Source organism: Chenopodium quinoa, unplaced genomic scaffold (assembly GCF_001683475.1).
Source record: "Chenopodium quinoa cultivar QQ74 unplaced genomic scaffold, ASM168347v1, whole genome shotgun sequence".
Taxonomy (NCBI): Eukaryota; Viridiplantae; Streptophyta; class Magnoliopsida; order Caryophyllales; family Amaranthaceae; genus Chenopodium; species Chenopodium quinoa.
Window position 1 is genome coordinate 464928 of NW_018742306.1, and position 72089 is coordinate 537016.

General features: G+C 34.7%; 3 protein-coding genes across 3 annotated transcripts in view; 2 read left to right on the plus strand and 1 right to left on the minus strand.

Moving 5' to 3' along the window:
* LOC110687043 (protein BONZAI 1-like) overlaps positions 1-9466 on the plus strand; it is a 13223-nt gene extending 3757 nt beyond the window's left edge. Inside the window, exons 2-16 of the mRNA XM_021863676.1 lie at positions 249-296; positions 1034-1182; positions 1276-1324; positions 2621-2677; positions 3153-3341; positions 3433-3567; positions 3785-3846; positions 3926-4028; positions 4115-4229; positions 6524-6600; positions 6681-6818; positions 6940-7104; positions 8396-8509; positions 8762-8858; positions 8932-9466. Of these exons, the coding sequence (XP_021719368.1) occupies positions 249-296; positions 1034-1182; positions 1276-1324; positions 2621-2677; positions 3153-3341; positions 3433-3567; positions 3785-3846; positions 3926-4028; positions 4115-4229; positions 6524-6600; positions 6681-6818; positions 6940-7104; positions 8396-8509; positions 8762-8858; positions 8932-9035 (1602 nt within the window). The 3' untranslated portion in view covers positions 9036-9466. The remainder of the gene's footprint in view (positions 1-248; positions 297-1033; positions 1183-1275; positions 1325-2620; positions 2678-3152; positions 3342-3432; positions 3568-3784; positions 3847-3925; positions 4029-4114; positions 4230-6523; positions 6601-6680; positions 6819-6939; positions 7105-8395; positions 8510-8761; positions 8859-8931) is intronic.
* Positions 9467-16808: 7342 nt separating this feature from the next.
* Positions 16809-20258, plus strand: LOC110687053 (ethylene-responsive transcription factor ERF114-like). Its single transcript, XM_021863683.1, has 2 exons — positions 16809-17463; positions 19382-20258. Exons 1-2 carry the CDS (start codon positions 17148-17150, stop codon positions 19996-19998), a joined length of 933 nt encoding a protein of 310 aa, XP_021719375.1. The 5' UTR covers positions 16809-17147; the 3' UTR covers positions 19999-20258.
* Positions 20259-29258: 9000 nt separating this feature from the next.
* LOC110687061 (E3 ubiquitin-protein ligase ORTHRUS 2-like) lies at positions 29259-35034 on the minus strand. Its single transcript, XM_021863691.1, is given in 10 exon segments — positions 29259-30017; positions 30233-30447; positions 30539-30650; positions 30855-30957; positions 31050-31114; positions 31200-31323; positions 31559-31684; positions 32014-32035; positions 32038-32533; positions 33873-35034. Coding segments are annotated over 10 exon segments (2265 nt in total). The 5' UTR covers positions 34446-35034; the 3' UTR covers positions 29259-29588.
* Between the last annotated feature and the right edge of the window lie 37055 nt (positions 35035-72089).

A 72089-nucleotide genomic window follows, 5' to 3' on the forward strand; every position in this document is an offset into this window, starting at 1 on the left:
TCATCTTTCTCCACAAAATCATCCTTCACAAAATCAACCTATTAGATCGATGGGTGACGGTGACCCAACACCCATAAAATCCTAGATCTGCCATTGGCTGAACATCAAATTTATGTTTGAACCTCAGACACAAAAATGGCTACAACCAATCCTGCACTCCTGCAGTAGTATAGGTTCTAGGCATAGTGGTACCTGATGATTAGGTCTTGCTAGTAATTGCTATCTCTTTCTCTGGTGCTATTTTGCAGCTGTCACTGTCAGCTTCAAGCTTACGGGATCGGGATGTGCTTTCAAAGGTTTGTATAATCTAAATCTTATGTGTTATGCTAATCCGCAATTGCTATAGTTTAGCCTGTTTAATTTTTGTTTAAATCTGACATTGTTAATTGCTAGTATTAAACCGTTCAAAATGATTGAAACTGTTTCCATTCAAAGTTGCAGACTTCTAATTTTTACCTCTTTACATTCCATAGAGTACACGTCTCATTGTTCTTCATGCTTTGCATTAGTATTTAAACTATAATTACTTTGTGAACATATAATTTCTCTATGTTTTTATGCCTCTTATGTTAAATCAGCAACATTGCAAAGATTATGCATAACTCAAGCATGAAACATTTGCTTTTTAAATCTGTTCTTGGTCTTTTATCAAGGTGTAATTCACAAGTATGCTCAGCAAGGAATTCAAGTTAGGAAGTAAAAGCACTTTGATTGGTAGAAAGACTGTCTGAGTTTTGGTTATGCTGCATCATTTAAGCATGAAGCATCTGTTTTTTAAATGTGCTGGTAGTATATTATGGGTGTAGAACATACAAAAATGTTCCTTACTCAAATCATCAGGTAAAACTTTTGAGATTGGTAGAAAGAGAGTGATTGTTCAAATATGGAATTCGCTAATCTAACTGCAAATCTTCTTACTATTTGCATTTCTTAGGGAATATTGCATATATGGCCATCTTGACTGGAGCTCGTTTGTTGCCCAAGCATTTGTTTATAGGTTTTTTCTTTCCTTATGTTTCATTTATGCTTGTAGAGTGATCCAATGGCAGTAATTTATATAAGAGGAAGAAATGGTAGACTTGAAGAACTTGGACGGACAGAAGTTGTATCAAATTCACTAGATCCTACATGGATTACAAAGGTCAATGTAACATATCATTTTGAAATTGTGCAGACACTAGTGTAAGCTCCCATGTTCTCTCCTGACCTTCTGGTGTATATATTAAAATTTTACTTGTTTTGCCTGATTATGATGCCTAAAATTTATGTTTGTAGGTTTCGTGTTTTTGATGTTGATACTCAATTCCACAACGTAGATGTACAGGTACATTCAAGGCTCCTAGTCTTCTCAGCAGTTATAAAATTTCAATGTATTTCTTTATTGTTTTTTATAATGATTGTTGTTATTGTGAAATTCTTGTTTACATTTAGGGACTTTTAATATGATTAAGGTTTGCATAGTCCTTGAAAAATGAGGATTTCAAGGCAAATTGCATACTATATGTATTTATTTACTTGAGAAAAAAAAGCTAAGATGTTGCCTTATACGAGTTGTGAATGTGGTTCTTACTTCATAAATCTTGCTATATGTGGGAATACATATTTGAGATTTAGAGCCTTTTGATTTTTTCGCATCAACATTTATGAAATGGATAATGCTCCATACTCAATTTTATATTGGTAGAATTGTTTGCTGGAAACTCTTTTTATTCATATTCGATCTTGTAAATTGATGAAATAATTTTCTTTCCAAAAGAAATATAATTAAAAAAAATGACGAAAATCAATGTTCAATTTGGCACTCCTTGTTTGTTTAGGCTTCTTAGAACACACGTGGAAAATTAATATTAGGACTTCTCATTGAATGAAAATATTTGTACTGTCATCTTGTTTCTTTCTTTTTTCCATTTTCCTATAATCTTGTTCAAAAACAATATGAGAACCCTTTAGGTGTCTTTGTTATATTCAGTTTAATATAGTCCTTTTTTTTTTAATTCTCATGAATACTAGAACAATTTCATTGTTGGGGCCTATATTTGTGGCCAAGTTTTCAGCAAAAAGTTTTGTATGGGGAGAGAGTATGACCTCTTTCCAAATTATTGGAACAAAAGACTACCATATTTGAGGACTGATGAGTGAGGAAAGACTGAGAAGTAGCTAAAAGCTTAATTTTATCTTGCGTTCTATTGCTACTGGGACTTACTCTGCTGTATGAATAAACACCTGATATCTAAGGATATACAAGGCAATAGGAAATTTCATGGCCTATTCTTGAAGTTGGGGATAGCATTTTCATGGCTAATTCTGAAACTCTTAATTTCTAGTGGAACTTTGATGCAAACTTGTTAACGCTTTGCAATTGTACTGATGGATATTGCATGAATAGTAAAAGTTACTTTCTCTGTTTTCCAACATGATCTCACATGACTACATTTTTTCTTAACTATAAATCAGCATAGCCAGTCAAAGTGAATAATATGAATAGTGTTCCAGTCAAAGTGTTGCGTGTAAAAAAAACGGAGGAAGTACGTTAGTACCCATACTAGTTTTTCTAAGGTTACTTTTGTAAACTCAAGCAGAAGACATCGTTTTACATGACAAGACCTTTTTGCTCCTGCAGATGCTTAAACTGGATGAGCAGCAATTTCTAGGCGAGGCTTCATGTGCGTTGTCTGAGGTATACCTATACCATTGACATGGATTCACATACAGAGTATTTTCTAATTTAAAATTTGGTGTCATATCTTATATTTCTGCTTTTGAAATCTAACCCTGCTTCTAAGAGATATTTATGTTTTTGTGGTTGAGGGGGTTTGCATGGTTGTAAATAATCTGTAACCCCCATGATAAGAAGTTTAAGTAGATCCTTAAATTCATCATCATCCAATTTAATTATGATATTGCTGAATAATGACTGATGTATTTTGTTACATACTGAATGATAGTTTTCATAATATCTATTTTATGTTATCTATCTTATATTATTTCCTGATTATTAATAAACTCCATGGTTTTTTTTTTTTTTTTTTTTTTTTTTTCCTAATGAGCTTTTTCTAAACAAAGTCAACAAACCATCAATTGCATGTGTACACTTGCTTGTCATATCTGATGCTAGAATTTTCTGTTACCATCCTTGTGATATGAGAATGCAGATAGTGACCAGATCAAATGGATTATTGACTTTAGACCTTGCGCATCGTGAAGAAAACTTGAAAGCAGCCCATTCAGGAAGCTATGGGAAGCTTACAGTTCATGCTGAAGAATCTATGAACTCTAAGATCACAACTGAAATGCTACTAAGGTGTTCAGATTTGGAAAATAAGGATCTCTTCTCTAAAAGTGTATGGGATTAGTTATTTACAAATTTTTACTGTCGATCCTGCGCTGTACAATATTCTTTTTAAGCATGCATTGTCCAAATTTATTTTGCAGGATCCCTTCTTAGTGATATCTAAAATTGCAGAGGGTGGTATACCTATTCCAATTTGCAAAACGGAAGTTGCCAAGGATAATTTGGATCCAGCTTGGAATCCTGTGTCCTTAAATATTCAGCAAGTTGGAAGTAAGGTATGAAGAACCTATTTGAATACTTGTTTGCATGAAAATATTGATCTCAGTCATTATTCTATTATTCTATTAATTTGTTAATTTTATTTTTCCCGAATCTGTGATGCTGCAAGCTTTATCAGAAACATGTCAATTTATTATTATACTGCAGATCAAGCTATAAATTCAAACAATTCTTGGCCTCTTTGAGTGATACTGCTCATCTTTTGTGATGCAGGACAGTCCTTTAACTATCGAGTGCTTTAACTTTAACAGCAATGGGAAGCATGATTTGATTGGGTAATGAGACATCATATCCTTTATAATCAGTCAATATGTTAAAGTTATTTTGCTGACTTTATCTCCATATATTATTCAGGAAAATTGATAAATCACTAGTTGATTTGGAAAAAATTCATATGAGTCAGAGTGGTGCAAATCTATATCTACCCGCTCCAACTGGACATGACTATAACAATAAGGTTTTAACATAATGACTTAATTGTAACTATAGGTTTACATTGGCAACCCTCTATTTTGTATGATGAGTTTGGCAGTGTTGGCCCAGGTCTTGAAAAGTCAACTCTTTGTGGACAAGTTCTCAGAGAGTGTCCAATACACTTTCCTTGATTACCTAGCTGGTGGATGTGAGTTGAATTTTATGTTGGCCATTGATTTTACAGGTGAGTTCTTACACACTCTAGGATATAGGCTTCTTTTTGAATTCTTATGGAGATTATACTTTATATTTTCTGACGAACTTTGGGACATGGTTTGTTTTCTCTAGTTCCCTTCAGAGATGATTTTATTGAAATATTCTTTCACTCCTTTTCATTTTATTGGTGTTTATCATGTATTGATGTGTGTGAAAAAGTCAGAAAGAGTTTTTGCAAATTGCAAGAAGAGAGGCAACAGAATATTGTAATGAACTGTCTTAAGGGAAGGGTATCACGGGTAGTTTAGTTTGTTAACAGTGATCAAATGTAGTACATAAGAAGGGTAAATAGGCAATGCACTAAGATTCCACCTGTGCACATGAGACAAAAGAAATCAGTCTAGAATCATCCTAGGGAGGGAGAATGTAAGTATAAAAAAGGGAAGAGAGAAATTGAGAAACTAGGCAGAACTTTGGTGAGAACCTTTTGGAGATTTAGGAAAATTTGTTCAAAAGGACCACTTAAGTGGTCTCTTTTATCCAGAAGGACTTATTAAGCAAAAAGTTGTTTAAAAGGACCACATAACACAGTTTGGGTTGGTGAGGGGGACCAAGGCTATTTTTCAGGCAAGTCAACACCGAAGTTCGGCGTTGACCGTCATGTGCCAAGCACGTGACTCTTTAAGTTGACCCAATTTTTTTTCTCTCTTTTTTTCCCCACGATTTCCCCATTACGAGTGGCATTAATTACCCCCAAATTTCCCCTTTCTTCTTCTTTCTCTCTCCTAAAATCACTGTTCATTCATGGCATTTAATGTGGTCTGCCATTGTTAGTGAGATACAGAGCAGCGATTTAATAGGGTATTAAAGGTAAAGTCTTTCTTTTGCTCTCTCTCTTATCATTTTCTTTACTTTATTTGGAGTGCTTCCTCACCATTTTTGTTTTTTTTTTTTTTTTTTTTTTTTGACCTTATCAATGGTGAAGGAAACTAAGGGAAAGCACAAGGCAAAGGCAAAAAAAAAGCGCACAATTTTCACAACTTCTAAATTGTCTTCCTTGGTTGTCATGGGTCTAAGATGTCCTTTGCACTAATGGAATCCCACAATTTCACTTAGTTCTCTTCATGACTGCTGGATTCATTTCGGTACAAATCCAGTTTTCACAAAATACAAAAATGAAGAATGTCAACCAAAATTCCCTAAATTCGACAAAATCAAAACAAATTCACAATGCTTACCTTGTGCGAAATGTCATCAATTGCACTATGGATGAATTTGTTAGGAGAAAAAGGGCGCAATTGGAGGTTGCATTCAATCTAGGTTTATGCTTCAAGGAGAGAGAAAGAAGAAGAAAGGGAGAAAAAATTTGGGAATAAAGGGGAAATTTGGGAGAATTCGTGGAAAGAAAGAAAAAAATGAATTTTTTTTTTACTCAACTTAATGAGTCACGTGCCTGGCACGTGACGGTCAACGCTAGAGTCCGGCGTTGACTTGCCAAAAATGGACTTTGGTCCCTCTCACTAACCCAAACCGACTTTTGTGGTCCTTTTAAACAACTTTTTGCTTAATAGGTCCTTCTGAACAAAAGTGACCACTTAACTACTTAAGTAGTCCTTTTGAACAAATTTTCCGGAGATTTATGGCCTAAAGCCATTTTGGAGTTGTGAGCTAAACTCACTTGGAGCTTGATAGGCTAAGCATAGCTCTTGTGTAATTTGTGTTCTGTTTATTAAAGTATCAATCTTTCCTCTCTATCTCATAGTTCTATGTTCTGTTAATTAAAGCCATTTTGGTGAGAACCTTTTGGAGTGTTATGGCCTAAAGCCATTTTTGAGTGTTGTGAGCTAAACTCACTTAGAGCTTGATAGGCTAAACCTATCTTTTGTGTAATTCGTGTTCTGTTAAGTAAAGTATCAATCTGCCTCAAAAAAAAAAAAAAAAAAAAAAAATGTAAAGTATCAATCTTTCTTCTCTATCTTATACTTCTATAGTGTCCCTCCATTGTCACTGTATAAATTCTTGGCAGTCATCAAAAGCTTTAACCTTTCTCTTTATTTGGTTCTGTTTTTTAGTCTTATTAGTCTGTTGTGGGTTGCTGCTAGCAGTCCATTACAAATATTAGATAAGTCTAGTGGGCTACTCTTATTGCAAACTGGTAATAAGATGGAAGCTCATTTGAACTTGTGTCCTATCAATCTACCACTCCTCCCTACATGCACATGTAGGCTTTTGTGGAAAGGCAGAGAGTTGAAAATTTACTAGTGATTTTTTATGAATGGAAAGCACATTGGTAAGTTCTGACTCAGGTATCTTTTTTATCAGCTTCAAATGGGAATCCACGTCTTCCTGATTCCCTACATTACATTGATCCATCAGGTCGCCCAAATGCTTACCAGAAAGTAAGAAAGTGATAATTTTTTTTAGATTAATTGGGATCTGAATACACTTAATGTAGATAACAGTGAGCTATTTTTTGTAGGCAATTTTGGAGATTGGGGGATTACTGCAATTTTATGATTCAGACAAGCGCTTTCCTGCCTGGGGATTTGGAGCACGTCCAATTGACGGGCCAGTCTCTCATTGCTTCAACTTAAATGGAAGCAAAAACTACTGTGAGGTGTGGTATTCAACAATACTTCTCATTCGGAGCTGATTCACTACCTTCCGTCAAAAAAAAAAAAAAAGCTGATTCACTACCTTCTTTGGTTGTTGAACCTCATGTGTTTTACTGTTTTCAGGTTGAAGGGATTCAAGGAATAATGACAGCATATACAAGTGCTCTATACAATGTTTCACTTGCGGGACCAACCCTTTTTGGCCGTGTTGTTACTGTTGCAGCTGATATTGCCAGTAAGGCTCTTGCAGAAGGACAACAAAAATATTATGTTTTGCTAATAATCACGGTAAGATATAATAAATGCAGAATGTATTTCTGTAAAGAATATTAGAATTCGTGCATTGTTGTAAGTCATGCGTTTTGATCTCCTTGACCAGTGATGCCTGAGTTCCATCAAGTCATTTTGTCAACTGAAACTCTGAATGTTTTTCCAAACCATTTGATGCTGTGACTGATATTTCCTTCAATAGTATGACTAGGTCCATATTTTTATGGTCCAATTCTGTCAGACATCCTTAAAGCCTTTTTAAACTAGGTGGCTGGAAATCGAGATTGACAGGGCCTTGTTGAGAAATACTCCCTCCGTCCCATAATATAGTTCTTGTTTGTGTTTTTTCATAGTATTTAAGAAATAGGAGGAAAAAATGGATAAAGTACATTAATAAAAGTGAAAAGTACAATCATAGACAAAAGTTTAAAAATACAAAGCATGTACAAAATTCAAGGGTAAATTAGGAAGTGCAATGAATAAAGCTAAAAAAGTAAGGGTATAATGGTCTTTATATACTATCCAAAAATAGAAATAGGAACAACATTTTGAAACTCCAAAATAGGAAAACAGGAACTATATTATGGGACGGAGGGAGTGTGAGAAATTTAGAAGGATGAGAGTTAGGAGAAGAGAGAACTCAGGAAGCACTAGTGAGATACTGAAAATTTATAGGAAATTCAAATGGTGGATTTCTGAGGGCTATCCTTCATGAAGTGTCAGTGGCTCTATTCTCTGGATAAATTCTGTTTACAATCCTAACAGCTCATGTGGTTGATGTGATATTGTGATTTTGTGATGTAATAATGTATGTTCATTTCCTGTTAATGAAATGTTATGTATGGACTTCCCTATAGCAAATGTTTTTTACCGTCATCTTTTTTGTTATCGCTCACAACTTCATCTGTAAATATAAATTTCACATGATTATGACACACTACTTTGTTGAAAGAAATCTCTCAATAATGCTTCTGATTTTTAGAATTTTATTAATCAGGCTGAAGGAAGTATAAGATAACTCTGAAAAATCAGACAAAAAGTATTGAATTTAAGTGCTTTATGATTGCAATTATGCAATTTGTTAACATTGGGCTTCCTTCTGTAGTTCTAACTTCTAGTGTTGGAATAGTTACTTATATTCTTGTAAGCTTCTCTGTGATCACTTTGTATTTCTCCTTTTCTGTTGCCTTGAAAGGTATTTCCCCCTTAGAAAACTGCTTTAAACTGGTTATTCTCTCTCATGCTCTTTTTTGGAGTGAAATTGTGCGTGATTGATATGCATTCTAGATCTGATTTGACTTGTTTTCAGGATGGAGTGATAACAGATCTTCAGGAGACAAAAGATGCTATTGTAAAGGCATCTGATCTTCCATTGTCAATACTCATTGTTGGAGTTGGAGGAGCCGACTTTAAAGAGATGGAGGTATGTATATGCTACAAAGGGCAATTCTTATGTAATACCATCCAACACAAATTTTACTGAGACATTATTTACGAACTTATTGCCAAATACACTTAATAAGCCACCCATATAATCAGAATAAATCACCCATCTATTATTGTGAAATTGTCTCATTCTTCTGTACAAGACTTTGCCTACTACATATCAGTACATATGCTCATTATATCCTGTCTCAGCAGTGTCAGCACTAAACCTTCAATATTCTTTATGCAGTTTTTAGATGGAGACAAAGGGGAGAGACTTGAGAGTACAACCGGGCGTGTCTCATCTCGTGATATAGTGCAATTTGTGCCATTCCGGGATATTCAGGGTCAGTGTATAATCTTCAAGCTTGCTAATAAGCATCTGGTGTAGGTTACTGAGTTCTGTTTCTTTTATTGCAGGTGAAGAAGTCTCTGTTGCTCAGACACTTTTAGCAGAATTACCCACACAATTTTTAACATACATGAGGACAAGAGACATTAAACCCAAAAGCATGATTTTGTGATAAATTGTACATATTTATTTTTATTTGGTTTTAATATTTGCTTTCGGTGGCTAATCGAGTCAAAATTATCAGCTCGGTGCCTAATTTTTCATTATTTTGTTTTTATAATGTTTCTTTTTTGTTTATTCCCCTTTTTTTTTATGTAATTTTTGTTGTCTCCTTTAAAAGGGAGCAGAAGAGAAAGGTGAACCCTTGTGTCTTAGGCAGAAACAATATTTCAATGTAATACAAAGCAATGTTTGTTCTTTACATTGCAAGGTGCAAATATTCTGTTTTTTTACCCCAAATTTGTTCTAGTGTTCGGGGGAATTAGGAGACACAATGGTCCATCTACGCACATATAAAAATGAACACATGTTTATTTTTGGATATTTTATTTAATACAAAGATGTGGTTATTATATTAAAGATGTCATTTGTAGACCATGTACATTGTTTGTATCAGTTAACAATTAAGGATGTTGATTATTGTATTATTATTCGTTTAGTAGGACTTAGGAGATCAATTCTTAATTGTAGGTAAGCACCATATTGCTTGCCTATACTTTGTTCTGCAAGAATGGCTTTCTCTAATAGCCCGGGGCGCAACTGCCTCATTACCCAGCAGCACCCGGGGTTGGGGTGTTCGTGCTATTGAACAACTTGAGTTAATCAAGGAATACATAGTACTTTGTATTACTAAGTAAGGTTTCACATATTTATACTTTTTTTCTCGAATATAAATCACAAAATATGCTTAAAATATAGTACTCATATGAATATTATAGAAGTTCAAATGGTCCAAGTAAAAAAAAAAAAAAACAAAGGAAGTATCACAGAAATGGATTGAACGTGGGCTAACTTATTACAAGTTCGCATCATAACTGAGGGGACGTTGGTTTTAGTCTTTGTTATCCCTTTAATTAGTTTGTTTTTCCATTAGTCAAACTGATCGGATTATAGTAATGTGTGTCTTGTTGACTTGTTGGTTAACACATGCTAACTGATGTTACTCACTAGTCACTAATTCACTATACACACTAACAACACCCACTTTGGTGTAATCATAAATATATTTTTTTTTATTGCTGTCTCTCGTTAAATATTAGTTGCAACTTTGAAATATTTTATATCTCATAAATAATACTCCAAATTTGCAACTAAAACTTAACAGAAGTAGTAGTTAAGCTTATATTTTTTGTTCGTTGCATAGCACCTTTTGGTTTTCAAAGTGAAGGAGGATTTACTTGTTACTTTGTTTTTACAAAAGCTTCAATGAACTGAAAATTAATACTAGTATGTATATTACGAGTTTTGTGAAAAAAAATCATCCGGATTTATGAATATGTATGTTATGTATGTCTTTGTCCGATTGTAGACAATATATATTATGCTATGCATTGTTGCTAACTTTATTGTTAATTAACTAGATCTTTTAGTATCACTTTTAACTCACGATTTTAATATTTAAAGTTATGATCTAGGTAAATACATGAAATGAGAACTCAATAGATATCAAAAGTCAATGATCATAAGTGAAGTTGATGAATAGTGTTAATAGTTAATGGAACAACTAATATGATATAGTTCAAGTCAATGATCATATGAATAGTGTTAAAAGTCAATGGAACAACTAATATGACAAAATTTAATGGAGAAAGTGTATTATTATTGTCGTAAAATAATGTACCAGTAGGAAATGTAATTTGAACTAACAATGTAACAACTCAAGTACACTACTTTATAAAAGCCTTTATAAAATACCTATTTGGTGCAACATGACTTAGCTAGGCATGGCACATTATGGGTCGTGCATCAATGCATGTGCCTGATTGCCTGAATTAAAACAATCTTGGTAAGGAAATACTTTTACTTAGCTCATTTCAAGCATGTCCTGCTAAAACACAATGCAACGTAGAATTTCACAATCTAACCCTTGTCTAACTTTACTAGTTTCGTTTCTCTCTCTTTTTCCCTCATTCCCTTTGTGTGGGATAATACCTGCACCAATATGGATCAGGTAACCAAGTCAGATTTTTGCATATGGATCATAACCAATACTGGCCCATTACTATATCAACGTATTTCACCATCTATGTGAAAACCTGCTTCCGGTCATGTGGACACCCAAAGCCTACTTAACAAGACACCCACGCGAACTGACACGTGGCACTTGCTTGGGGATTTCTATTAATACCCCAACATATCTTACTTTTAAACCAATTAGACGATTGTGCAGGAATCCAATTAGACGATAAACCATTATCAGACAGATGTAAGTTATATATCAGAGCTCACCAGGAATACCCTTTTCTCCTTAATTGGTATCCAAACATAGTGTTAACTGTTAAGCATTTAATTAGTACCGAAAAGTTAATTTGAAATTGAAAAAAAAAAGTGACGCGGTTTGGGAGACATGCAATTCATTAGCAAGCATGCTCACAAAGTAAGAAACAGTAGTAGTATGGTGTGGAGTACTCGTTAATAGAGTTAGTGGGTAAAGGTTACGTTGTGGATCATATCACAATTCACGAGATGGCGTAAAGAGTTGATGGTTCACACCATATTTCTTATTAAAAGTGTAGGCAACAAAATCAAGTAGTCGGTTATTTTTTCATACTAAGAGATCCTTATTAAATGATGGCTTCCAATGAAACTATATACAATTTTCTTGCTCTTAATCATCAACTTTTCTTAAGTGTTCATGCGGCGAACGTTCGATAAATTGAGATAGGGTCGGCCAACTAGCAGGAGGTAACTTCACTTTAATCATGATATTTTTAAATAAAGTAGTGTAAGATATGGAAATGAAATACTTCCTAAATAGATGTTCGTTTCATGCGTTCAAAATTAGTTGTCATATTATCACAACTTTTGTAACTAAACAATATAATGAAGTGATTTATGCATTTTGCTTAACTTGATCTCAAATTACTTGCTCATTTTTATTTTGGGATGTTTCATTTACATTATTGATTGATCTCATGCTGTTTACCATAAGACTATAAGAGTATTAGTTAGGTTCTGTTCTCATACGTTGAAATTCAGTTCAGTTCAGTTCAATTCAGCTCCTAATTTCCTTCTCTTATAAAATATTCAGTTCTTAGCTGAGTTCAGTCAATGAGAACAAGTCCTTAGTTAGTTAGTAGTTACTTCTTTGAACGTTAAACAAAGGATTGACATGGACCTGTTTTGACCTAACATCTGGGCCATTCAGGCTAATTAATAAGGGTTTGGTAAAGCTTCATTCTATCATCAATAACTGTATGTTCTCATTGACTGAACTCAGCTGAACTGAAGTGAACTGAAAATGAATATTTTATAAGAGAAGGAAATTAGGAGCTGAACTGAATTGTACTGAATTTCAAAGTATGAGAACAAACCAGTACTAAAAGGGAAATCGATCAATGATCACAGTTGTCATCTATTGGTTGAAAATTTTCCCTCTACCTTTCTTTTATTTTATTTTTGTCTATCCTTCATAAAAAGTATATATATTCATTTTCCACATTGACGAATATATTTTTTCTATACATGTTACATTTAGCACTTTTTTTTAATATATAAAAATGAGCATAAACAAATTGTATATTAGGATATAATTCGTTTTTTAGTATACAATTATTAAATTAAAATTATATTTCACTATATAATTACGTAAAATATGTGCAATGCATGGAACTTTATTACTTTAACTAGCAAATTCGAAGGCTGATTTTTTTTTTTTTTTTTTTTTTTTTTTTTTTTTTGCTCGGGCTTTTCGTGCCAAAATTGGGTAGCTCTAGCTCTACTCTAGCATCATCTTCTTATCAATCACTTATGTAATGACATTCTAGGAAAAAAATAAACATAAATGAATCATGTTGTGGGTAATTATTGAAAATTTTTTGAATTATATTCAATACCGTGTGTACATTACTTAAATTATGGGAAAAATTAGAAAATAACACCACAAAAAAGCCACGATTTTGATAATAACACCATATAAAAAAAAAAGTTTTGATTATAACACCTCCAAAAATCTCAAAAATTTGATTTCACCACCGCATAGAGATGCCGTCAAAAAAACCGTTTGTGGACCCCACTAAATACACGTGTCACTTATATATTGGTTAAAAATTTTTTTTTTAGAAAAAACCTAAACCCTTAGCCCAGCCACGAAGCTCACCACCGGCAGCCCTACATCCCACCACCGGCACTACCCCCACTGCCGCCAAGCCACACCAGTGTCCACCCCCACCCTCCTTAACCAACCCCGAAAATCCCTATACACCACCAGACGCAGCGATTGAGACCCTAGCTCGCAACTCCATAAACCCTAGCCACCACAAAAATGGCGACTAGTGGTTGAAATCGGCCAAGTTAGGGCCTGAGTGGTCAAATTCGACCCTAAATTGGCCGATCTCGACCACTAGTTGCTAATTTTGTTGTGAAATGGTGGTGGTGGTGGTGGTGGTGGTTGTCGGTTTTGAGTGGGAAAAGGAGGTGGTTGCGGGGGTTGTTCAGTGCGAATTTCGTGGTTTTCGGTTGCTGGAGGGGTGTCGGAAATGGTTCAAGGGGTGTCGCAGGGGGTTTTCGGTGGCTGGAGGGGTGTCGGAAGTGGTGTAAGGGATGGGAATTCGTTGTGTATGGTGGCGGAGGTGGTGGTTGCGAGGATTTTTCGATGCGAATAACGTGGTTGATGGTGGGGCAAGGCCGAGCTGGGGCAGGGGTGGTTTCGGGTTTTGGTGGGGCAGGGATACCGACGGCTTGGGTTAGCCTGTCGGTGGTGGTGGACAGGTGGTGCCAGTGGTGGGGTTGGGCTGGGTTTGGTTGTTGAGGGTTTTTTTTTTTTTTTATATATTAATTTTTTTAAACCAATAGGATAGTGACACGTGTCTGTTATGGGCCCACTAACGGATTCCATCCAAAAATCCGTTAAGTGGTGGTGAAATCAATTCTTTGGTTTTTTTTTTTTGGTGTTATGATTAAGGTTTTTTTTTTAGGTGTTATTATCAAAATTTGTGTTTTTTTGTGGTGTTATTTTCTAAAATTTCCTAAGTTATATTATTTGATTGTTTTTTTTTTTGACATGAATTAATAGTTTAATTTTTAAAATAAAATTGTTTTTTCATATATTTTTTTTGCAGTATCATTAGTAAAATATTAATCGGCAGAGCAAAACATTAGAGACCGTACAAAAATGGAAAAAAATATTATGAAACAAGGATTAACAGTTTTTTTTTTTTTTTTTTTTTTTTTTTTTTTTTTGAGGAAAAGGATACAAAAAAAAAAAAAATTAACTTTTGGTCATAACAGTTGTTATATACTTGTATGCATCAACTTGTTTTGTGTGTGGCTAACCACACCATGTGACCGCTTGTAAAAAGAACAAAAAATAACCCTTGTATTATTCATCAAGTAATCCTTGTAATATTCATCGAATAATCCTTTTAACACTAATCGGATAATCCTTATAACACTGACGACATAACCCTTGAAACACTGATAAAGTAATCCTTATAATGACTTGCTACACAGTGTGATCATCCTTATGTTTTTTATACCGTTGATTATCTCCTTCAAATAATTGGCTAGTTAATTTTTAAAATAATAATTAGAATGTCATGTCTTACTCCTACCAAGTTTCTAGTACTTAATTGGCTGAGCTAGCTAGTTAATTATGTTCTCTAGGGGTAGGCCATACTTTCCTTTTTTTTTTTTTATTCTTTTTTTCGATAATCATTGCAACATTCTCCGTAATATACTTTTCCCAAGAGCAACTAATTATAATAACACGGTTTTGTCTATCTGATTGCACTCACGATATCCTGCAATCGGATTAGCAATACTGCCAATACATGTACGTAATAAGTAACCACTTATTGTATGAATGTCGACTATATTAGTTGGTTAAAGTACTAGGAATGATATTTTATTTGCATGTCTTTTGTAGCTCTTGATCACTACGAGTACATACACGAAGTAAAGATTAATTTAAGGCTTGTTCTGATTTACTGAACTGAGTTAAATTGAACTGATTGGAACTGAAATGAACTGAACTGAACTGAACTGAATTGAATTAAGTTGAATAGATCAGGTGGCCCTTATTTCACAAACATTGGGGTACACATACAACTACATATTATGAAACAAAATTTTAAAACGGGACATACAAACTAATATTGATTGAGTTGGTAAAAAAAATAAAAACCAAAGCAATGATACATTAATCAACAACAAAAAGAATAACTTGTGGAAAATTAGATACGTACATGAGAATTATTGTACCACCTGATGCACATAAGGATTATATTGATTATAGAAATTAGAATTAATAAATAACCTTATGTTAATGTCCTCACTTGGTCAGTAAGTAGTTAATTAAGTATGCTGTCATATTCACCCTCACGTATGAATATAATGTACATGAAGTATTAAAACAAACAATAATTGTCAACCTAATTAATGCTTGTTCAAAGCCCAACTGCCGCTAATTAAACTTTGATGAAGAAGAGCTTCAAAGCCCCAAAATGTATACTAAGGATTTGTTCTCTTCAAATTATTTTCAGCTTAGTTTAGTTCAATTCAGTTCCAATAAAATCAGTTCAGTTCTTAATTTCCTTCTCTTATAAAATATTCAGTTCAGTTCAGCTCAGTTCAGTTTATTTCAGTTTAGTTCAGCTCAATTCTTATCATAATTTTAAGTTATACTCCGTTTTTTTTTTTTTTTTTTTTTTTTTTTTTTTTTTTGTGATGCGATTTATTTTATACTTTCACGTTCTCCATTTTGGTTTTCAATATCACAACGTTTGGAATTGTATACTATTTGACCTCACACATTCTCCATCAAATTGTATGTAATAAGAAAAATATAAAATAATTAGTAATATTAGTTAGACATTTAACATTGGTTAGCTAATTACAAGTTACAACTACAATGATACATGATTCATACTCTATTTGCAGCATGTTACAATGCTGGGAATTCTCACATGTGTCAAACGATCTAAGAATATTTTATCTTTATTTCTCAATTTTTGAATTATTTTCTGAAACTATTTACCTTTGAATGATTTTGTTTATGTTTGTTACAGATTGACTACTGACATTTTTTTGTTTAACATATTCCCTTTGTTTCATATTGTTATTCATTCTCAATTAAAGTAACTTTTTGAGACAAAATTAATCAAAGTGGGAATTACAATATATAAAACTGATTTGGGGGAGTGGTACATGATTAATGATTTAATTTTTTTTTTTTTTATGTATTTTACATATCTAAGCTAATTGATGATCTAATGTTTTGATTGTCTTTCACTCTTTCCTAAGAGTTTGTACTTCAAAACTACAATTCACACTTCTTTCATCTTCAAATAATTGTCTTGTATACTATTTAGATAAGTTCTCGATTAATTTTATATGTATCTTAAATGAGAAATTCAACTCACCTACCTCATCCATCCATGTAATGTGGACTCTTACCACTATTATCTCACTTTCATTACTTTCAGAACATATACTACTTCGTTAAATATTAGTTATAACTTTAAAATATTTTATGTCTCACAAATAATACCCCAAAGTTGCAACTAATACTTAATGGATATATAGTACAATACTCTGTATTAAATTTACCAACTTTTCAAAAAAAAAAAAAAAATATAAATAAAAAAAAAAAAAAAAAAAAAAAAAAAAAAAAAAAAAATAAATATATATATATATATATATATATATAGTTAGATTAAAGTTAAAGAAAATGAATTTCTTGTTTTTTTTTTTTTTTTTTTTTTTTTTTTTTTTGGTGGTATAAAAGGGTTGTAAGTCCTAACCCATGCAAACCATAAAACAATATGGACAAGAAAGTCTTGACTGTCTCACTGTCACTTTAAAACTAATTTGTTTATCTAGAAAACGTTCACACCCTAGTCAAAATTTCTTCATAGCATGCTCAATAAAAAAAACCCTAAACAATCTTCCAATCTAAGCTCCTCACTTCTTTATTCTACTACTTAATCCTTGAATTCTATCATCTATTCATCACACTTTACCTCAATATATAGATCAACATTTACATACACCATTCCATCCATAGCCGTCATCGCGAATTTATTCGATCAAAGTGGATCGTCCAAGGCAAGGAAAGAGGCCTCTTATGGCATCCGAAGACAACAATGAAAATTACAATAAAATTGAAACAAATAACTACGATTATTACCAACACCACCACGGTCAAGGTGGTAGTCATCATGGTGTTGATGATGGTAGTCTTGTTAACTTCCCGGTGTACTCGGCTCGATCTCAACATGACATGTCTGCCATGGTTCAAGCCCTTTCTCAAGTCATTAGCAATAATAATAGTACCACCCCCTCTCAAGCTCATCAAGATCATGGTGCTATTATTCCTACTCAAATTTTTCATGCTAACCAACCACAAAATATTAATTTTCAGCCCCTTGAAGCTAATCAAGGTAATTAATTAAAGCTAAAGTAATTTTTTATTTTTTATTTTATTATTATTACCTTGCTTGATTGACCTCTTAATTATTACTCCCTCCGTCCCAAAAATAACGACCCATTTGGGTTGATTACGCGGGTATTAAGGAAGTTAAGTAAAAAGAAGTAAAAGTATATTGGAAAGATAAATTTACATGGGGTTTGTAAAAAAATAGAGTGAGAAAGTAATTAAATAATATGGAAAATCAAATTTTTATATGGGGAAGCTAATTTTGCACAAATATTGTTGCAAATTGGTGGTGTTTTAATGCAAATGGGTCATTCTTTTTGGGACAAAGTTTTGACCAAATGGGTCATTTTTTTTTGGACGGAGGGAGTACAATGTTTTCGACTCATTAATAATGTATTATTATGTTGTTTGGTGTTGCACTCAAGTAGATTAAATAATTGGTTGCTTGGTTAATGAAAACTAGCTCTCTTAATTACCATGTTTAGCATGTGCTTAAATTAAAACTAATTGCTACAATTGGACTATCAAATCATGTATCTAATTTTATGGAAGCAAACTATATAATATACATATATGTGTTTCGTTGTTGGTATTGGACCTAAGTATATGTATGTAATATGGCACTACATACAAATTTTAGTTTCAACAAAATCTGCGGGCTTTATATTCACATTCAAAGATCCGTGTTATAGATAAACTTCTTATCCTTCGAATCATCTAGCTAGTCAAATTGTTCACACTATGAATTTAAGCTATTTAATATGTTTATGTTCATATATTTTGGTGATTTGGTAATGTTTTTTTGTGTATGTGTGTGTGTCTGGAGTTGGAGTTGATAGTGTGGCTATTTTAGGACAAAAGAAGATAGGCAATTATATGCAAATGTTCCATGTAACCTTAAATCTTCCCGGTGTACGTATATATAATTCATTTATCTTTTTTGGTTTTATAATAGCATTCTACTCCGTATAATACAAACATATATTGCATTTTTAGGTATTCTTGAAGCATTATATGTACTCTTTTTCTTGCAAAAAAAAAAATTGTAAAAACAAACAAATGTATCTTATTAAGGAGTATAGTGTATGTACAATGCATGCACCTAAGTACCTAATGATTATCAGTAGTGTGTTTTATGACATTTCCCAAAAAAAAATTATTTTTGGTTATAGTTTTTTTAAAGATGAGTGCATTATACTTGCCCCTTTTATGTTTTCATATCATTAATAAGAAAGTTCATCTATTATTGTGCCCTTGATTATAGCCCTATCTAGTTCGCCGTTTTTGATTGATCAATCTTTCACTTTTTTCAACATTGATTAATTAGTATAATCTATTTACAGAATTTGCATTTTATTGTGATGATAATTAAGCTAGGATATTGGATATGTTTCATTGAACTTGGAAGTACATTATGCCTTGTAACTAGATCACAATCTAGTGCTAGCTACTTGTGCACGGTGTAATAAGTTGTGTGTGCGTGTGTGCGCGCGCGGTAATTGGACAAATTATCATAAGTCCATTGCCCCTAAATGGCTAAATATATACAAATCTTAGATACTTCATACTTGCTTGAATTTTCTATAAATGGTTTTTCTAACATAGTTCAATATTTTCAAATAGAAATGCACCTTGCAAGCATATGATTTCATACATATGTTGATAGGCTTGCGAGGATGCCCCAGTTTCTTATAGTGAGAAACAACTCACATGACATTTTTGTAAATAAATCAACTATATTCAACTTTATTCAATTGTGAAGCCCACTGTAATGAAAAAGTTGTTGATTTATTCACGAAAATGCCCCCATGAGAAACAAATTTCGTTTCTCAAATGAGAAACAGGGAATTTCCCCATATAAATAGCTATAACCATGCATTTTCTTACATGAAGCTTCGATATGTATTGATGTATATATGAAGGTGATGTAAGGAAAAGACATTATAGAGGAGTTAGACAAAGGCCATGGGGGAAATGGGCAGCAGAAATACGCGATCCAAAGAAAGCAGCACGCGTGTGGCTTGGAACATTTGACACAGCTGAAGCTGCAGCCCTTGCCTATGATGAAGCTGCTCTTAAGTTCAAAGGTAACAAGGCCAAGTTAAACTTCCCTGAAAGAGTTCAAGGCAAGTTAAGTGACTCGGGTTTCTACATGTCATCCTCCTCGACTACTCTTCAACAACAACCACCACTACAACAACAAAACCACCAAATGTTTATTAATCAAGTTGCTAACTATCCATTTCCTAACCATCATCAAGCAACTAATAGCTACAACTATATGATGGCTTCGCCGAGTTTTCCTCCTCATGGAGATAATCAAGGATCAACATTTGCACAACATCCAAACTTTCATTTTAATTCTCAACAATATGAGGCAACTCCTAGCTATAATGTATCCGAATCATCGATTTCTTATGGAGAGGATCATAGCTTTGCTTCTCATCCCTCTTTTTCGTCTATAAAGATGGAAACCCTCAATCCTGAAGATTTACAAGAACATGAACACATGTTTTTTTCAAGTTCATCACTAAAATGATTAGTGATCACCATTATGCATTTCTCTACTTATGCAAGTAGAGTGCAACTTTATTTCTTGTCAATTTGCTTTCTTTTCTTGTATTATGCTTGTGTCTTATAAGTATAGCAAAGTTTGTTTTTCTTGATTGTCAAATGGAGGTTAATTGATATATCTTATAGAAGTTGATCCCTCCATCCAGAATCAATTGTCACATTGTGCCTAGCAAATATCTCGAAGTTAGAGATAAAATATGGTATTATAACAATATTCTCTATAAAAATTGTGCTATTTATTCTCATCACCTTTTTTAACTAATCACATATATATTAAGAAATACAATCGCGTTTATTACATAAAATATTATGAAGTACTTCGTATATATAATTGTATTTTTTTTATGTGTACGTATATAGGGATTTGTGATGTAAGCTTGGATTTTGAAAGAAAAGTTGCAAAAACTAAACAAAAAATAGCTACATACTAAAGTTTTTGGAAATGGTATACAATATACAACAATCGCGATCGATAGTGTTTAAAACTTGTTTTTCATCATTAGCATTTGTAATCATCAATATATGGATCAAAAAATTTGCAAAAAAAAGCCAAGGAGATGATCAATTTTTGGAAACAACACGGCTAATAACCAAAAGTTTATGTTTAAGGGATCCACATGCAATGATATAAATTGTTACACGAGCGAAAATTGAAAAAGTTAAGCATCTAAATGTGGAAGTACTATGTAAAAAGAACCAAGTGAACTTAATTTGGACGTATTCAATCAAAAGCATAAATTAATTAAAGAAACAAAATGACATAGTTTGCTTTACTTTGTTACCAAAAGTAAGCTTAGAAGTACTATTATGTAAAAAGTTAGTTGACGGCTTTCTGCGTTCAACTAGTAATTTAAGCAAAGTATATTACCATGTATTTAGTAAAGTTAATAAGAAATACTTTGTCTAGAACTTAGAATTTAGAAAGGGACATAGTTTTAAAAGTAGTGGGCACTACTAAAATGGGAAAGGTAGACACAAACTATATAGTCGTGGGTCCTTTATTCCCTTCTATGAACGTACGTACTCTTAACTAATTCGTTTAAGAAGCTTAATTAATACTTCCTCCGTTTTAAATATATTGTAGAGTGATTTAGGTATGGAAATTAAGAAAGTTAAAGTATTAGAGAAGAACTATTAAATTATTGTAAATAATATAAATCTTACAGAATGTTAATAAGAACATGTCGCTTCTGAGTAGACCATAGTATATTTCAGTATAGCATAGCAGGTATCGATAGAGCAGGGCTCAGCAAAACAAAATAGATTTCAGCGGACCATAGCAGACCACAACAACTCAAAAAAAACAGGGGTCTAAGTGTATCTATCTAACATTTGACCTCAAGATAGACCCTAGGGAGGCTTAAAAGAAGATAAGTATTGTTCTCATAGCTTCCACGACCACTTGCTGCATGATTAACGTTTGCTTACTTATTCTTAGTTGAAAATATTGATCTCAAAAGAATATGGTCAAGGCTAAATTTCGAATATAAGTATTGGTCTATTACCTACAATATCTAAGTGTTTTAGTTGGTGCAAACATGCAAATACTAAGTGAATTGAATGTATAGAGTTGACTGACCCCATATTCATATAGTTTAGTCTAATTCGTTGCCTAGTGACAACGTCAGAATGTAATATTGTCCTATATGAGACTACATGAGAAGTCCAATTCAATTATTTTAGAGGATCATCCATTTGATATCAAGTTCTTTAGGATTACATATATATTATCCAATTATAGTAGAATAGTAAGCTTAACTCGATTAAAGTTTTCTTTTTTACAACCAATCGATTAAAGTTAGTATAGTCTCTTGAGTCTTGACAAGTGTTATATAGGCAAATAAGGCTCTATTCTTTTCACCTTAAAAAAATAATATTTAATAAAATAGTTTCAAAGTTAAGTTAAATTTTGTATACTAAAAATTAGTAACTTTAAAGAAGAAATAATAGGAAATCAGTAAAAATTATTCACTTTATTTAAGCTAATTTCGATTCAGTACAAATAAGTTAAGTTTAGCAAAAATGATTTCAGTTCAGTAAAAATAATTCCAGTTCAGTAAAAATAAAAATAAAGTGAACATGGGCCAAAATGAGGAAAATGCAAAATTTTATCAAGAAAGCTTAATTCCTACCTTTAAGAAGGGTGGTTTGGTTATTATTAAGGTTTTTTTAATATTATTATTTACTTGTTCGTTTATCTTTTTTAATCTTTTTTTTTAAAAAAAAAATTACTTAATAAGAATATAAAACATAGGCCGCATTGCCTTATTAGTAAAAAGAAATAAAGAAAGTATATACGCATAACCTATCCCTAGAAGCCACCTAGGTCTTTATGTGATCGACTAGTGGGCGTATATGGTTCTAAACGTCATTTTAATATTTTAGGTTACATCCCCCACTAGCACTTAATTATTCATCATCAAGTCTCAAAATCTTCAAAAATGGTCTGATCTTGTTTGTTATAGTCTTTATATTTAGCTTCTGAGAACGGTTTAGGGTCGGAACCGTGAAGGTCACAGGCAATGAAATGTTTCCCAAAGGTTGCCTAAGGACTTTGCCATGGGTGATCCATTCGGGGTCCGAAAACATCTAATATACTTCGTATACCTTAGCTTGGCCCATAACTTTGCTCGGTTGTTAGTTTCACTCCTAATCATGCTATAACTATGTTGTCTTGCCTTGCATTGCCTTGTCTTAGTTCATTGTCTTGCTCTTGCTCTTGCTCTTGTTTGCACGGGCATGGCCATACCGTTGCTCTTGCTCTTGCTCGGCCATACCATTGTTGTACGTTTTGTTTGTTTTGAAGGTATAGCGCCAATGGTCCTTTATTGGCTTTACTGACTATTATAAAGTCTTTGTTGATTTTAACATTAAATGAAAGTATTAACTGTTTTAATGTATGTTAGTTGTTATATAAAGTAAATATAATTTTTATTTTATTATAATTAGAGAAATTAATGGTTGAACTTGTGTGTCGACAAACATGAAAAAATAAAATAAAAATAAAAAAAGAAAGAAAAAAGAATAACGAAATAATTACAATATTGATTATTTTAAGGAGTAGTTTTAGCAAGACCATACCTTGGATACCTAGCTTCTACACATTTCTTTAACGTGAAGGGTACGAGGTGAAGTTAAAAAGGTGGAAGACCCTTCCATTTCAAAGAGTTCTAGTCGTGGAAATCGGCTACAAAGTTCATGCTTAAAATGATGAAACTTGCAAATTAGCCAATTTTAATTTGTTTCTTAACTTACCACTTTAATTGTTTTTTTTAATTAATTTCTTCTTTGCTTACCTTTTTATTCAAGTATTAATTAATTAGATGTACGTATTATATCAAATCATAAGTAAAAAGTCCAAATATTACACATGTAATGAAGGAGATTAAGAGGTTTATTATTCTCTATGATTAATTTTGAAAACATTAAGTTTAGACGTATGAAATATTGCAAGAACAAAATGTCGGCTGCCGTGTCAATGTTTGCGGCAATGACCTACCAATAAACAACCGTCCCATCTCCAATTTCTGCTTATTGTCGTTGACTTTAGTTTGGCTTCCGATCTCTTTGCTTTCATGGGGTATATTTGTATATGGAACTAAGTTTTATACTACTATATGGAAGGTCTCTTTCTTATGGCTATAATCGAGCTCAAGTGACCCACTTATACTATAAGTTACACACGTATACAACCTAGAATCATCAAAGATTCAAAGATTATGACTTAGGCTTTCTTCAATGATGAGGTCCCAATTTTGATGATGACCATGACACTAGCTTAGGTTGGACCGATTCGTCTGACTAGGTCATCACCTAGTGTGACACTTAGTGTGTTGAGTTGTGGGTTTTGTTTATGGATTGCTAAACACTGTCATTAAAATTGATCACTACCGTCAACATTTGATGTGAATGAACAACATGCCTTTTACTAATTTACCACCTCTTATTTTCCCCAGCGACCATCCCCACCACCCTGACCGGCGACTCACCACATCCACCTCAATGACGACCCACCACCTTCCCTCATCGGCGGAAAAGTGGTGGGTTTTTTTTATTTCCGACAACCACACCAATCGAATCTGGAAACCTGTTATCGGGCACGGTAACTGGAGCCCAAAACTGATCGGTTACTGTGTGGTACAGTAGTCGGAGTTGGAAACCGGTCATCGGGCAGTTGTCGGAAGTTAAAAAAAAAACTACCACCTTCCCGTCGGCAAGTGAATGTGGTGGATCGTCATTGAGCAGGATGTGGCGGGTCGCCGGTCAAGGTAGTGGTGGTTGTTGGCTTGTCGCCGATCAGGGTGGTGATGGTGGTGGTCTCCGCCAATTAGGGTGGTGGTTGTCGCTGGTCCGGGTAGTGGTGGTCGTCGCTTATTAGCTAGAGTGGTGTCAAGGTGTTAGTGATTGGTGGGAAGATAGTGTTGAATTACTAGGGTCATGGCTGGCTATTTACACTAAATGTTGGCGGTTTTCATTATTTTTAATAGTATTTAACACCCCCTGTTATTTGTGTCTTTTTTTTTTTTTGGGCAATTGTCTAGCCCAAAGGCATCAAAAGCACAACCTTAATCTGAATATAATTTTCCGTTCGCTTATTTTTGTTTGCTACACTTAACTTTTTGTAGTAACTTTGATGATATTTTGTGTGAATATATATTGTTTTTGTCCCAGTTTAGATTATACTATCTTCAAGTTATTTTTAAAAAAAGTTCAACAAACCATAAATAAGTTCAGATTTAAAAAAAAAGTGTATATTAGGTAAAATTAAATTAAATTCAACTAAAAAAATTGCAACAAAAGGAAGAAAAAAAGACTTGATAAAAATAATATAACCTTCACCTTATTTTTCTTAATTAAAACTATTTTTACTAAAATAAAATTGTTTATAAAATTGAAATTACTTTTGTTGAACTAAAATTATTTTTGGTGAAATAAAATTATTTATTGATTCTCTATTATATTTATTTTTTAAAATTACTGATTTTAAGTGATTGAAAATATATATTTTGGGTTTTTCTATACAGTACCCTTGAGGTACCGACTTTTCCAAGCTGTACCCACCCATTTTAAAAATTCCACACTATACTCCTAAGTAGAGGTGGTTATTGGGTAGGGTAGCCCAATGATAATAGCTAGGGTCAGGGTCAAGCTTAAAGGGCTTTTAATGGATAGGGCCTTTATTGGACAGGGCCCTTATTGGACAGGGGCGATATAGGGCCAAAATATTTTTTCAATTTAACTGATAAAGAAAATAGATCGTTTATGTAAAAATAATTACATAGATAAATTTATATTCATATATACTTAATAATGCCTTTGTCCAATATTTTTTTTTAATTGATATTTTGTAGGCCCGCCCATTATCGACCCGCGACCCGCATTGGCCCGACCCAATATTGACTCTATAAAATGTGACCCTCTTTGACCCGACCCTCATCGACCCTGACCGACCTGCCCAATAACCAGGTCTACTCCCAAGGCACCTTTAGTGTCTATGTCTAAGTTGTAGCCTGCCGTCAAGTTGCCGTTTGCCAATTCCGTTTGTTTTATATTTCCAAGCTTTAGACGTTGCATTTTGGTTATTTTTTGTGGGAATATTTCCCCCCAAAAGAACAGTACTCTTATTCCTCCATAAATAACCCTTTTAATCCTTGTTTTTAGGATTAGGTTTAACTTCATTTTTTGGATTCTCCACATAGGAAGCTTGTTCTCCATTATTCACCATGTCAAGTTCTCTATTGTCCTTTCAATCGAAATCCAGTTGCGCGTTGGTGTTTTTGCCTCCACGTACGCTGCATTTGCAAGCCCCCTAAACTTGCAAAGATGAAGTTGTCAACAACCAATCGCAACCCAGGGAAAGCTTTCTTTCGGTACAATGATTGTGGATTCTTCAAATGGTTTGATAGAGGTGATATACAAGGGCTAGGGAGTTTGCAGACCTGTGATGTAGCATATGTGCACGAGAAAGTAATTGAGTTGATAAGTTACATTAAGGGTCTATTCTCTTACGTTGAAATTCATTTCAGTTCATTTCAGTTCAGCTCAGCTCAGCTCAGTTCAGTTTAGTTCAGTTCAGTTCAGCTCAGCTCAGTTCAGCTCAGCTCCTAATTTCCTTCTCTTATAAAATATTTATTTCAAAATATTTATTTCAGTTCATTTCAATTCAGTTCAGTTCAGCTCAGTTCAGCTCAGTTCAGTTCAATTCACCTGAGTTCAATCAATGAGAACAGACCCTAAGGATATAGTTAAGATAGGTCTTGTCTACGTATGCTGTGTTATTTGTGAGTATCATGATAAAAATAGGGTGAATTATTTTATGAAGTAGTGAAAGTGTTCTTTTATTTGGCAAAAAAAAATTCTAAGTCATCTTGTATTTGCCAGATTTGAAGTTATCATGAATGTAGTTAAATTATGTTATTTACGAAAAATTTATCTTTCACTATGATTTGTTTAATGTGCACATAATAAGAAGCGTTTATACCGTCAAGTATTTTGCATAAAACCAAAAGATATACAGGGGAAGAAGGAGTACAATATCCATAAGATAAAATATGGTGGGCTGATCAAGTTTCAGCATTTTTGACACCCTAAAAATTTTACACTTTTAACAAATTAACCATGTTCATACATACATAAAATTACCCCCCCCCCCCCTTCAAAATAACTGCATAATATTCAATCCAAAAAAAATACAAATCAGATTGACCATAATTTTTAGTAGTCGTGTTCAATACGCCCTTTGTCCCTATTTTATTTGACTGTTTACGGTCACCAAGACGCGTCTTAGAACGTAAGTATCTTCATTTCCATAAGTAAAAATTATAAAAACTTGATATTAATAAAATATGCAATAAGCCGAATCTAACAAGATCACTCAGCTCATGACTATATTATCTCTTATACATTAACGGTAATTTGCGGTCAAAGTTTACAAAGTTTGACCCAAAAAATAACATGGGGCAAAAATAAAGGGACGGATGGAGTAGATCTTAAGAAAGTGGGTCAAAGATTGGCATGTCAATAAAGTACTCCGTAAGAGTTAATGATTTAAGATTTCGTTACAAGAAAAATAATCCATATCAAAAACTCCCTAAGTAAGGGCCTATTCTCATACGTTTATTTTCAGTTCAGTTCAGCTCCTAATTTCCTTCTTTTATAAAATATTCATTTCAGTTCAGTTCAGTTCAGTTCAGCTGAGTTTAATCAATGAGAACAAACCCTAAATTAAACTTAGATAAAATGTTAGTTTGAGGCTATTGGATAACTATGATAAGTTTTTTTTTTTTTCTTGTATGTGTACCCAAATTATCGAGTTACCATATAAAGTTTTCTGTTTTTGTAAGAATCACAATTTACGAGGCTAGCTAAAACGTCTTAATAAACCAAGCCTATGAGTGATGTCATGCATAGCTCAAATCGGCTCAAGTCTTGGGTCAATTAACTTTGTGTCTAGTTTGAGTCGAGCTCAAAGCCTTAAGTTTTCAAGTCGAATCAATCGATTATTCAATCTTTAGCAATAACGTCAACATAAAATGAAGAAAAGGCATCATATATTTATATCAATTAGGATCACGAGCCAACCTCACGAGTATAATAAGCTATCATTAATTCATCATCACAAGTAAATTATGAGGGACTTCTAAATGGTGATGGATCTATCATTTATTTGAGAGGGGTCAATTTGTTTATTGCTAACTTTAAGTTTGGTTTCTATCTTTTTGTTACAGATAATAAGTTAAAGGGAATGATGCCCATGATCCATTACTTCAGTAGGAATTTATAAGTGTTTAAGGCTTGAGTTGGGCCTGATTCTTGGGCTCTTTTCTTACTCGTATGCTTTCGCCTTCCTATATTATTTCATTCATCTCAATTTAGTTTGTCTTTAATTGGAAGAGAAAGTGAGAGCGAGATCTCAAAGTTAACATGTTAACACTAAAATGAACATACATTAGTAATAAAAATCCCGCATTAAATGACGAACCTACGTTTCATATCGGAGTATTATAAACCAAATTATCTTTCAAGACCCGAGGCCTAGGCATAAATTCAACTTTTATATTTATGTATGGGGTAGTATACTAGTATATGCTCAACTTAGAAGCATACCTTATGTGTATCGTGAAGCAAACAGAGCTGCGGATTGGCTAGCAAATCAATGTATCTTCGAGAATAACAAAATAGAGTTGATTCAATTCCCTCCTATTGAATTAGGACGATCTTGCATGATAACATAGTTGGAGTATTTGTCACGGTCAAAGAGTTTGGGTACCAGAACGTGTGGCGCACTCTAGCCTTTGGCGGCAAGAACGCTAGCCTTGTGCGGAAGTAGGGCTTGAGAGCACAATGCAACACAAACGGACAATTAAATCTCAGAAGCACTCACGTCTATTTGGGCGATGGAGTGCGGGTGGTCGGGACTTGTGACGGTCGATACTTCGAGGCGGGCACAAGCGGGTCCGAAGCACGAGCTCTTAGTGCATCAAGTTGGTGTGGAGGCGAGCTATTATGCAAGTAGACACATATGTATAAAGGTTTAACAACAAACAAGCATAAAAGCAAGGCAACACTTAGTAGAAGGTTAAGATTTCGTTCAATCATTCACTCTCTAAAGAGCTTTAATTTGATTACATGGAGAATCCTTAGTGAACACTGCATTAACAATAATACAATAATGAGATCTCAGGTCTAGAAAACATAAAGTAAACTCTAAGAAAGCATTTAAAAGGCATCTACTACATCAAAAGGAGTTGAATTCTAACACTTTGCCACGTCTAGTTACTACTCCTTAGTTTCTATTTTGTTTGTTATACCTCTCGTTATTTATAAAAAATAAAAAATAAAAATAAAATATAAATAAAAAAAAAAACATACCCCAATTTACATGTACAATCACTCATAAGACACGAATCACGCTTGATAGAAATTCAGGAGGCAGTAACTCCGTAAAAAAAATCCCGAAGATTCGTAGTATTTGAGTCGAAACACTTCAACTGTTAAAAGTTGTACCCATCCAAGGTATGAAGAAGATGAAATGAGGACTGATTCAATCACTTGGTTAGCAACGGCTACTTGGAAGAGAAAGAGCATCAGTGCCGCATTAGGTCGGCATTCCACTGCACAATGTTGTTTAAGTGGGCAAATGCATCAACATAATCTGGGTTCGGAGAATAATATACAATTAATTTGCCATAACATTAAAGACTTGTGCCCACATTCCACAAGATGTAACCAAAAGGCAGAAAAGCTTGATTTGAATAACATAAGTTTGAATGACATAAACTAATAAGCTTCTGAACTAATCTGCATAGCGCAGATATTCAGAAGCTGTGGATAATGATAATGTACCTACAACAAGATGCAACCCACCAATCGGCCCTTAAGAACCGCATCGCAACAATAAGGTACAAAACATGTTGCAACTAAGCTAAGTTGGGGTTGCAACTGGAGGTCAAAAGGCTTAAACTGTACAAAACTGTGCTGCAGATATAGAAACTGTAGTTCTTAATGCAGTGTCATATGGCACATTTCTCCCCTAAATCCCAAATTGACTGAGAATTACTCTAGCTCGTTGTCTGAGCGGACATGAAGAGGACTGGATGGCGAATCATTTCCATCTTCAGCCACCCTGCGAGATTTCCTTCCTCTTGTTTTGGGAGCAGCACCATTAGCAACAATACTCTTCTTTGGGCGTCCTCGTTTTTTGGCAGCTGAAGGCGCAATCTTCACTTCATCTGGTATCTCACAGGCACCTTCACCATCATGAATTACATTCTCACCATGGGGCTCCTCCATTGCCATGTCAGGTTCTTCCTCCACTGATTTGATTTCATCCTCTTCAATATCTGAGGTGCTGATATCTGCATCTGCATCTTCAGACTCACTCTCATTTTCGTCAAGGGCACCAGAGCTCTCCTCACTGTCGGCCTTTTCTTGATTGAACTTGAGCATTAATGAATCTATCACTCCCATCAATTCCCGATTGACCTGCAAGAGATTACAACCAAGTGAGATAAGCAAAAACTAAAAATGATAAATATTATAAAATGGACTGGCACTTGGCATAGACATGCAGCACCCTTGCTGCTATGGTCTAGTTTAGGAATCTTAGCCCCAGTTAATATGAGTCAATCAATAGTCTAGAGCGCTCTAAACACATGCGAAATCATTAGAACCATTAATACATCATATAGACAACAAACCTGAGCATTTTGAAGAAACTCAGAGATGTCCATTGGGCATGAAGGGCATTTCATGACAGTTTTCTGGGTTCGTAGTGACCGACCTCCTGCTTTTCTCTCCCTTTCAAACTTTTGACCCTCAAATGTGGCATCCAAGCAAGATTTGCAGAAGTTATGAGCACATGGAGTTGTAACTGGAAGAGTCAACACCTTACGGCAAATTAAGCAACTGAACTCTGCAAAGGACAACATAATTTTGTAAGAAAATAGAAGGTGCAAAATTGGTTTTTTTATTAAACTTAAGTTACAAAGAGGACAAGGAAATACCCTTCAAAATGTTTGCCTTGGATCTCTTCTTTGAACGACCAGATCCAGTTCTCTTCTTGATTAGTTTGCTGGATGGTGCAGGCATTTTCCACTTCCAGCATTCTTCATCTGCCTGTAATATAAATCAGAACTTGAGATGAGCTGCTGAAAATGAATTACTCATTAACAATACATACAAGACACATTTCCTTTCAAAAGTTATTTCTACAAGGCCATAAACATTAACTAAATTCATTTTTTTCAGTTCATTTTAAGTTCCAGATAAAAAAATATAAAATAAAAAATAAAAAAAGCAACAAGGTAATTCAGTGCTCACATCATAGTCCCAGTGAGGGCTTTCCTTCCTCACTGTCAACTGCTTAGCCCCCTTTAGCTCAGGAACATTAGGCAATGGTCTTGGTCGATCACCATGCTCATCGCTGTAGCAAGACACAGACACAAAGTATTACTCGCACTCATCAAAGTAAGATTCAAGCATACAGAATGTTCTGTTAACTAGCCATGTACTGACCTCGTCCATGGCGCAGGGCTGTTGTCACATCTAACAAATAAATACCTGCATACCAAATACGGAGACTAACAAAGCAACAAAACCAATAAACCTATCAGAATATTCACAAATCATTGTTCAAATAATAACACAAAAATAACAAACTACAACCTTAACCAATTTTTTGTTCACTTCCTCTGTGGCATAATTTGCCCAACACTTCTCAATTCTGTAGATACCATCATAACGAACCCCAATTTCAGGTGCATAGTTAGAACGCTTCTCCTTAAAAGATCTGTATGATGTTTAGACCACATGTCATTTCTATAATTAGGAGTAAAAACCATCATAACCAAATCAGTATACAGCAGCATAACAAAGATCATGTGCTCTTAACTAAAGATAGCTTTCAAGAAGCTAGATAAAACTCAAGCATCGTGTATAAATACAAAGAGCTTTGTAGACCTAGATGCTAAATAAATCTTCTAAGCTCATACAATAGAATCAACTATCAAGTACTGGTAATTTACCTAACAACACGAACAGGGTATCCTTTTCTGCAACTCAATCTAAGCGCTTCATTTCCACCAGTAAATGCCTGATCATGTGTCTGATACTTGCTTGTACGCTTATTTCCACTCAAATCACGACCCCCACTGTGATTCAAGATTCACAAATAGATAAGAGAACATATCATCAAATGGCATAACAAACAAATTTTGGGACAGGCAGGTAAAAAAGAGATTCTAGGTTTTTCTAGATATTTTGCTCAGAACATACTGGAAAAATAATCATGTGAAGGTTGATAAGGAAAAATAATATCATCATTGATAGCAGATAATCTTATAGACAAGGAGTCAATAATGAAATAGCAGACATAGTATATCAATTAATGAAATCAGCACAAGTATATAATTAAAAATATAAATATATATATATATATATATATATATATATATATATATATATATATATATATATATACCTTCCAGTATAGAGGAACCATTCCCATGGTCCTCATCATCTAGATATCCTCCAGAAAGAACCACTGATTGTGCCCCGTACTTCGCTTGTCCAGCAATACCACTAACATGTGGGAAGTGAGCACCCCATTGTCTACATGCCATGCGATCTGCCCAACAGTCACCGACCAGCACTCCCATATTTCGAGATGGATCATACTCAGGAGGAATAGGCCCAAGAAAATCATTTGGGATAGTGACAAATATCCTTCCACTTTTAGCATTTGCTTTTCCTGCCTTTTTAGCCCTTTCTGTTGTAAAGGCTTCATCAGGAAGATCATCATTACGCACATATTGAAACACTCTAGGCACCACAGCTGCAGCAGGCTTGGATATTCTTGCCATTCTCATAGCAAATACAAGAGAAGAGTTGATTCTAGGTGGGACATCCGGAAGTGTTTCCCTACACTTTGCACATGTCCTTTTTCCTTGTCCCCACCATTTCTCAAAACATTTTAAACAAAAGTTATGCCCGCATGAAGTCTGAACAAGAAACATAAGCGTTGGTTATCCCTAGTGAAGAACAGCAACCAGGTAATACTAACATACATTTAATGTACAGCAAAGAAGATTGTTTTACAAAATGCTTGAACGGGAATTAGATCGCACAAAATTTCTGAAGGTCTCCCCTATTTCCTACCATGTATAGCATGAAACAAATCCACTAATTACATATAAAGGCACGCAACAACGAAAATAACTTTGATCGCTCAATACAGCATGAGGCTATGAATTTGTTCTCAAAACCCATCACCTTCACATAATCAACTCCTTACTAAGAATAATACTTCCAACACACAATGCATGAAGACATCCTATTACAGGAATCTACAAGTCAACAAGAAAGTAAACAAATTTATCATTACCCAAACCCAAAAAGTATCGCCATTTGCACTATATTAGACCAGAATCCAATAAATTTACCAATTATAGGTCCAAATTATTCCAACCATATAATGCACTAAATTTGCATACAGCATCTAAACCATCACAATCAGAATGCAAAACTTGCCAAATCAGTTATATGACAAAGACAGCCAGTACAAAAGGATATCTAATACCATGGTTGGTACACCCAACAAAACAAAGTACACTACCCAATTGATGTTAACACTTATCTGGAAAAAAAAAACAAAAAAAAATTCCCAAATCAAAATTAAATCTTTTACTTGGTACAGTACTTTTGATGACCAATAATTACAGCATCTACAATTTCCAATTAATCCAATGGAGTAATTACAGTGTTAATTCAACTTTAACAGTGTAATTAAACCACGCTTAATTTTCAGAATTCTAAGTTGTTAAACCAAACTGACGAATAATTGAACGTCGCAAATTACCCATTTACTTCACTTAATTAAAACCCCTAAATTTCACACATAACGCTGAAAAACGGTTATATCACACAAAATCAAAAATAAAATCACGCTTAACTTACAGAATTCAAGGTTGTTAAACCAAACTGACGATTTATTGAATGCAACAAATTACCCATGAACTTTACTTAATTAAAACCCCAAAATTTCACACCCAAAAATAAAAATAACGGTGAAAATCGATTTATCACTACAATAAAAACTTAATAATGCAAACTGACGATTAATTGAATGTAGAAAATCAACCAAGCACTTAATTAAAACCCCTAAATTTTACCCACAAAAACAACGACGATAAAACACGATTATACCACAAAAACCCAGAATTCAACACAAATAACAGAAAAAAAATTACAGAAAAAAACGCATGAAACAGAGAAATTATCACAATTCAAATGAAATAAAAGCAAAAACTGAAATGCAAGTACAGAGAGAAGGAGATTTACAGTGACAGGACGTTCAGGGAGTTGCATACAGAAAGAGCACTTGATATTCTCGCCAAGAATATTCATTAATTCATTATCATCCTTCACCTTCCCATCATCAGTTTCACCGGATCCAACCCCACCCAGAAGCTGCTGACGCTTCTTCGCCTTTTCGGCTTCGGACAGCGTAGCATCGGCCTCGATCTCCCTAATCTTGGAGAGCAATTCACCGGCAGGCCCCGCGACAACCGCCGATACAATGGAAACAATAGCAGCATCTTCCGAGGGAGCGCAATCAGGGCACTCCCACGAAGCAACCAAACTCATCGAAAGCGGAGGCGAAGAAAGACACTCAACATGCCACGGCGTAACACAGGTCTTACACACCAGCTTCTCCTCCTCCGACGGCTTCTTCTTGCACAACATGCAGTTGCCATCGCCGTCGCACGGGAGTTGCTGGGAGTGAACCAGAGGATTCGGAGTCGCCATTGATGAAACAATCAAGCTTTTTGGAGGAGAGAGAAAAAATGGCGGAGGTTGAAGAAGAAGAAGAAGATGGTGGAAAATGAGGGCAGTGAAAAGGGTGGTATTCATAGAGTGAAGGTGAGAGAGTGAGACGGCGGGGTTTTGAAATTTTTTTTCAGAGGGGGTTTTGAATTTGGGAGGCTATTCTCTGTGGTAGACTCTATTTTACTTATTGTGGAACTGCTTTTTTATTGGGTTTGTTTTCTGTGTTTGTTTTCAGCCGTTGATTTTGAGATTATGGATATTTATTTCCCTGTTATCCGGGATATTATGGATGATTTGCTTCTATTTTTGGTTCCGATTATGTTCCTATCCACTAGGATTGAGTATTATTCATATAATATTGTCCAAATGGTAACAAATTTGGATTATTTTATCTAATTATTGTTCTTACAATGTACCTAGCTAGAGTAAAAAAATTACTGTAAAGGGGTATTATGGGTCTATGGGTAGAAAAGTTGAACAATTGGTTTTATATTTCACGCGACGTGTTACGGGTATTGTGTTTATGGTTAGGGGTCGTTCGATGAAGTGGTATTAGATGTTTACAATTGGGGTTTGATAGATGGTTAGAGTTTGTAAATGTTTTGAATTGTTTTTTGTGCGGTTTTATTAATGTGTAACTTTAGATACGGAGTATATAGTTACGTGAACATGTCACGTGGAATAGTTTAAAATGCAGTTTTATTAATGCGTAAAGTTACGTGCACACGTGACGTGAAATACAAAAATAGTGGTTAATTAAAAGAAAGGAAAAAATCGAAGTTTGTTACCTTGTGGATTTAACGTTTAATAATCCTCTACTCATCTGGATATGAACATAATCCAAATAAATTAAAGAAGGAATCAACCACAAAATCCCGAATAACACGAAAATAAATCTTGAGAAAACAAAAAGCAACAACTTAAAATAGTAGCTATCGCAATGTAAACCAATCAATCATTAAAAATTATCCGCCTCATAAAGGCACAACTAGTTCGCCATACAAATTTAATTTATAAGGCTTATTAATTTTCTTTGTTTTCATTGATATAGTTTTAGTTCGTTCTCAAACTAAAGTAATAAATCTCATATGCCCTTATTAAAATAAATATTAATCTCAATGCTAATATAAATTAAATCAATAAACCAAACACTTGAAAATTTTCTTATTACGATGCAACACGATACGATATTTGGTTTCATGACCTAACATGTAAGGCTTAAAAAAAATTAAAAAAAAAAGATATAAAATATGTGTATGGTATAATCTTAATTTATTCTTTTTTATTATTATTTTCGGCTAAGTTGTGTAGCTTTATTGGAGAAATACGAGCTATAATTGATTTTCAATTCAATTATTTTTCAATTTAATGATTATTTGAATTTTGCATGTTCTTGATTATTAAATTTGCAATTTGACATTAATTGTTATCTTTCACGTTATTGGTTGTGAATTATTGTTATCCATATGGTTTGGCTTAGTTTAAATCATATATTGAAATAGCATCTAATTTTTGTCTAGTTTACGATTATGTTTTGGTTTAAATTAGAGATTATATTCAATATGATTAATTTGTCATTTAGAGAGCCCCAAGGGGTGATAATTATTGTACCTATGATCTCTGGTAAGCACGCGGGAGGGAGTTCTATTCACTTAAACTATTTATCATCTCATATTCGATCACTCCATTATAAATATAAATAAATACCTTTCAAAATTAAATTAGGATTAAATTTGTAACCTTTAAAAAAATTCTCCAAATGCTATTGTTTTTTTCTAAGAATAAAATGAAGAATCCTATATTAACTATTTCACTCTTATTTAATAGATGTAGTCTTATGACATTGGGTCTTGCGTAGATCATTAAATTAAAGTTTTATACATTAATTTTGACCTTCATGTGATTTACATTAATATAGGGCTTATTTATGATTTTTTTTTTCAATTTTTAGTTTCTTTTACTGGGTCTAATAGGTATCAGTGTGGTTTTTTGTTTTTCAACATTATATGATATATATCATGTAATGAGGAAAATATTGGTTAGTTAGACATTTTAAAAGCACGATAATTTTGAAAACTACCAACAAAAAAGTGAAAACACCTTTTTTTTTTAAATTGCTAAAAAAAAAAGGATGTCAAACAAGCCCCGAAGAAGTTGTTTTCACTTTACCTGTTATCAATATTCAAAATTATCACGATTTAATAACTTTAACAAAAAAAAAAATCATTTTATGACATATGATATATCATATGAATTTGAAAAACAAATAAACCATAAAATAGTAAAGTCTAGTGATACCGAAAGTTACCAATGGATTTTGCATGTAATATAAAACCAATACTCCAAACACCTCATACTTTATGGATTTTGTTGTTTCAGTAGTTTTTGTCCTGCTTAAGTATCAACAAATTTCACACTCTGTAAAAAAAAATTAAAAAATTAAAAAAATCAACAAATTTCATACAAAGAAAGAATAATATCACTAGCAAAAACCTAAGTAACAAGGAAATAATTAAAACTTAATTTAAAAAATAAGTAAAATGACTCAAAATCATTGTAAAGTTAACCGGTCAATGATTTAAAATATATCTATATATACATTGCAACAGTCAAACCCTCATAACTGACATAAGTGGTCGCAAGTATGTATGCACACGCTTATTAAATTTGGTTAAAATTTAATAATTTAGCAAATGAAAATCTCAACCCTTTTTTATTTTTTTTTATCCTCTTACTAACATGAATTAATCTAGAATAATTACTTAGTTTATTTTCAATATTTTAGATTGAACATTTAAAAAATTTCAAACCAATTTAGATCTCCATTAAAGATTTATTGAAAATTTAAATTACAAATAAAAGTTTGTAAAAGGTGATATGACATTATCCGTCAATGTGGCTCGAATCCGACCCAAAATTAGCTTGTTTGGGTCAAGATTTTCAACTTGTTATAGTAATTGTGTTAGCTAAAATGACTCATTTATTAAATGATTTAGGTTATGGTTGAACTTTCAAACCCTTACTCAACTCAACACCTAATGTACTTTCTAATCTAGATAGTGTATATAATTTATACATCATTGATGCAGCTTGAAATACTTAAAAGGTTTCTTCTTATTAATTTGCATAACTTATTTTTCAATGTTCTATACAATTCTTTCATGCCTAATATTATTATAGACGAAGTGGGTTCATTAGATTAACATATTGATTTGTCACGCTTATATTAATAAGTGTATTTGATATTAACTAGGTAATAAATGGGTCAGGATACCCATTTATTAATTTAATGGGGTAGGCTGGGGTTTAAGGCTTATTGTTTGTTTATACATACGAGTTACTTTTGGGTTGAGGGTAGATGTGATTAAAAATTTGATCCATGATTCGGTCAATTTGATTTGAAATTTGGGATATCCAATTTCTTTTTTTTTTTTTTTTTTTTTTTTTTTTTTTTTTTTAATATGCTTCAGATTAGATTTAGACCATCTTTTAAAATTTTCAAATATTCGATACATTCAGTTTCTTTTAATTTTCTTATAAAAACTTAAATGTATTAAGAGTGTAATATTAAATAGCCACCCTTTTTTTTAATGTCTGAAATATTTTGAAAAAACAATATATTCGATTAGAACTTTTATTATTTAGATTGAATATCCGATTATTTTTCGCTCAAATTCGGATCAAATCTTCCTTGATCCGAAACTTTCAGATGTCTGAATTCTCGATCGAATTGGATATTCAATTTGACCACCGCTAGTTAGAGGAGTCAACCCATGAACCGAGCCAAAATTCTACACAGCTCTACACGCTTGACAAATCTACCCAAAAGTGGTAAAATTTATGTTTAGAAAAAGTTTTTTTTAAAAAAAAAAAAAAGTTATCGGGGTTATCTATAACTTGAATGATTTGTTAATTGATCAGAAGTTTTTATTTTAGATCTAATTCATCAAAAAAATTTGGATTTAAGTTTCTGATCTAATTTTTTTTAATCAAATATACTTTTTCTGGTTGATTAAAACAACCCAGATTTTTTATTTGAATTATGATAACAAAAAAAGATAAAGAATGGATCAATGAATGACTTGACTAATTAGACATTTTATATGCAAAAGAAATTAATTGCGACATAGATCCATCCTATTAATGAAAAAACAGATCTCGGTGCATCATGATAATTTTACAAACCATCATTCATGTTATTAATTCAATAATTAAACAAATTAGGAAGACATAATAGTAAATTTCACCTTTCGAGAGAGATAGCAGATGCCCGGCGTCATAAATGGATCGATTTGTATTGATACTTTACTTCGTTCCCCTTGGACAATTTTCTCATGGGTTTGGGATTTGAGGCATTGGGTGCTAGGTTTTTTGTTTCCTCTATTTTTGCGGCGACTGAAAAGACATCAGTGCATTGGTAGTTAGGTATATATAGAGGTTTTAATTTTTTTTGGGACACAACGACATCGTTTTAATATGTGAATAAAAGTATTCATAATATATTTTTAAAAGGGAACAACAGAGGTGCATCAGTGTGGGTATAATAAAATATCATAATATTTTTTTTGCCAAATAATACACGTACGAATATCCTAGCACAAGTCCAAATTACAAAAACCAAAAACTTCCTCCGTTACTATCTTGTCACAACGTTTCTATCTTGTTCTCTTCACCTATTTTACTTTGATAATCTTTAATAATTAAATTTAAGAAAAACACGGTCACGCGGGATCTTGTTTAATTTATTTTAATGTATCTTTTCAAAATATCTTAATTGGTTATAAGTTCAAAACTTGAATGCTTTGACATAAGTGAAAAGTAGAAATGTTGCAACTAAACAAAAAATTTTAAAAAAATATAAAAATAAAATTTTCTACTTTGTAGACCTCCTTTATTATTCCTTAAACCCTTAGGAAAACTCTTGGCGCATAGACCGTATTAAGGATGCAAATAGGATGACATTTTTGTAAATAATAGAAACCCGATGGTGGAAAATATGATGGCAAAAAGTACCACTACATGTATTTTAGTACATAAAAAGTACTATTCAAAACACTTATATTTCAATGGTACATTATACATGTATAATAGTAGTACACAAAAATGTACCACTGTACCAAAACAAGAGAGAAAATGTACCACCGAACCCCAGATTGTCCTCCTATGTGCATGCCAAATACATAGGTCATATGCGCCTAGATGCACTCTTGCTTTGAGGGCTTCAAGGCCTTCAACCCATTAAGTTAGTTTTTTTTTTCCTGATAACTCATGTATTTATCAGTTTACGAAAATTGTCAAATAACTGATCAATGTGTCGTATTCAATTGAATTTCTATTGCATAAGCGTGTAATAAACTAATATCTACATGAGCTTACATATGGGGAATAAAGCATATGCATTAATAAGTGACAATATTTTCTATACCTACTTAAATAAAACAAATTTAACTTTTCTTTTCTTAAATTAATTACTTGAAGCAAATGAAAATTTCTAATTAACCTTCTACTAATTTTAAAAATTCATGATATAATTTATATTTTTTGCTTAATATGTTGCTTCTTATTTGGAATAATGTACAAGAAATGATGTTTATAAATCTTTTATGTAGAAGTATTATTGTAAGGGTGTTGTAATTCGAAAGCCAAAAAGGGTAAAGGTATAATAATAAATTTTGGTCCAAGACCTAGTTAAATAGTATCGTTGTTTCATGTAAATATGATTTGTTGGTTTACCACCTTTACTGTTGTCACTCTTTTAAGTTTTGCCAATCCTTCTGTTACATTTACCACCTTTTAGTTCCCGAATGTTTCATTATTCGTCCAAATTTTCATCAAAGTAAGGCCTACAAATGAATATTAATTTTTATGACCGCTCTTTTCCTGTCCTTATGATAGTTATTTGATTTTTGAATTGCAAATCTTACATTACACAAATTAAAGCAAAAAAAAAAGGTTCCTAATTTATTACATATTACTGGATTATATGTAGGTATGCTTTAAGGTTTAAAATTGTAATTGGGTTTGCTATTAGTGATTAATTGATGAAATCTTGCTATGTCTTCTATTAGTATTGAAATTGATGTTATTGTTTTGAAATTATTATTTATTATTGCTTTGAAGATTACGGGTTTTTTTTTTTATGTCAATCTCTTTGTATAGGCTTGAAATAAGTTTCGTAATTTATAATTGAAGTTAGATTATTGATTTTAATCATCTAAAATTATGTTTTTCAGGCAAGTGTTGAGATTATGGGATAATAATGGACCAATTATACTCTTTAAATAACATGTGAGTCATTAGGCCCTAAAAAAAACCTCACCCTAATTTAATTTTTTATTTTCGAACCGACTCCAAATAATCAAAATTAATTAGGGTAGAATCTTGTCAATAATTCAAATTGGATTGGACTGAACATTTGAAAATCGATTTTATTTTGTATCGGATTAGATTTGGATTAATACCAAACCATAAACAGAATAGACACCCTTACCCTAAATTCCATATAAGAATACCCTTTAACCTTGTCCACAATTCACATGTCGACATCTACTCCTAAATAATGTTATCATGAAACATTTTGTTGGATAGTCACACATTCACAATATATATTATATCATTAAATAAATTTAACTTTATATAAGTCCTTAACATTTTGATGATAAAAATTTTATTTTGACGACTTATTTTAAAATAGAAGGAATATATTACACATAGATGATGTTAAAACGATATTGCAATGCAAGAAATGGAAGTAGTAATATAGTTGACTTATGATCCGCCAAGTATTGCTTTAATAATGTATACCATATTATTTCTATTTCATTTTTTCAACTAGGGAATTAATACGATCATCCATAATTGAAAATAGTAAGTTTATATTATTAAAATTTTTTGCTACATGTTCCATAGATCAAAGAGTCTAACCTAGTTTAATATGGCCATAATTTCTTCACATGGCCTTGTTTTTCTTGAAATGAAATTATTTTTACTACATTTAAATTACATTTTTTGTGCACATAATTATTTTAATTGAAATTAGGCCATTTTCTCTTCACCATATTTTTAATGAACGAAAATTATTTAATTGAAAAAAAATTATATTTATTGAAAGTAAATTATTTTACTATACTTAATTTTTTTTAACCAAATAATATTTGGATATGGTGAAAACTAAAGAGATTTGGGTTTAAAAATTAATTACAATAATATGGACCATGTAATATTATCTCTTTGCTATTCACATATTTCTCACTAAGGCCCTGTTCTCTTCCACTATATTTGCTTAACAAAATTATTTTCAATAAACTCAAATTATTTTTACTTTGCTAAATTAATATTATTGATTAAAACTTATTGTTAAATTTTTCTTTAAAGTAAATATCTTTTTAGAATTTATTTTTACTAAGCTAAATTTATTCTGTTAAAGTGAGCTTATTTTTGGTGTACTAAAATTATTTTTATTGAACATTATTGTTTTAAGGTGACCAGAACAAGTCTTAAGTGATCATTAATTAAAATAATCTTCATTTTTAATAAAAGTTATCAAAAATCATTGGTGATTCTTCTTATTTTTCTTATATCTTCAATTTGAGTAGCAAATTTCAAAGAATCATTTTTAGTAGAAACATAATCTTCATATTTAGTAGCAAACTTCAAATAAATGAACAAGATTGACACAAGTATAAAGGATAAGATATTATCATTTAATGGTACACATAATTTTGCATTTATTTTGATTCAATAATTTATCTATGTATAATTGGTAATGAATCACAAAAAATCATTGGAGATTATTTTTAAAAGATATTATTATCTCTATATTGTTCACAGTGGACAAAAAAAACAATATTTGAATCTAGATAATTGTATCCTTGTTATCTTTTGTATAATATTTTTTTAGAATCATATGATATTTGTAGAAACATAATCTTCATATTTAGTAGCAAATTTCAAATAATTGAACAAGATTAACACAAGTATAAAGGATAAGATATTATCATTTAATGGTACACATAATTTTACATTTATTTTGATTCAATAATTTATCCATATATCATTGGTAATGAATCACAAAAAAATCATTGGAGATTATTTTTAAGAAATTATTATCTCTTTATTGTTCACACTGGACAATAAAAAACATTCTTTGAATCTAGATAATTGTATCCTTGTTATCTTTTGTATGATATTTTTTAGAATCATATGATATTCTAAACATATTGGGAGTATATTTTAGAATCATATAATATGAGATTTTAAACATCCATGGTTCACACTAACATCTTGTTCAAATCACCTTAATAATTTTGCTGAATTGAGCTTATTTTTTTTTATTGAAATTTAATTATTTGTATCGAATTTTATTTATTTTAGGCAAGTGAAAAATAAGGCCTAAATGTTTATAATGTAATATGAATTAAAAGAAACATTCCTTAAATTTTTATTAGTAGACAATATAATATTAAAGAATCATAAGAGAACTTAAATATTTATTGACAATTCCAGATTAATACTTAGCTGTTTTTTTGTTACACATATGCTTTTAATTAAATATTTTTGTCTTTTTTAATAATAAATGAAATGAAACCTTTGTTCATTGTATCTTTCTTGTCCATATATGTTTAGTATCTCCATCGATTTTAAGATATTTATTGCCAAAATATGAGGATACACTTGCTATTTTAATTTAAACTTATTAGGACATATTCTCTTCACCTTATTTCTACTGAGTTAAAATTATTTTAATGAACAAAAAGTATTTTTATTTTACTGAACTTTTTTTTTACTTAACTAAAATAATTTTATACTAAATTATATGTTAGGGGTATAATAAATATTGCATTATTGATTATATTCGTTGTGACTGGTGATGCTTAATGTTAGATGTTTTTTATAGTTGAATTTTATTCATATTTAGATTAATTGCATTATTATTTATTTTAGGATTCTCAATATTGATTTGGTTAATTGCTTAGTAATTAGCTTAAGTCGAACTAATTGGTTAAACCATAATCTATTGGGATCCAACCCTTACTTGCTCGTCTACATAGTAGGAGGTCTAATTAGGTTTATTTTTGCTAATTGTACGAGACGCTTATCAGAGAAAGTAACGTAGGCCATATATGGGTAAGATAAACAACATTCATAATAAAAATCGAGCTTCCTTCCTAAACAAGATAGATAAAAATAAATAAATGGGAAGATCATGATGATTGTATAATGTACATGTTTTATGGCATTCACTTTTAATATCAATCTTTATTCATAAAAAAAATAGACCGATCTTTGTAAAATAAAGTATTTGAAACAAGATTTTCAAATTTAGAACAAAATTAAAAGGATTACAAATTTTTAGATTACACTTGGCAACAGGGGCGAAGCCAAGATTTTCAAGTCCTAGGGGCCGGACTGTTAATAGATAATTGAAAAAAAATTAAAATTTACTAATATTTTATTTGTTACTAAAAAAAAAGAGTTAAATTTTATTCTATGATTTTTCATAATAGCAAAATCATCAATAAAAATTCAACAATAATATTTACCGCAATCTCTTATTAACTTTTCTATATATATATATAAAAAAAAATAGTGTTTTTGATTTCATGATATTTATACAAAACAATAGTTATCAAATTAACTAGCATATAACCCTAAAAGTTTGATATTTCATATTAAATGTAAGCAATTAGCCTAAAGTGCCACTCAATTGACAAAAAATTAGCCAAATTTATTAAATAATATAAATATATTATTTTTTAAAAAAAACCCATGCCTAAGTTGAATAAACAAAGCCTTAAATTTTTTTTTAAAAAAAAAGTAAAAAATTGATTGGGATAGGATTCGATCCCAACTCCCTCATGAAAAAACATCACTCCTTAACCATCATAACAAGTCTTGTTTACTAATCCTTCTCAAAAAAAAAGTCTTGTTTACTAAAATTCATGTCTCTTTAAAAATATATGTAATATTTTTAGGGGGGCATATTATAGAAAACATGAATTGCAAATTTGGGCCGAGGAGGCCATGCCTCCACCAGCCCCCCTTTCCCTTCGCCCCTGCTTGGCAATATAAGTCATAGGTTTAAACATTCCTTAATGATACCAAATTTCCAAGTATAGCACTAAATCATGTCTCGTAATATAAATACTCCATGATTGAATAGTACAACTCATTCAATTTTGTTTGAAATTGATGTTGAATTATAAGGCATTGGAATGATAAATATCTAGGACTTACTACGTATTTAGGAAGTTCGAGAAATGATTTTTTTGAAGTATTCGGATCGTGTATGGAAGAAGCTAAAAGGATGGAAAGAAAAATTCCTAGCTAGCTATCTCAAGTTGGAAAAGATATTTTAATTAAATTAGTGGACCAAGCAATCTCAATGTATGCAATGCAATGCTTTAAATTACCTCAAAGCATTATTTTGAAGGTGGAGAAAATTTGCAAGAGTTTCTTTTGGGCCAAAAGAAGAATAAGGGGAAGATTCCTTAGGTATCATGGTGTAGACACCTAAAAATATCTCCCCAAAACCAAACCCGATGATGAACAACCTTTCACCGCCATTATTGGTCGGGTTGAGTATTTAATTTTTGGAGTGCTTAAATCCATATTTCCATTTCATAAACCAACCCAACTTCTAGCCCATTTCCCCAAACCATAACTTATTTTCCTCTTTTCGTGCCTTTAAACCCAAATTATTTCATTTCGTGTCCTTTAAAATCATTCATTTCGTGTCCTTTTTATAAAAACGTTTATTTCAGTTTATTTTGGTCCATAATATGGGTCCAATGATTGAATAGTTGGATGGGGTTTGAAAAGAGCTTTCCAACGATATATTATAAGCTCAAATCCGAGTTATAGCGAATAAGTTATGGCCAAAATGTTAAACTGAGCCCAAACCGAACCTAAGCCCACCTTACCTACGACCCAATGATCATGTGGAGGGTCCAAATTATTTAATCCCATTCTTAAACCAATTAGGATTAATTATAAGCTTCTATTAGTTTCTAAAAGATCATAATTATCCTTTTTGAAAAGATAAGACTAAATAGTTTGAAATTGAATAAAACTCCTTTTTTTGAAAGTCCTAATCCTATTCGAATCGAAAGACGTTCAAAGATAGACAGATAATATTTTCGTGCCTCAGAGTTTTTATCCAAATCTTAGATGGTTGGATAGCTCTTGAAATTATCTTTCTAATGATATATTATAATATCAATTCCGAGCTATAACGGAAAAGATATTAATAAAATGTCAAACTCTATCCAAAACTGACATCGTCTCACTATTTCAGCTATATCTTTTATTATATAAAATATTTCAATCTGATTATAATTGGATTAGAAAGTATACTTCAAGAGCTTTCCAACGATATCTTATTCATATTATTCCGATTTCTGGATCAAAAGATATGATAAAAACAAAAACCGCAAAAACTGCTGTCTATCGAGTTTTATTCTGATTTAATTCGGATCTTATCTTAATTCTTCGACCCTTCTTTTTTCTCTATAAATAGAGGTCATATCACCCCTTTTCCAATCATCAACAAGCTTGATCATCAAATCCTTCTTTCTTTCTCTCTTTTACACCAAAAATCATTCTCTTCTCTCTCTCCCATATCCTAAGCCTTAAACCTATATTTCTAATTACACCATTCTTCCCTTAAGCACTTCAAAGAGTCTATACTAAACCCGAGGTTCCGTCCTTAAACCAAGGCGTGAAAGGTATAAATAACTGAGGGTTTGGACCAAATAAAATCTATATTTATTTAATTTAATTTTCATTTATTTTATATTTTTATTGAAGTTACTAACAATTTATTCATGATGTAGCAATTTAAAGGAACGCGGGGAATGTGAGTAATTAATTAATTTAATTACTCTTATTTTATTTTCTTATTGCTAGTATCATGATTAGGTTATTTTATATTTAATTTGACTAACGCCATTATTGTTAAATTGCTTCCAATATTAATGTTTATTCTATTATATTTTTTTATGATCACTATATTGCATGTTTAAAGGGAATATGTAATTGAAAATCACGCCTAATAAGATAATTTGGACAACCGGTTTAGGTTCCTTTTAATCTTGTATTTTAATCAAGTGATCACTAATATTATAGAATTATATGTTGCATTAATATTAAACCAATTTAGCATAATAATAGTTTGGAGCGAATTGAATATTTTGTTTGTATGCCTTTGAGATCGCATGAATCACTTTTCACTATAAGAATCGAGTAGAGGCCAATATGGGCGAATGTGACTCCATGACTCACTTTGTACCATCATCCCCGATCCTCCTTTCGTGGTTCCGAACCATATGGAGTTAGTAATCTCATGGATTATGAATGGGGTGTAACCTTCACGGGTCAATCGTTGTTGCCTATCGTTGTCCCTTAATTGTGGTTCCCTTTTATGATCCGTGAACGATTTACAAGTTCCTTAAAAACTTGTTGGCGGCTCCCTACTTTATTTGTCCCTAATCGTTGTCCCTAATCGTAATGTCAATTCCCACTTCCTATGAGTGCCAAGCATATTCACAACATGCTTTTTACGTAGGCGCACTTCAAACGACGCCTACACATGGGAGAATTTGTGTAGACCTATAAGCGAAGGAGGAATAGGGATGAGGATCTTAAAGCATTTAATACAACTTTGTAACACCCCGAAATTACTATCCAATAATAATTATTATAAAACATGATTTAGAGAGTAATTTAAGGATATTACCGCCACGTGATTACGTAATGCTTAATAGAGACTTGCAGCGGAAGAAAAGTACTTATCATTTAATAATAATAATAATAATAATAATAATAATAATAATAATAATAATAACCTCGTTTTGGGTTGCATCTCAATGTGGAAAAAACTGAAGTTTTCTGGCCTATAGAAGACCCTCGAAGCAGGCTTGTGGGTGTTTTCCCCCCTTCTATTGCTCGACCATTGCATGGTGTTAAGCTGCTTGGTGGTCCTGTTAGTTCTGATTCCAGGTTTAGTGGAGAGCTTGTGATGTAGAGGGTGACCAAGACCATTGCGCTTATGGATAAGGTTGTTATGCTGGATGATCCTCAGTGTGAGCTGTTGTTACTTAGGGCATGTACTGGAGTTTCTAAACTCTACTTTGCCTTGCGTACTTGTCCTCCAGGTGCATTCGAGGCGGCTCAACGCGTTTTTGACGAGGCTCTTCGATCTTCCTTGGAGCGTATTGTTACTGCTTCGGGGCCCGGGTTTGGTGATTGGCAGTGGCGGCTTGCCACCTTACCATTTGCGTTTGGAGGGCTTGGTGATTACTCCGCAGGTGATGTTCGTCACTATGCTTTTCTTGCTTCTCGGTTGCAGTCTGCTGGGTTGCAGATGCAGCTTCTGCATCGTACTGGTATTGTAGGTCTTGGTCAAGCTTTTGAGGATGCGTTGAGTTTGTTTACTGGAACGGTTGAGTCTGACATTTTAGTTAATCCTTGTGAGGTCGTTGCCCCAAAATTGGCAGATATATATTTCACAAAGGTTACCGCTTCTGCAGAATCCACCATTTCTTTGTCTCATCGCCAGTCGACATTGTGGAAGTCACAACAGGGTGATCACACCTCTGCTTGGCTTCGGGCAGTCCGTATTTCTGGATTGGGTCAGACGATGAACGCTAAGACATACCGATGTGTACTGTGTTATCGGATGGGTGTTCCATTGTTCTCTGTCCCGACACCGTGCTCTGCTTGCTCTCGGGTTTTTACTGGGGATGTATTCAGCGACCATGCGGTGTCGTGTGCTGGCATTGTTGGTATTAAATATCAGAACAATGTTGTTCGGTATACATTTGTTGATATTTGCTACAGATTTGGGATTTCAGCAAGAAAGGAGATTGACATAGGATTGTCTGGAGGGAATGACGGGGCCCTCAGACCTGCCGATGTGTTACTTTATTCATGGGATCGTGGTCGTGATGTACGTGTTGACTTCACAGGGTCTTCTCCTTTGACACAGACAGGGCTATCTGACTTTATTCTGGGACGGGTTGTGGCTGATGCGGCTCATCGGAAGCGGGTTAAGTATGAAGATCGTTGTATGTCGATTGGATATGGTTTCATTCCCTTCTCCTTTTCTTCGCTTGGGGATTTAGAGAAGGAGGCTGTTGCGTTGCTGAAGCGGATTCAAAGGTTCCCAATGACGCAAGACATTGGGGATCGTGCTGCAGCTCACATATTCACTAGGGTAGGCTTTGCTATAGCTAGAGGAGTGGGGGCCCAGATTGTATCTCGGCTTCTCACTAATTTATTGTAGGTTGTATGACTTTTGTTTTTCAGATAATAATAATAATAATAATAATAATAATAATAATAATAATAATAATAATAATAATAATAATAATAATAGTTGTAGTTGTTGTTATTGTTGTTGCTGCTGCTGTTGTTGTTGCTGATGTTGTTGTTGTTGTTGTTGTTGCTGCTGCTATTGTTGTTGCTGTTGCTATTGTTGCTTGTATAACTTTGTATGTGTTTTGAGATATAATAATAGTAGTAATAATAATAATAATAATAATAATAATAATAATAATAATAATAATAATAATAATAATAATAATAATAATAATAATAATAATAATAAAGTAGTATTACACGCAAGTAGTAGTATATTTATATAAATATATGTAAGTAGTTGTAGCTAGTCTATAAGTAAATATGACAAAATAAGACTAAAAATAACAATAAATTAGTTAATAGATCAAAATATAGGTTCTTGGGATATGAAATGAATTTAGGCCATAAAAGAGTTCAACGTACTCTTATTTAACAAAAGAACAAAGACCAAATTGGTCTTAATTAGAGCAATGGTGCGAAAGAAAGAACAGGGGGAAAGGAGGAGGGGGTTGTCATGGGTGGATGTCCAGATGGTGGCAGGGTGGCAGAGGGTCGCCGACCAAGTGATGGGTGGCTGGTGGTGCATGGCCTGGTGGTAGTGGCGTGCGGTGGTGGTGCGGAGGAGAGATAAGCTAGTAGGAGGAAGAGAGTATGAAGAGGAACTTAGAGAAGGAAATGGGGTGAAGTAGTGTTATGTTCTCATGGATATTTATAGCAATATTTTTGGTACTATTTCATCCATAATCTTTAATGTAGGAAGCAAGTGGATTGTTAGTTCCCTCGTTGCTTACATAGTCTTGATTTTTATTTTTTATGTTTTTTTTTTTTTTGGTTTTTTTTGTAGTACATACTAATTTGATGTAGCAGGAAGATAGCTAGATTGGAGTATTGGTTTTGTGCAGTACTAGTTTTGTGTAGTGCTAGTGTACTACAAATATGTATTTCGGCTTAAGGAATGCATTTGATATTTTGTAGTTTGACTTGAAAACAAGGTTTCTTGACTTGGGAACAAAATATTATCAATTGAACGCCGATTTTTAGGTAATACAATTTTAACTTGACTTGTATAATTAAACCTTTATAAAGCATAATTATAAAATTAACTTCATAAAAACATATAAATATTTTTGTATGATAAAATATTTTGGAGAATCCATGGTTAATAATTAGTAAATGACTTTAAAATACGGGGTATTACAAGCTCTCCTTGGGATACAAAGAGGGGGAATCCTTCACGACGAAAAGACGGTAATGACTCGTGTTCTACTAAGTAAAGATTTCCCTAATACTTTCTGTGAGGAGGGTGTGCCCGTCGCAAGGGATCATTCTCCTTTATGCCCATGATCCTTTAAAGCCTAGGACTTTACATTTTTTAAGGTTGTATTAGGATTTGAATTCCTGATTGTTTGGGAGAACTTGAATTATAGAGTTGATTTTATTATTGCACTTTTTTTGTAAGAAACTAATAAGGAGTCGCCAATGAGTTTTAAATGAGTTTTAGGAAAACTCATAAACCTCGTTCATGTTTTTCTCCAAGTATACTTCAAGGGATAGCATGAATCATAAGTTTACCCATGCTCAAATTGGTATAATTATATCAAAAATGAGTTCGGGAGCGAGGGTACTAAAATAACGTTCCTTTTAGGGAGGAATCGCTATTCCATCCCAAGTGTGGCCTTTACTAGCTATTCGTTTTTCACAATTTCATTACCAAATAATCTATGCAACGTGATACCTAGAAACAGGGCCGTAGCATGGCCAGGGAAGGTGGGGCAACCGCCCTGGGCCCCCTGACCAAAAGCCCAACTTCAGTATATTCCAAGGCCCCAAAATAAATGTTTATGTAACAAAAAACAAAAAAAAAAAAATTAAAAAGCGTGTAGCAAAACATATCTAACAGTACAACTGTATTTCAAAAGTGCCATTATTTTCGCTATTCAACCTCCTTCCTCCCTAATTTTCTCCCAAAATATTCACTTTCCTAAGTGAATTTGATTAACCCAAAAAAAAAAACTGTAATTAATTTAATTTTATCCCTTTTTTTTGGTAATTTTATTTTCCAAATGTATCTCTTTTTAATTTTCAGTCAAATTAATTCCTTCTCTTTCGTGGTTATGATAAATGGTAATTTTACCCTTCAATTTCAATGGGAATTCATCTAATCATATATAATTCTCGTTGTATATCTACTTTATTCATCAAAATATCTTCTTTCTATTAATTTTTTCTTAATCTATACGATTACTTTCATTCATGAAAATCAAGAATTATAAATTTGGTGGGAAAAAACTCTAATTGATTGATTGGTTATTTGGCTTGAATGGTTCGCTTGATCTAATATTCTAATTGCTTCGATGAGAGTTACGGGAATTACTTGTTTCCTAATTTCATGATTTCATCTAAATGCTACCGCCTACTGTCATTCAAGAAAAATATGTTAGAACTTTGATTTCAATGTTTTATCCATATGAAATTTGAAGTTTTTAAAAGATTATTATGGGTAATAATATATTTTTTTTTGTGCAAACCCAGATTTTATTTTATTGTATGATACTATATGTGAATTAGGGGCCCAATTTATGTCTCCGCCCCAGGCCACCGAAATCTCAGAAACGGGCCTGCCTATAAATAAGTTAGTTGATTTTATTTATAAGCATTAATCACATAAATATTACATTGCAACGAATGTCGTTATTCTTATATAGTCAAATTCGTGAAAAGAACAATAAAAAAAAAAAGATTCGCCTTGGCTTAAGCGATAAAACAACAATTTATTATTTCAATTCTAGTCTTTAATTAATATAAGATGCTATATGAAATTAATTAATTAAAAATTATTTAAGTGATCAAACAATACTAATTAATTGATTAAATTTATTTAAACAAGAAAGAAAAATTGATTTAACTAAGTGATCAAGAAACTAACTATTTTCCTTGGTTTGCTAGATCTTTTTTCTGATGTTTATGGACCTTCTTTCTTCTTTGTACCTCCAAGGCTTCAGTGGAATCAATTAGGGTTAGAGAGTATTTAGGAAGAGAGAAGAAAAGTAGAATAATAGTAAGAGGGTTTGAGAGATTAGTGATTTCACAATGCTAGGGTTTCAATTATGATTTTTTTTTTTCTGTTCCAGGCTAAACGAAGACCCCTATTTATAGACGTTGGAATCTAGGTTTAGGGTTTTAAAGCCGTGGCTTCAGGTGGCATGCGCAACTCTTGAAGTTACGTTGATTGCCGTGCTCAACTCTAGGACTTGCACGTGCCACACGCGAGCAACTTAGTTAGTTGCTCGCGGTACAATTTGCCTTATACGAAACGTGTATTTAAAACTACCATAACTTTTGATTACAAAGTTGGATTCAAGAAATAAGTTATCATTGGAAAGCTCTAAATTTCTAATTTCCAATGCCATTGGAATTAGGTTAAAAGTTATTGTGGATCAAAAGGCATGGTCGTTTGAGTGCAAGGGTGTCGATTTTAGGGCTCGATTTAGTATTTTGATGATAACTTCTTCACTTTAACTCGGATTGGGCTTATAATATACCATTGGAAAGCTATTTGAAAGGGATATACAATTTTATAGTCCTTGCACAAAATTGGGTGGTTAAGTGTTTTGGTTAGCTCGTTTTTCAACAATATGAGATCCATTTGATCCAATCATTGCATATGACGCATTAACGTCTGTTAATAATCAAGATTAAACATTTATGAGCCTGTTTTTGGCCTAATTATTAATTATACTAGTCTATAAGATAATTTGGTCTCAAATACGGGTTTTAATTTACTTCATTATGCTTTTCGGAGTATATAAACACTCTTACTCACTCTAATGTAGCATGAGAATGAGTTTTTATCATCACACTTCTTTTCGAGACAGGAGGCCAAAAGTAGGTATCTAGAGTTAGGCCCCACTTTGATCGAGTCTAGCATAGACGATGCTCAAAGTAGTCAAGGAAATAAATTCGAGACTCATTCTACAAAGTTCCTTAAAGATAAGAAATCTTTCAGTAGTGTTGAGAATGTCGAAACTATCCTCAATTCGCTAAATTTTCAAGACAAGTAGCTACTAAGATCAAAGTAATTTTGAACCTAGTACGCTAAAGAATATAGATTGACCCTTTGCAAGTATAGAACGCTTTTACAAGCAAAGGCTGTCTTGAGTGATGTCATGTTATGAGAAGGTACCGAATTTAAAAAGAGTAAAGAGGATGTACCCTCTCAATAGGTCATCAGCAGTTTAAAGTCCCTCGATATGTCATTGTAACTTTATTCTATGATCTTTACAAAGTTAAAATGATAAAATGGGAGTGTTTCAACATTTGTAGCCTAGTACTTGTATAAAATATTGACACACGCTACTAAACCAAACACTTGATGTCTACAAGACAGAAATGCATGCCTCGAGACTGGAGGCACATATCCAAATCCAGTAAGAGAGAAGAAAATCAGCAACTCTCTCAGCAGTGCTGTCCACAAGATGAAAACACGCATCTCAGGACTAGGGGTACACGTCTAAATAGGTGCGGCTTCAGATAGGGCCGCTCTTTATACAGGGGGTGGAAGGACACCCTAAATGTCTGGTAAAGCTAGAGTGCTTCCTACCTAACCGTATTTGCTTCCAATTGGAGGGAGTCTAGCCTTGATGGTTCGACGCACCTGTCGACTTATTAAGATAACTCCTGATGACACTAACAGAATTTATACCGTTTTCAAACGGGAGGTAGATCACGTTCCTGGTGCAATTTTACGCAGCACATACGCCATACAATTTTAAGCTGTATTTTTGTTATGGACAAAAAAAAATACAAAAAACGTGACATTTCTAAAAGGGTAGTACAGGAAAATGCCAAATTGTCTATGGGAGCTTTTGCGTAAGCACCAGTAGGAATATTTTAAGACGCTTCACGAAAAACACCCAAAACGTATACTTGGGGTAGACACAAAGCCAGGTGTGCATGCAGGATGATGAGAAAAACTATCAAAGAAAAAAAGAAACTACTGGATGCAAAGCAAAAAAAAAGGTTTTTGAAGGTTTTAAAAAACTTCGTGAGAAAGCCTGTCGAGGCACGAATTCAACGAGCTATAATGTTTGGTTTGGAAGACAAAACAAAACCGGGAAAATGGTCATTTAGACTGACCAGTATCCGCGCGCAACTTTGAGGGTTGCACTAGGCTACAAGGGTGTAGCGCGCAACATTGGAAGTTGCACGCAGCTATCCCGCGCAACTATGTGAGTTGCATGCAGAACTTAAACAGCGAACAATTATGGAAGAACACGATCTGCAGTTCGTGCCCTTCTTCTTCATTCGTCTTTTCCGGTTTCTTTCCATCTGTTGTCGTTGTAGGGAATATTTCAAGCATTATCCCTAGCTTGAACTAGGGGTGTTCATAAATCGGTCCGGACCGAAAAAATAGACCGGACCACCCCGGACCGGACCAGATCGAATTACGTCCGGTCTTCGGGTCTTGAAATTCATTTTTTCGGTCTTCGGTCCGGTCCGATCAAAAACCCTATAAAAACCGGTTTTGGACCGGACCGATTTTTTTATTAAAAATATGTGTGAAACCTTAAATAATGGTTAAAATTATCCTTAATAAGCTTAGTAAACTTTAAATTTATAAGTTTTTTTGCACTAAACATACAAAAAAACGTAAAAATGACATTACAATATAGTTTTTTCAATAATTTTTTGGTGTTTTCCTTAACTTTATTAAAAATTTAGTATTCTTTTTAAAAAAAATTCTTAAATCTGTCAAAGCGGTCCGGTCCGGGTTTTGGACCGATTCTTTCGGTCCGGTCTGGGTTCGGTCCTAATTTAATCGGTCCGGTATTCGGTTCTTAAAATTTTAATTTTCGGTTTTCGGTCCGATCTGGTCTGGTCTTGGACCGATGAACAACCCTAGCTTGAACCCCACTGTGATCATACACTAAAGTACGGTGGCGTCCAAAAGGAAAGAAGATAGAGCAAAAGAGTCGTCAACAAGTTTTAGGAACTTGTAAACCGTTCACAGGGTGAAGGTTACACCCCTTAAAGATCCAGGAGATCGTCATTTCCTATAGGTCTTGAACCATGACTGGTAGTTCGGGGATTAAGGTACAAATCCAACCTAAAAGAGATTGAACCTGCCCTAATAATAGGCCTTTACTTTATTCTGATCGTATTCATGTGCGCTTTCTGACTAACATGCAATCAATAGGATTAACCCTAAACCTGTTTATCTATGTTGGTTGAATATTAATGCACAAATAAGTCTATTATTGACGATCACTTGAATTATAATCAAATTAACCCTAAACAAGATTATTAATTATCTTATTAAGTGTGATTACAAGTACTAATTCCCTTTAAACATGCATAAAAGGCGTTTTCAAGCAATAACAATAAATATAATATCAAGCAACATAATAATAATCATAACAATAATCATAATAATAATAATAATAATAATAATAATAATAATAATAATAATAATGATAATAAATCATAAAAATAATCATAATAATGATAATAATTATAATCATAGAAATAAACATGTTCATGTTAAAACATAATAGCAAGATCCTAGGCATAATACTAACAAGATTAATAACAAACCCTAGCATGTCACTAAGCAATAAAAATCAAAGCTTTAACCCTAACATGATACTAACAATCATAAATATTAGGAAGAACATAAAAGGCATCATAACAATCATACTTGATTTAAGGAACTTATTCTTTACCCTAAACATGATACTAGGAAGCAATAAAACATCCTAACATGATACTAGGAATCAAAATAACAATCTAAGCATGATTTCTATATCACAATATCAATTAAATCATTAAAGTACTTACTTGGATGCCTCGTACCTCTTTCTAATAACAAAATACACACGTTAGTAACTTCAAGGAAAATAATAAACAAAACAATTAAATTAAATAATTGAAATAGAAATTTGGGACCAAACCCTCAGAAATTAAAACCTTTCACGTCTAGGGCGAAGGCAACTTCGAACTTGGCTAGGTGTATCTAAGTCTTGCGAATGCGGAATTTTGTATTTGAGAAAAGGCTAGTTTAGAAAAGAGAGAGAGAGAGAAAGAGAATCTTGATGAGAGTTGGTGAATGAATAGAGAGAATTGGTGAAAACTGATGAGAATTGATAAATGAAAACGAAGTTTTTAGAAGGCTATTTATAAAGAAAATCAGCCAAAAAGATAAAAAATCAAAACAGAGTTCTGACGCGTAAAACGGAGGTTAGCGTCAGACGCTGACATTAGCGCCAGACGCCAAACGTAGCGTCAGGCGCTGATGCTGGCGTTTGGCGCTAACTTAATTATTGACGCGTTTTCTAAAATCAGATAGAAATTGACCGTATGGGAGGATAAAATTGTATTTTCCTCAAAAACATTCTTTTGTTCTGATTAAAACTCTAAAAAAGTCAACAAAAGTCAATTTATCAATGCTTATTGAATTAGGAATGAAAAGAACCTTCTAGAAGAATCTAGAAGACTAAAACCATTCCTAATTTCATTAGGAATGATAAATCTATATTAGACCCTCCTCTAGATCATTGGGCCGCATATGAGGCTCAAACCAGGCTCAGTTCAGTAATTTGGCCATAACTTCCTCAATATTCATCGGAATTGGGCTTATAATATATCGTCGGAAATCTCTTTTCAAGCCCTGTCCAACTACACTATTATTGGACCTATATCATGTACCAACCGAACTGGATTGACTGTTTTCTTAAATTAGGTTTTCAAAAACAGAGAGAAGAGAAAAGAAATTAAAAACTATCCGCAACACTAAACTTTCCACACTTTCACTTTATTCGATTATGATTCGACGTGAAAGGTACTCATCACCGGGTTTGGTTTTGGGGAGACACAAATGGGTGTCTACAGAAGCCCCCACTTTGACTGAGTTTGGAGAAACGCAAGTTTCGAAAACAAAAGTCAAAGTATCGATAGGGACGTAGAATGATTCAGAACGTTCTTAGATCCTAAATCATTCTTGTGACGCCGATACCTGCAAACTAGCGTTAGTTAAACAGATAAGAGAGTTAAGAAACGCGTATCTTGCACCGTCAAGCACACGTCTCTGAAAGTAACCGATTTGCTGTCGTATCCTTGTTTTGATGACCTCCTGCAAGCTAGAGAATGCCATCCCGCTTGAAGACTGCTACGCTTGTAACTGCTTCTAATTCCGCCGTGATAATCTTCCGCAAGCCAGGGAACACTATCGAAGATTGCTTCGCTTGAAACAATCCTCTTCCGCTTTGTGACCATCTTCCACATCTTAGGGAACACGATCGACGACAACTTCGCTTGAAATCATCTTCAGTTGTTTGTGACAACTCTCCGCAAGCTAGAGAATGCTGCCGAAGATATCCTCGCTTGAAGCTATCCTCATTTGTTCTGATAATATTCCAAAGAAAATTATCGAAGACCTCCATTTGTCGATCTTTTAAAAGCTCGCTTGAACTTTGCTATGCCTGTACGTCGGCGCTTTGCTGCTGTTGAACCTATATGTCGGTGCCTTTTGCTGAATTATGAACCAGTATGTCGGTGCTTTTCTGAATGAACCAGTGTGTCGGTGCCTTTTGCAATGAGCCATTGCTTAGGCGCTTTAAGCTAAGTGAGACGATCTTTCATCAGGTCGATCACTTTATGTAATCAAGTCGATTACTAAAATTGTGTCAAATTTTTTAGAGGGACTAACTGGCGTACCAAGGAACCTGAAACATATTGCAAAAGGTTGGAACAACCGTACTGAGTGGCTGAACATTCTGGCGCCGCTGAAATAACATCAACGCCACTTATCTGGCCGTAGCGCCAGATGCTGGAGCTAGTGCCAAGCGCTAAGCTTATCGACTGACGCCAAGGTCTGATGCTTGGTGCTAGAGTCGGGTTTTCCTTAAATACCCTTCTCTTCCTCATTTCTGCTGCTGTTGTTCGCGTTTCTTGCTCGAGAATTCCCAGAACTTCAACTCACTCGTTCTTGCTTGTTTCTCAACCAAATTCGCTCAAATTTGTTGCAAATCAAAGATTATTCCATCCATTTTCCCGATCTATGTAAGTTTCCTCCAAACTCACACCGGTTTTAATAAAAATTTTCCATGCATTTATTCTCGAATTTCTTGAAAATTCAAATTTAGAATTGCTTAATTCTCTTTGTTTATCAAATTTTATGCCATGGAATTGCTTGATTATGTTTATATATTGCCTTGGGAGTAATTTGAGACTTGTTTGACTCAATTTGGTGAAGAAATGAACAAACCACCATTGTTGAACCACTTAAGGTCGGGAAAACAATTTGGCTTATTCTTGATGTTTTTGCTAGAAATTCTTGTCCAATTTGTCACAATAATTACTATAGTATTGCAAGAAATTGTTTGATTGCTTGAAAAATGCCGTATATGCTCAATTTGAATTTGTGCTATGTTTTAGTACTACGTACTCTTTTTTTTGCGAACATAGTATCATGCGGCTAGGCGAACCTTAGATATCATAAAACCTTAATTTATGATAATTTTGTACAATGTAGCATGGCAAGACAACGAGGTTCTGGTTCACGGTCCTGATACGTTCGACGGGAGCATGAGCCTATAGAGGACTTTGCTGAAACGTCCACTTCACTTGGTCGACTCCCTGAGTGGGATGAGCGAACCTTGTACTTTTCTCTCGTCCACCATATCTCGGAGAGGGTGAGACGGGGTGTCACAGTTGGGAGGACACGCTGTCATGGTTCCGGTTGTGACGGTTTGGGCGATCTGTACAAGATGTACATCGCCAGAGACAATCAGACGAGACTTCTATGGGAGTCTTGCGGCTTACTGCACTGTTCGAGACCTCCGAGGCCATGATTGCCTCTAGCGGGGGTCACCATGTAGTTCGTGCTCTGGTGGAGTTTTTTTGGGACACCACCAACACTTTCCACTTCCCCTGGGGTGAGATGATGGTCACTCCTACCGACTTTAGTCTCATTACGGGACTGGAGTTTAGCTCCGTGGCGCTGCCGTTCGACAGTGGGATCGACGCTTTTCTCCTGAGGTCGAGGAGCTATTGGGTCCGATTGCTATTCGGGCTTGAGCTGAGGTAGAGTCGACTCAGTTTAGTGCTAGGGGATTTGCCGCTCGACTCTAGCAGCGGCTTTTGATGATGGTGCGACTACCCGAGAGCAGCGGGTGCGCATCTTTGCACTTATCTTGTTGTCAGGGACGTTCTCCCTTGACAAGGGTAGTAGGGCGCCGCTTTACTACCTTCCTGCCGTCCGCGATCTACACCGGATCGGGACTTAAGACTGGGCCAGCTTGGCTGATTTCATCCGAGCGCTGCGGGACTCGTGTCGACATCGGTCCTTTGGGGTGAATGTTGCTCTGTCCGGCTTTTGGAGGGTCGTAGAGGTAAACTTTATTCCCTATAAAGTTTAGCTCTAGATTTTAGTTAGCACTTAATAATAACTTTAGCTTCTTGTAGATCTGGTTCTATGAGTACTTCCCCTCAGCTGCGCCGGCGAGATTGTCACCGCGGAGGCTTCCAGTTAGCGCTTCCTAGGGCAGCCGCCGTGTGGGGATGTCCACTGCCTGTGTTCGAGATTTGATCATATCGGTATGATTCATTTCTTATTTGACATTTTGTGATGCCTTAGCTAGATTCTTGCTTAATAGACGCCCTTTGCAGGAGCCTGAGGTGTTGTATCGACCGTGGGTCGACTTGGCAGTCCCTGGGTTGGCCGCGCAATATTCTGCTGAGCGTCGCTATTTCTTGGGGACTTATGGAGCGGCCGCGTATCTTGGAGAGAGGGTTGCTATTCAGCATTCCTCGGATATCTTTGTCGATCCTGCTCCTCCACCACGTCACATGTTTAATGCCACGAGGTTGGTGAGCATGTCAGAGGGAGCCGGTACCCCTTGGCGATCTTACACGATCCCTGGGCGATGCTATGGGGAGGAGCTACTGCTGTTGTTAGCTCCAGTTCCTGTACCTGCTGAGGATGTGGCGGTATGATTTTCGGCTTTTACCTTTCGTTAAGTAGCCCCCAAGTGATGCTTTACTGATTTTATTTTGCTTTGTCAGGATGATCCTGCTGAGTTTGTTCCACCCGTAAGTCTATCCATTATCAGGGGACAAATGGGCCGATTGAGGAGATGATTCCTCCGGCTCCTGAGGGCGAGCGCTTTGTGGAGCGGTCGATTCATCGTCACCAGACTCGGGTAAGCTTGTTTATTTACAACTTTTTGTCCATATATGTTATGCATGTTTACTGACTTATTTCTTTGACAGTTCTCACGCGAGGTGGTTTCGGCGATGGCACGATGCATAGATGCCTTCCGGAGCCAGCTCGTTCGGATGAGGAACGAGGCTACATGTCGTCGAGACGACGCCGTTCAGGAGGTAGTTTCCCTTCTTATGTTTTTGTATTACCGCTTCTATTTTGCATGTTTCTGATCTTAGTTTCTTTTGCATGGTCAGCCCATTCCTTCTCGTACCCGCACGAGACTTGAGGTGCGGAGGGATCCGGCGAGGTCTAGCTCGAGACGTCGCCGCACCGGTTCGGGAGGTCAGGGCGGTGTTCTGAGGCTGCTCGTACTGAGGCGGTAGAGGGCTCAGGCTCTTCATCTGAGGGTGCACATGCTGCGCACGTAGGCCAGGGAGAGGCTACCTCGGCTCTTAGAGGTGGTGGGATGTACGAGGTCGGCTCGTCATCGCAGCAGCCTCCGCAGCCTCAGCCTCAGGTTGATCTTGGGTGGACGGGTCCTGTGTTGAGTTTTCCTCCTCTCGAGGAGACTGGAGCTGGTGGAGAGGTTACTCCTCGTACGGCGCAGTTTTATGAGATGATGGGTGTACGTCCCCCGGCGCCGTAGTTTGTTCCTGTGCTTTTTATTATTTATTTTGACTTTGTATAGAACTTTGCCTTTTAGTTAGACTCATTATTTAGACATGTTTTGTATATACATACTATTTATGAGTTTATTCTTTATTTATCATGTTTTTCATTTTTTATTATTGTTATGTGCATGTTTGTGTGTGAAAGGAAATATGAAAAGTAATTTTGCGCAAAAATTCCGTCATTTTTATTATTGATGGAGGGTATCCGACTTTTCTCCCCCAAAAAAGAAAAAAATGAAAAATAAAAGTCAAATAAAAAATATTGGATTTATAAAAACTTGGAAGTTAGTCTAAATAAAATCCGAAAAATAATATAATTAATATAATAGCTATATTAATTAAGAAGGAGGAATAAATGAATTTTTAGAAAAAGATAAGGAAACCGTAAAGTCATTAGCAGACTCGAATCAATTCAAAAAGCGCAGTTTTTGAGAAAGCGCGTACGATGACACATATTAGCGCCAGCTGGCGCCACGCGTTTTGGTGTAGCGCCAGGCGCTACACTTAGCGTTTGGCGCCAGGCGCCAATAGTTGGCGTCTGGCGCTAATGAGCGCTGACTCCGAATCCTTTCTGGATTAAAACTGCTCCGATTTTGTGCATAAATAGCCCCCTGCCTAACCGATTTTCTTCATAATTTCAGCAGATAAAATATTTCTTAGCTTTTAGAATAATAACATCATGTCTCTAGTCTCCAAAAGTTTTACCAACTACACTCATGAATGGTGTCGGTCACTTAATGCCAAAGAGAGAAAAGAATTAGATGTGTTTCACTTGGGGGGTATTTATGGTATCAAAGGGGTAGATCTTGATTCAGTTTTTATTCATACCGCTCTAGAATATTAGGATGTAGATACTCATTGCTTTAGAATAGGGTATGATGAAATTAGCCCTTTGCCGGAAGAATTTGGTGCTATTTTAGGTTTCCCTGCACTAGATCTTGTAGTAATCCCTAGAATAAATGAATATTATTATAAGGATTTTGAACGTTTATTCAATTTAAAAGACAGAGATCTATCAAAAATAGTAGATGGTAGCATAGTTAATTTGAAAGAATTTGCTCGCCATTATTTTGATAGACCTTATTCTGAATCTTTCCATGTGTATAGAAGAAGGGCTTTTCTGTTTTGCAAGCTTAATCAATTTTTCCTTACTAGTGGTAAAAATAACGAGGATCAGTCAATTATATCCACTGTTTTAGAACAAATTGAGTCTGGGAGAAATCCAATGCCTTTAATAGTTGGAGAGACTATGCTTAGTCTTGATGAATTAAAGAAAAATCCAAAAGCACCTTTTCGGGGCTCTCCAATTTTATTACAGGTAGAAAAATAATATTTTTAATTACAGAAATCAAAAATATATTTTTGTATAGTAATAATAATTTATTTGCATTGCAATTTTTACAGATGTGGCTAATGGAAAGATTGGAGTTAATTAGCCCTCCAGACAACATTGAGAAATATACTCCAAATTGCTTTGTGAGAAGGAAGAAACGCTTCTCTAAGATGGGGCGCCATGAATGGAAGAAGGTCTTCGAGTCTTGTAATTTTACCATCAAGGGGGTCATCCCTTGGTGGAAGATAGAAAAGATGGTTGGTGTCAACAAGCAGCCTTTCTGTCGTCTTCCAAGCTTGTCCCGTATGACTTTTTATTATCCCTGCAGGGTAAAAATACAATACGACCTTCTTCAGACTATTCCTTCCGGTGATCTTCGTCGTCCCTACGAGTTCCCTGTCTCCCAGGAAGTAGACAAATTTGATGCTTATTGGAGCGCTAGACCTTTATGGGAAGTAATTACCCAAAAGGTACCTCCTTCCTTTCCCAATGATGTGAAAAAGTGGCTTCTGAAGAAGCCCTCAAAGGACGTGCAGAAAAATCAGAGTAAAATGATTGAAGATCGTCTGTGACAATGATCCTTAAGGACGGGTGAAAGAATTAGTTCAAAACACCTATAATGTCTAAGAGAAGAGCACTGAAAAAAAAAAAAAAAAAAAGCGACACACAGAAAAGAAAGCTGGGTAGAAATGGCGTAGAAATACTACTCCAAGATTGAATGTAGGTCCTCTAAAGGATGCCCACTAGCTAAAGTTATGGATGAGGAAAAAGAAGCAGACAAGAATTGGAAAAGGGCTAAGAAAGAAAAAGAAGATTAAGAGCATTGCTTAATTTCCAATTATTAGACTTAGTTTTTTTAAATTTAAAGTTAATTTATTTAAGCTTTTATTTAAATTCCATCAATAATGTAATTTATTTTATTAATGAAATTCCAGCTTTTTAATTAAATTATTTACTTTAAATTTATTTTATTAAAGCAATGAAAACCGAAGAATTAATTTTTCAGAAAATTTTTTTCGAGTACGGAAGTCGAAATTTTTCCGAAAAACACCGAAATATTCCCAGACATTTAACTGTAAATTGGCGCCACGATTTTGCGGACTGGCGCCGGCTGCTGCAGTCTGGCGTCAGGCGATGGATGCTATCGTCTGACGCTGATGTTCATCGGCTGGCGCCAGGATTTTTTCTGTGACGCCGATGTTCTGTCGATCTTCTGTCGAAATTTTTATTAATTCTAGGATGCGAGAATTGAAAAAAATAAAGTGGCCGCACCCGTAAAGGGTTGCCTTCGTATCCTTTCTTAAGGAATCAGGTCGAACGTAGCTCTCTTGAGTATCCTACTCAAGTAATTATGGGTAGTATTTCTTAAGTTGGTCAAGATTTGTCATGTTCGAGAACTCATTGCCATCCATGCATGTCAGTTAATTTTGCTGCACCTCCTGACAGGATTGTTTTGACAATGTAGGGTCCAGACCAATTAGGTCTAAATTTTCCCCTTGGATCTAAAACATTTTTTCTTAATGCTTTTAACACCAAGTATCCTACTTTGATGTTTCTTGTCTTGACCTTCTTATTAAAATGCCTAGCCATACGAGTTTGGTAACACTGAGTGTGATGTAGAGCTTCTAGTCGTTTTTCATCGAGTAGAATTAGCTCTTCATATCTTGCCCTAGTCCATTCAACTAGAATTAGCTCTTCATATCTTGCCCTAGTCCATTCAACTTCATCGAGTTTTCTTTCTAACGCGATGCGTAGAGATGTAATCTCTAGTTCGACAGGTTGTACGACATCCATTCCATAAACCAAGGAAAATGGCGTATTTCCTGTTGATGTGCGAATTGACATGCAGTAACACCACAATGCGAAGTGAAGTTTTTCAGGCCAATCCTTATAATTTTCCGTCATTTTCTCGATGATAGTCTTTAGATTTTTATTAGCTGCCTCGACTGCTCCATTTGCTTGAGGCCTATAAGGGGAAGAATGATGATGTTGAATGCCATATTTTTGTAGCAATTCTTCGCATTCGGCTTGAAAGTGAGTTACATTGTCACTTATCATTTCATGTGGGACTCCGTATCGAGAAATAATATTTCTCTCGATAAAGAGTGCTACATGTTTTGCAGTGAGTTTAGCGTATGATTGTGCTTCCACCCACTTTGTGAAGTATTCAATTGCCACTAGGATATATTCGTGGCCTCATGTTCCGGGGGAGTGATTTTGCCATGATGTCAATTCCCCATGTAGAGAACGGCCATGGCGACGTGTAGGTGTAGAGCAATGATGGAGGAACATGTTGTAAATTGGCATAGATTTGGCACTTGGGGCATCTTTTTACGTATTGATGGCAATCCCTATTCATTGTAGTCCAATAGTATCCTTCTCGCATTATCTTTTGGACTAACATTTTGCCATTTATGTGAGTTCCACAAATTCCTTCGTGAACTATCCTCATTGCTCTTTGGGCATCCTTTTTTCCTACACATAAAAGAGCTCGACCCTTAGGTACCCTTTTATGTAGCTCGTTGTCTATGAGTACATATTGGAAGCCAAGAGTCTTAATGCTCGTTTTGCTCTTTTGTCAGCATGGGGAGGTATTCTCCTTTGGTGACATAATTGAGTATATCGTATACCATGGTTCTTCTTCTTCTTCTTCTTCTTCGTCTTGGATTACTTCATCATCTTCTATAGCTTGAATATATGCTGGTTTGTGGATTTTTTCTATAGTTAGAGGCATTTGCTCGATTTCCGTAGGAATCCTAACCATTGAGGCTAGTCTTTCCAAGGCATCAGCAAATTGATTTTCTTCTCTAGGTAGATATGTGTACCCTACCTTCTCTAACTGATTAGTAAGAGTTTCCAGATAGGTTTGGTAAGGAGCTAGACTTTCGCTCCTTACTTTCCACTTTTTGGATATTTGATTGATGATTAATGAAGAGTCCCCAAATATCCGTAACTTTTTTACTCCCAATGCCAAAGCTGTTTTCAAGGCCTACCACGCATGCTTCGTATTCAGCAGCGTTGTTGGTAACGTCAAAATCGAGCTTTATGGAGATTGGAACATGCTCTTCTTTAGGTGATACTAGTAATACTCCAACGCCACATCCCTTTTGGTTTGAGGCTCCATCGAAGTATAAGGTCCAGGTATCATCTTCAGTGACCATTAAGTCTTCATCTGGAAACTCATTGTCGTGTATTGGCGTCGAGTCTTCTATTGGAAAGTCCGCTAGAAAGTCTGACACCACAGATCCTTTGATAGCTTTTTGCGGCATAAACCTTACTTCAAACTGGGCTAAATTGACTATCCATCTCGATATGCGCCCATTGAGTGTAGATTTCTTGAATAGATACTTGAGTGGATCTAATTGGGAGACTACAAAGACTATCAATGAATGTCTAATCCACACCAAGGCGAGGCACAATTTCTCAAGTGGTGTATAACGTGCTTCATATTCGAGAATTTTCTTGCTTAGATAGTAGATTGCGTTTTCTTTGCCTTCTACTTCTTGTGCTAGCATAGCTCCCATTGTCTCTTTGGTAACTGTTAAGTACAACCTAAGAGGTATTCCGGGAAGTGCTGGTGCTAATACGGGAGGATTTGCGAGATAGGATTTGATCTTTTCAAAGGCTTTTTGACACTCGTCATCCCATATTACTGGTACATTTTTCTTAAGCTTTTTAAAGATTGGTTCACATATCGTCGTCAATTTTGATATGAACCTACTTATGTATTGCAACCGGCCAATAAATCCTCGAATTTGCTTCTCGATTTTGGGCGGTGGCATTGACATGATTGCTTTGATCTTGGTTGGGTCTATCTCTATTCCTCTGGAGCTTATGACATAACCCAAAATCTTGCCTGAGGTGACTCCCAAAGCACACTTAGATGGTTCAACCTCATATTGTATTTTCTTAGCTTTTCGAAAAATTTTCTTAAGGCTACTTGATGCGTGGGCGGTCTTTTGATTTTACAATCATGTCGTCCACATATACTTCGACTTCTTTGTGCATCATGTCATGGAGTAAGGCAGTCGCTGCACATTGGTAAGTGGCACCCGCGTTTTTCAACCCGAATGGCATTACCGTGTAGCAGTAAGTGCCCATGGTGTTATGAAGGTTGTTTTGTCCATTTCTTCTTATGCCATGAGAATCTGATTATATCCTGCGTATCCATCCATAAACGAGAGAAGTGCGTGATTTGCTGTGTTATCCACCAGAATATCGATGTGTGGTAAAGGGAAGTCGTCCTTTGGACTTGCCTTATTTAGATCTCGATAGTCGACACACATTCTTACCCTTCTGTCTTTTTTCGAACTAGGACGACGTTGGCGACCCATTCAGGGTATTTAGATACCTTGATGAAACCTGCAGTTATTTGTTTTTGAACTTCTTCTTTTATTTTAAGAGCTACGTCGGGTTTCATTCGACGTAACTTTTGTTTTACAGGTTTCATTCCCGGAATTAGTGGTATAGTGTGTTGAGCTATTTCTCTATTAATGCCTGGCATATCTTCATACGACCAAGCAAATACATCGATGAATTCTTTAAGTAAGTTAATTAAATCGGTTCTTTCTTGTTAATTAAGTGTTAGTCCGATTTTAACTTCTCTTTTATTGGTTGAATCATTTGAGATATCAACCGTTTCAGTTTCTTCAATTATCGATGTTTTCTTTTCAAGTGTTTCCATTGCTTTAATAAGTTCTTTGTCTTTTTCATTGTAAGTTAAGCAATGCTCGTCATCTTGGGTTAAAGAAGAACACAAGAAGTAAGGAGAAGAAATTATATTATTATACTCTGAGATCATTACATCAAAGAGTGATATGTCTTCAGGGACTTGAGCACTAACTATTCTAGGAGAAGAGATAGAAGGGGAAGATGCTACTACTAAAGACCTAGATGACTCTACAGGGAGAGACTCTAACTCTGACTCAGACGACTCTTCGAACATCGGTCCTTGCCCTATCGTGATGGATATCTTTCTTCCACTTGGAGTAGTCACCTGACGGTCTTGCGCCACCCTTGTAGTGATCCTTCCGCTGGAGTGATTAGCTTCGAGGGATCGAATTTTTCGCTTTGTAGGACTGTTTGAATGAGCGAGGAGTTATCCTCTCTGTATGTTGGCTCATCCTTTTCTTGCCCAAATATAATCCCATGACGTTAAAGTCAAAGCATGGGGGTGCTTTCTCCTTATGGACAGGAGTTGGGAATTCATCTGTGAAATAGCAATCCAAGAAAATTTCAAATCCTGGTTGCCTTATGCCGTTTACAACAAATGGCTCGGGAAATTCGTGGCATGGATAGTCCTCTCCTTCTTTTATGAATTGACCATTAAGTGTGAGAGGGTACTGATCCATTGGGATTGCTTTCTTTTGAATGCGAGCGTCCCTATGTGCCCTTGATTTTTCCTGGGCTCGCTTAAGATCTTTCCGAGTCGGTTCAAAACCAAGTCCGAAAGTATCTAATTTAAGGAGGCCAGGTGACTCCAGCGGTTTTGCTATTCCCTTTTTCTTTCCTAGGGTCATCCCAGGAAAATGTCCTTGTTTCTTCAGAATAGCATTCACGATCATGTTAGAATGGGTCGTGGCAGAGAGCATCCTCCTGGATTAAGGATACCTCTTCGTTAAAGCCCCATAAATCTTCATCATCCTCATCGTGCTCCACGTTAATTATTGGATTTTCTACAGACTTGATTCTCATAGGTGAAGCATCGATGGTAATAGGAATTCCTCCAACTATAGCTTTCACTTGTTGGTGGAGGGATGAGGGGACGCCTTTAGGTCATGAAGCAAGGGTGTCCCAATAGTAAATTGAATGAAGCTTTAATGTCTACTACTTGGAAAGTAGTAGCATGTTCTATTGCTCCGCCGTTATATTCATGGTAATTTTACCAAGAGCTTGACGACGAGTGTTGTCGTAGGCTCTTATTCCTTGCGTTGACGGGGTTAAGTCTTCATCCCTTATGCCTAGAATCCTCGCAGTTCTAAGTTGACAGACGTTAATGGCTGATCCATTGTCTACAAGAGTCATAGGGACGTTCATTCTCTTGCAAACTACTCTGAGGTTTAATGCCTTATAGTGTTTGTCACCTTCTGGGGGTAAATCCTTGTCAGAAAAGGTGATCAAATTTATGGGACTAGGTAGATCACTCGTGAGGAAGTTAGCCAACCCCTCAGGAGTGGTGTCAGAATCTATCCCTATTTTATCCAAGGCATTCATTACAGCCAACCTATGTTCTCGAGATGTGGCCAGAAGTTTCCATAACGTTCATTTCAACTTTTGTCTTCTTGAACTGTTTGACGATATCATTATCTTCACTGATAGGCATGGGAACTTGCTGTGTGGTTGGCATGGGTTGTGTTGAAACAGGAGGTTGCATCCTCCCGGATCTTGTGAGGACGTCTATTGATGAATCTTCTTCAACCCAAAGTCATCCATGGCATATGACACCGAAGGTGGAGGTCCTACCATGTCTTTTAAGTAGACGTCTTCTTCGTCGCTGTCCCAAACTCCATTAATACTTGCATCCTCTTCTCGTGGAACTTGGACTAGCTTCTTTTCATCAATCATTTTCTGAATTAAATCCTTGAATTTAAAACAATTTTCGATAGTGTGACCTCCTGATTAATGATACTGACAGTAATATCTATCTGTCCTTTTCAATGATTCAAATGGTCTCGGTTCGAGAGGTTTGATCTCGCCACTCTCGGAGAGCATTTCGAACATTTGTATATATGGATCCCAATTGGAGTGTAGAGTCTACTACTCTTCTTGGGTTTTTCGGTGACTTGTAAAGGAAAATGTTTTGCCTCATAAGTCGTTCCCATGGGTGTGAACTCTTCCTTGGGTTTAATTTTCGGGAGTGGAACCTCATCATATTTCTCTTGAAGTTCTTTTATAGCCTTGAGAGTTTCACATAGAAAGTGCGATCCCTCGATCATAGACAGTGTAAGCGATTGTATGTCTTCTTTACTTGCTAGTTCCAGAAGATTATCCATGGCGTCGAAAAAGATCTCCTCCTCTTCTTTGATGGAATGGATTTCTTTAACAGGTTTGATGAGAGACGAGGGGTCGACCTCGTTTTCCTCATCAGAGATAGCCAAGGAATGAGCGAGAGGCACATTATCAATACTTGGCTTCTTACTAGCAGGGGGCAATGGCCGCTTGCTGTTATCGATTAAGTCTTGGATAGCTTCTTTAAGCTTCCAACAGTTCTCGGGGAGATGGCCCCTACCTTGGTGATATTTGCAATGTGCATTGGGGTTCCAGTTAGCTGACCTCTTTTCGACTGGTGGGTCCCCAAATGGTCCAATAGGAGTTATAAGACCTTTTGCATTTAGTCAGTCAAATGCGGTGTCATAACTCATGCCAATAGGAGTAAAGTTCCTCCTAAATGGTTTCTTTTTGTCCTTGATTATTCATAGCAAGGACTTCACCTAGGTTTAAAAGTGCTAACATTGTTTAAGTGGGTGGTTTTGGAAGAAGAAGGATTGCCATTCTTCTTGCCTTTCCAGCCACTGTTGGAGTTATTGTTGGCAACTTTCAACTTAGCCAGGTTGTCTTCAATATTGATTCCAATGTCGTAGACGGCCTTGAAGGTATGGAGATTATTCTGATACTTGAGATGCTTGGAGTATTTTTCTTGAAGGTTTTTTATGAATAACCTTACAGACTCCTTTTCACTAGGCACCTCAATCATCTTAGCTGAGGTTTCTCTCCATTTGTTTAAAGAAGGAAGTGAAGCCTTCATTCTCCTTTTGCTTGAGGATTTCAAGTTCCCTATGGTCAGTCTCAACTTGAATGTTGCATTTGTATCTATCAACGAAAGCGTTTGCTATGGACTCCCAGGTGGAGGTTTTTTCTTTCTCGAGAGAAAAGAACCATTGCTAGCAAACGGTTTCGAGAGATAGTGAAAACAGAGAGGGGGAACAACTGTTTCGAAGGCTCTTAAATGAAAATAAGGGTTATCGGTTGCTTTGAATTTCGGGATGTCGTTGGCATTGAACTTTTGTGGAAGAAGATCTTTGTCCACTAAGACCCCTTGTGAACTAATTTATTGAAACTTGTAGTCACTAGATAGCTTGCTTAGACTCTCTTGCATGAGGTCCATCTGTTGTTGTTTCACCGGGATCATCGATCTTAAGGGTTAGGATCTTTAGTGCCTCAGTCACGGTAACCCAGTTTGTTTCCTGAGCTCATTGACTTCCTCTTGCGTTGCCATTACTATCCTAGCTTTTCCTCTTACGAGCAATGGGTTTTGTCGAAAAGTTAGACTTGTACGAAAAGATTGTCTTTGATTAACCGTCCTTCCTTTCTTGACCACACGCTGTAATTTAAACCATTTTTGTTTTAATTACTTGACTCAAATCGACCTTGACTTTACGGTTTTAAAAGAGGAAAAAATAAAAATATAGGTACATATTTTTGGCAAAAATAAGGTATATATTTTTAAGATTTTAGGAACCAAGTATGGTATTTAATTTAGAGGATTAAATATCCGACTTACCCCCCTAAAAAAAATGACGGAAAAAAAAACGCGCATACAAGACTTTCTTAGACATGGTCAAAGTATGTGTATTGGTGTGTGCGTTGAGTGTAAGTGACATGCTTGGACTTTTTGTGTAAGACCATGGGACTTGGTGCCTAGACTTAATTAATGACTTAACAAGTTATTATTAACAGTAAAATTTAAACCGAATTACTTAGCAAACTGGTTAATTAGACACAAAGTGATGACTCGATCAATAATCCGAACTGTCGTCAAAACGACAGGACTGGCGCCTCTCTTTGCAGTGTAGCGCTAGACGATAGAAACTGTCGCCAGGAGCCACATTCCACAGGAGTGGCGCTATAGTTCAAACTTTGGCGCCAATTGCTGGAGCTTCGATCTGAGACTGTTTTCGGTATTATTAATCAACAAGGGTTTGCCTAAAGTTGTACTAGGTCAATTCTAGTTAAAATATTAGAATTTTATTTACTCAAATTAATTAATTAATTAATTAGGCAAAGTTCTTTTAGTAATTAATTTTATTTAATCTTAGCACAAGTCAATCAAACGGTTAAGAAAAAACATATACCATATGCACAACAAATAATGCACAATTAGTTAAGTAGGCACAATATGATGCAATGAGTTTGCAACCTAACCATGGCTCTAGTTCTCTAAAATTCGGGATATGGGTTAGTCAATAAAGGGTCCATGGTTAATTGTCCGGATGCACCGCGCGGAAGCCTAACCGTGAAGGGTTGGCGCGAGTGGATGGGACACCGCGAGTTTTAGAAAAAACTCGCTTCCATGGTTTGGTGAATTCAAACATTCCTCGGATGTACCCTTTGTTTCTCAGAGCGTTCAATCAGGTAGATGGAGCATGAATTCCCAGGGGGTTATATCCATATGTAGAACACATATGGGTTTCAGAAAAGGGAGAAAAACTCAATCAGGAAGCAGGATCGAGCAAACAATGCTAAAAACTGGTCGAAATTAGAACGCATATTTCTGGCTCGGTATTGGAAGAATTTGGCGCCAGAAAATAGAGATTGGCACCAGCTTTTGGCTTTAGCGCCTGACACACTAAAGGACCCCAGTGGAGTCGCCAAAAACTGTAGGGAATATTTCAACCATTATCCCTAGCTTGAACCCCACTGTGATCATACAATAAAGTACGGTAGCGTCCAAAGGGAAAGAAGATAGAGCAAAAGAGTCACCAACAAGTTTTAGGAACTTGTAAACCGTTCACAGGTGAAGGTTACACCCTTTAACGATCCAGGAGATCGTCAACTCCAATAGGTCTTGAACCATGACTGGTAGTTTGGGGATGAAGGTACAAATCCAACCTAAAAGAGATTGAACCTGCCCTAATAATAGGCCTCTACTTTATTCTGATCGTATTCATGTGCGCTTTCTGACTAACATGCAATCAATAGGATTAACCCTAAACCTATTTATCTATGTTGGTTGAATATTAATGCACAAATAAGTCTATTATTGGCGATCACTTGGTAGTTCGGGGATGAAGGTACAAATCCAACCTAAAAGAGATTGAACCTGCCCTAATAATAGGCCTCTACTTTATTCTGATCGTATTCATGTGCGCTTTCTGACTAACATGCAATCAATAGGATTAACCCTAAACCTGTTTATCTATGTTGGTTGAATATTAATGCAC

What these genes read in the sequence shown, in the direction of transcription:
- LOC110687053 (XM_021863683.1), top strand. Translation starts at nt 17,148, where the DNA reads ATGGCATCCGAAGACAACAATGAAAATTACAATAAAATTGAAACAAAT. An exon ending in GCCCCTTGAAGCTAATCAAG is followed by an intron (nt 17,464 to 19,381) that starts GTAATTAATTAA and finishes GTATATATGAAG; the next exon opens with GTGATGTAAGGAAAAGACAT.